At 46.3% G+C, this 72,089-nt stretch overlaps 11 non-coding genes across 11 annotated transcripts; all 11 read left to right on the forward strand.

The window, feature by feature from the left end:
- Positions 1-1,844: 1,844 nt before the first annotated feature.
- On the forward strand, positions 1,845-1,917 carry TRNAV-UAC (transfer RNA valine (anticodon UAC)). The gene has a single exon. It is a non-coding gene; the product is annotated as a tRNA-Val (tRNA).
- Positions 1,918-2,685: 768 nt separating this feature from the next.
- Positions 2,686-2,758, forward strand: TRNAV-AAC (transfer RNA valine (anticodon AAC)). Its single transcript has one exon. It is a non-coding gene; the product is annotated as a tRNA-Val (tRNA).
- A 10,389-nt stretch (positions 2,759-13,147) lies between these two features.
- On the forward strand, positions 13,148-13,220 carry TRNAV-UAC (transfer RNA valine (anticodon UAC)). The gene has a single exon. It is a non-coding gene; the product is annotated as a tRNA-Val (tRNA).
- Positions 13,221-13,988: 768 nt separating this feature from the next.
- TRNAV-AAC (transfer RNA valine (anticodon AAC)) lies at positions 13,989-14,061 on the forward strand. Its single transcript has one exon. It is a non-coding gene; the product is annotated as a tRNA-Val (tRNA).
- An 86-nt stretch (positions 14,062-14,147) lies between these two features.
- On the forward strand, positions 14,148-14,220 carry TRNAV-CAC (transfer RNA valine (anticodon CAC)). Its single transcript has one exon. It is a non-coding gene; the product is annotated as a tRNA-Val (tRNA).
- A 97-nt stretch (positions 14,221-14,317) lies between these two features.
- On the forward strand, positions 14,318-14,390 carry TRNAV-UAC (transfer RNA valine (anticodon UAC)). The gene has a single exon. It is a non-coding gene; the product is annotated as a tRNA-Val (tRNA).
- A 14,981-nt stretch (positions 14,391-29,371) lies between these two features.
- On the forward strand, positions 29,372-29,444 carry TRNAV-CAC (transfer RNA valine (anticodon CAC)). The gene has a single exon. It is a non-coding gene; the product is annotated as a tRNA-Val (tRNA).
- Positions 29,445-30,381: 937 nt separating this feature from the next.
- On the forward strand, positions 30,382-30,454 carry TRNAV-AAC (transfer RNA valine (anticodon AAC)). Its single transcript has one exon. It is a non-coding gene; the product is annotated as a tRNA-Val (tRNA).
- Positions 30,455-30,551: 97 nt separating this feature from the next.
- On the forward strand, positions 30,552-30,624 carry TRNAV-UAC (transfer RNA valine (anticodon UAC)). The gene has a single exon. It is a non-coding gene; the product is annotated as a tRNA-Val (tRNA).
- A 3,786-nt stretch (positions 30,625-34,410) lies between these two features.
- Positions 34,411-34,483, forward strand: TRNAV-CAC (transfer RNA valine (anticodon CAC)). Its single transcript has one exon. It is a non-coding gene; the product is annotated as a tRNA-Val (tRNA).
- Positions 34,484-48,089: 13,606 nt separating this feature from the next.
- Positions 48,090-48,162, forward strand: TRNAV-CAC (transfer RNA valine (anticodon CAC)). The gene has a single exon. It is a non-coding gene; the product is annotated as a tRNA-Val (tRNA).
- The last annotated feature ends 23,927 nt before the right edge of the window (positions 48,163-72,089 follow it).

Below are 72,089 nucleotides of genomic sequence, written 5' to 3' on the forward strand. Positions count from 1 at the left end.
CACATGTGCTGTCACTTAGCCCTATTCCTCCCATTCTATATATGCTTTTTTCATTTTTATTGCCCAGATGTAGTACTTTGCATTTCTCCCTGTTAAAAACCATTCTGTTAGTTGCTGCCCACTTCTCCAGTTTATTTAAATCTTTTTGAATCATCTCTCTCTCCTCTCTAGTATTAGCTATCCCTCCTAGCTTTGTGTCATCAGCAAATTTAATCAGTTTACCCTCAATTCCTTCATCTAAATCGTTGATAAAGATGTTGAACAATACAGGGCCCAGGACAGAGCCCTGTGGTACCCCACTTGAGACATTCTTCCAACTGGATGTGCAGCCATTTACGACCACTCTTTGGGTCCGATCACTAAGCCAGTTATGAATCCACCTAACAGTTGCCTTGTCCATTCCATACTTAGTCATTTTTTCAATAAGGATTGTATGAGAGACTTTGTCAAATGCTTTGCTGAAGTCAAGATATACTATATCTACAGCATTTCCTTGATCCACCCAATCAGTGATACCGTCATAGAAGGAAATTAAGTTAGTCTGACATGACTTATCAGTTACAAACCCATGCTGACTCTGTTTAATCACTTCATTCTTATCCAGGTATTGACATACATGTAGTTTAATAATTTGTTCAAAGATCTTTCCTGGTATAGAAGTCAGACTCACCGGCCTATAGTTGCCTGGGTCCACCTTCTTCCCCTTTTTGAAGATAGGAACAACATTTGCTCTTCTCCAGTCTTCTGGCACTTCTCCTGTTCTCCAAGAATTTTCAAAGATTATGGAGAGGGGTTCAAAAATTTCTTCTGCTATCTCCTTCAGTACTCTGGGGTGTAATTCATCTGGACCTGGAGACTTGAATTCATTTAGGTTAGCTAAGTGTTTCCTCACTATCTTTCTGTTTATAGATATCCTGGATTCTTCTATTCCCTTAATAGGACAGTGAATAACAGTTGATGTTGCATTTCCTTTCTGAGAGAAAACAGATGCAAAATAGGAATTTAAAAGTTCAGCCTTCTCAACATCCTGTCTTACCATTTCATCATTTTCATCCTGTAAAAATACTATAGCATCTTTGACTTTTCTTTTACTTTTGACATATCCCCAAAATCCTTTATTATTGCTTTTGACATCTCTTGCAAGCCTCAGTTCATTTTCAGCTTTAGCTAATCTGATTTGTGCCCTGCAGGTTCTGCAGACAGCATTATATTCTTCTTTAGATATGCCTCCCTTTTTCCATTTTATAAACATTTTTTTCTTCCTTTTTAGCATGTGCTTAAGTTCTGTGTTCATCCATCCTGGTTTCCTTAAATGCTTCCTATTCTTCCCTCTTTTCGGAATTGTTAACAACTGTGCTTTGAGAATTTCATTTTTCAAGATTTCCCATCCTTCCTGGACATTTTTGTCTTTAAGGATATCCAGCCATTGGATCCCTCCAATTCTCTTTCTGAATCCCTTAAAATCTGCCTTTCTGAAATCTAACCTTGACGTCTGAGTCTTCACAGGTCTTCCACCTCTAGTTATCCAAAATTCTAAAATAGCATGGTCGCTACCTCCTAGGGTCCCAGCCACTTTTACCTCCTCAACCATTTCCTCCCTTTGGTATCCAAGCTTTTGACTTTCAGTTCTTGATCTCGATTGCTTGTTGTCTCCACAGTAAGCGCTTGCATCCGGTTTCTGTAGTGTAGCGGTTATCACGTTCGCCTCACACGCAAAAGGTCCCCACTTCGAAACTGGGCAGAAACACAGCTTTTTCTCTTGGAAAACGATCTTTTTGACTTTCAGTGCTTGTTCTTTATTGCTTGCCATGACCACAGCATCTTTTGTTTGTTTGAATCGGTTTGTTTCTGTAGTGTAGCGGTTATCATGTTTGCTTTACACGCGAAAGGTCCTCAGTTCGAAACTGGGCAGAAACACAGCGTTCCTCTTGCAAACTTGCGCTTTTGACAATGAGTGCTTGATCTTTAATGCTTGCCATGACCACAGTAAACGCTCTTGTCTGGTTACTGTAGTGTAGTGATTGTCATGTTTGCCATCATCCTGAAAGTTCCCTGTTTTGATCCCGGGCAGAAACATGTGGCTTTTCTTTATTTTGATCACAAACGTATATTGTTGGCTTAATTAGCCTTAGTTAGCATATTCTATTGCTGGTTTAATGAGCATTACTTTTACCAATGTGATTATTTCTACCCGTTTTTGCTTTTGGCAAGCATGTGTGTTTTTGACAGTGTCTAAGTGTTCCTAATTCAAGTAACACCTGATAGGATCAAGGTGCGAAAGCAGGCATCTAGGTGCTTTTTCTTTTTGGCTTTTGGACAAAGGCATGAGAATGTTTTGTGGAGCATGGTTTTGTTTCCCTGTTTGTTCTTTTTCTCCAATAGCCTGACAAATGAAAGGTTCCTGTGTTGCAAAATGCACTTTGTCCTGTCTTCAGACATAGAGGAAGACCTCTTGACTTTGGCTGGCTGTTTTTTTCTTTTTCAAGTTCATTTCAGCATGTTTAAACATCTTTAGCTTTGCATGGAGTTTCTGAAGTGTAGTGGTTGTCACGTTCACCTCACACGCGAACGGTCCCCAGTTCGAAACTGGATAGAAGCATGACATTAGGTGTTGATATTAAAGCTTTTGACGTTGAGTCTTTGTTCTCGATGGCTCGTCATGACCACAGTAACCTTCCGCAGCCGGTTTCTGTAGTGTAGCGGTTATCATGTTCGCCTAACACGCGAAAGGTCCCCAGTTCGAAACTGGGCAGAAACACAGCTTTTTCTCTTGGAAAATGATCTTTTTGACTTTCAGTGCTTGTTCTTTATTGCTTGCCATGACCACAGCATTTTTTGTTTGTTTGAATCGGTTGGTTTCTGTAGTGTAGCGGTTATCACATTCGCTTTACACGAGAAAGGTCCTCAGTTCGAAACTGGGCAGAAACACAGCGTTTCTCTTGCAAACTAGCGCTTTTGACAATGAGTGCTTGATCTTTAATGCTTGCCATGACCACAGTAAACGCTCTTGTCTGGTTACTGTAGTGTAGTGATTGTCCTGTTTGCCATCCTCCTGAAAGTTCCTTGTTTTGATCCCGGGCAGAAACATGTGGCTTTTCTTTATTTTGATCACAAACGTATATTGTTGGCTTAATTAGCCTTAGTTAGCATATTCTATTGCTGGTTTAATGAGCATTACTTTTACCAATGTGATTATTTCTACCCATTTTTGCTTTTGGCAAGCATGTGTGTTTTTGACAGTGTCTAAGTGTTCCTAATTCAAGTAACACCTGATAGGATCAAGGTGCGAAAGCAGGCATCTAGGTGCTTTTTCTTTTTGGCTTTTGGACAAAGGCATGAGAATGTTTTGTGGAGCATGGTTTTGTTTCCCTGTTTGTTCTTTTTCTCCAATAGCCTGACAAATGAAAGGTTCCTGTGTTGCAAAATGCACTTTGTCCTGTCTTCAGACATAGAGGAAGACCTCTTGACTTTGGCTGGCTGTTTTTTTCTTTTTCAAGTTCATTTCAGCATGTTTAAACATCTTTAGCTTTGCATGGAGTTTTTGAAGTGTAGTGGTTGTCACGTTCACCTCACACGCGAACGGTCCCCAGTTCGAAACTGGATAGAAGCATGACATTAGGTGTTGATATTAAAGCTTTTGACGTTGAGTCTTTGTTCTCGATGGCTCGTCATGACCACAGTAACCTTACGCAGCCGGTTTCTGTAGTGTAGTGGTTATCACGTTCGCCTAACACGCGAAAGGTCTCCAGTACGAAACTTGGCAGAAACACGCTGTTACTCTTTGGTATCCAAGCTTTTGACTTTCAGTTCTTGATCTCGATTGCTTGTTGTCACCACAGTAAGCACTTGCATCCGGTTTTTGTAGTGTAGCGGTTATCACGTTCGCCTCACATGCGAAATGTCCTCATTTCGAAACTGGGCCGAAACACAGATTTTTCTCTTGGAAAATGATCTTTTTTACTTTCAGTGCTTGTTCTTTATTGCTTGCCATGACCACAGCATTTTTTGCCTTTTTGAATCGGTTGGTTTCTGTAGTGTAGCGGTTATCACGTTCGCATTACACGCGATAGGTCCTCAGTTCGAAACTGGGCAGAAACACAGCATTTCTCTTGCAAACTAGCGCTTTTGACAATGAGTGCTTGATCTTTAATCCTTGCCATGACCACAGTAAACGCTCTTGTCTGGTTACTGTAGTGTAGTGATTGTTCTGTTTGCCATCCTCCTGAAAGTTCCCTGTTTTGATCCCGGGCAGAAACATGTGGCTTTTCTTTATTTTGATCACAAACGTATATTGTTGGCTTAATTAGCCTTAGTTAGCATATTCTATTGCTGGTTTAATGAGCATTACTTTTACCAATGTGATTATTTCTACCCGTTTTTGCTTTTGGCAAGCATGTGTGTTTTTGACAGTGTCTAAGTGTTCCTAATTCAAGTAACACCTGATAGGATCAAGGTGCTGTCGGGAACCCTCAGATTACTCTTTCATCTGAAGGACCGATGTTCTTAGGTGTGAAGCACCATATGTCTCTAATCAATTGCTCCGTCAATAAGGATAACACAGACACGGGCTGTATAATACCACTCGGGATGCCTGCCAAGACACCTCTGGCTTATCAGTTAGGCTTCCGTCTTTTATAGTAAAGAATTTAAACATTTACAGACATGCACAGTACAAATGATTTCACAACTTGTTTTCTACAAAGAAAGTCACTTATGCGAAAAAGCAGAGGTATTTGACCTTGGTTCACAAGGGAGACGTCTGAGACATCTCCTCGAAGAACAGATAAGGTTTTAAACAAGAGAATGCAACATAGACAGAACTCAATTTAACTCCTTCAGTTCCTATCATTCCCCCCTTTGACATCTTCATTTTCCACAATCTGGAACACTGGATCCTGCAACAACAGCGGATAGTGGCTCGTTCACCAGGTACTATCCCAGGCCGACGGGTTGCCCAAGGGAGACAGGTCTTCTACCTTCTCCATCCCCCAGATACTGAAGCCACGTCCATCATTGCAAGAGTACGCTCCTTCATGCCAGAAATGAGATGTCAATCTAGGACTCAAAGGAATAATAGTTAAATTCTTGTTGTTTACAGTCAAACTTCCTTATCTATTTCTACATCTTTTCTTGCATACAGAGATACACCAAAAAACAAGTTTCAATAGCACATATATTACGAAGATACAAACAACAATACGTAATAGACTTAGTATAATCCCAGTTATCCAGCCTCCAATACCCTTAAACCAATTAGCTGGATTAAGAAAGGAGAATGTATCTGACCACCAACTATCCTTAGTACGATCATTGTCTTTATCGTACTGATCTCTAAGTTTTTGAACATCCTCTATTTTCAATTTTAACTTTATAATGCTGTTGGGATCTATATAATGACAGCAAGCTGGTCCGATGACTTGACACATACCTCCTTGCGCTGCAGTTAAATAATCTAATACTATGGTATGCTGATTAGTGGCTATGATGAGCTGATTTTGGACAGCAACGGTGGTGTTCAATATATCCAATATATCCCATATTTGGTCATCTAAGTAATCTGTAGCCCTGACTAATTTATCCCACATTTGAGTAATCATAGGATAAATAAAAATAGAACTGACAATTTTATTAGCCACACTCATCTGCACTATATGTGGTCTCCCAGAGAGGCGAGGTGTATTGTCAGCAGCTCTTTTGTACAACGTGTGTTTAGGTATGCTCTGAGTATTCAACTGGTCATTCGGAATAACAAAGGTAGCTGGAGTCAAACGACCCAGAGTACAAGCACCTTTTACCCCTACTGGCAACCATTTATATGCATTGTCTCCACATATCCAGTACATGTCACTAGGTAGGTCCCATAGGGCTGAATGTTGTAATACCAGTCTATGAACTAAATCTATGAGCGCAGATACATTCTGAAGCATACACCAATTTGGAAGTTGTCCTAAAGGGCTACAATACCCTACATCGGGATTTCCACAGGTGGGAGTTCCTTTCTCATATCCAGATGACTCATTGCAAGGTATATTACCTGAAATATTAAAACAAGTTTCATTATTGCCCTGGGGAAATAAATTGGAATACTCCCAGGACGTGTTATGCAACCTTCTTTCTAGCAGTATTGGTTTGAAGGCATCAGTAGAGTGGGAAGTTACATTAAAACTAACTTGTAGGCCATACATTGGAATTTGCCCCAGGTAGGTTAATCGAGTTCTATTCCTGGGTACCCAAGCCCCCCCTTTATATGCCAGATATTGAAGGTGTGCATTACTTCCTGAAAGGTTACCCTGCCACCAAGGGTATCCTACCCATCTCACAATAGGTATTCCAACAGTTGTGTTCCATAACTTCACATTATTTGTGGCATTATTAGCAAGTGTATCAGAACAACTGGTCCAGGCAAATAATTCCTCGGGTGGCATAGGAATAACAAGGAACGGAATACTAGTGGCTGATACTGGTGAATGTGTGCAGATCCAGCAATCAGCTGGAGACTGAGTGTCATTTGACCAATCATTCAGTAATTTTTCATGATGTTGTATAAACTTATTATTCAAGGACATTGGAGCATTTAGACTGTCCCACGCAGCTACCATTATTACAGATAATGCAACAAAACCAAACCAAAACATTATGCACTCTTATGCTTTGTTAACTCCTGTGGCTAGTTTGCAATGCGATGCGTGGATCCAGGTTGGTCGTCCTTCCAACTTAACAGAAGTAGGCGTTGTTAGGAGTACTTGGTAAGGTCCTTGATATCGGGGTTCAAGGGTCTTTCTGGAGTGTTTCTTGACATATACGTAATCACCAGGTTGAAGACAGTGAGTTCCTTCCACACTATCTGGATCTGGAATGGAAGAGAAAACTAGAGAATGCATTTGAGTTAAATGCTTTTGCAACTGGATTACATAACTTGTCAAATTATCCACATTGAGTGTTAAGACCTGTGGGTAATACAACCCTGTGTTCGGTGGTCTTCCAAACAGTATCTCGAAGGGTGACAGTTTAGTTTTCCCCGTGGGTGTGTACCTTACTGAGAATAATGCTAATGGGAGACACTCTGGCCATGGTTTATGGGTTTGTTCCATGGTTTTCTGTATTTTCAATTTTAGTGTCCCGTTCATTCTCTCTACCTTCCCTGAACTCTGTGGGTGGTAGGGTGTATGAAATGCTTGTTCTACACCTATCATTTGCATTACATTTTGCATTACCTCAGCAGTAAAGTGTGTACCTCTGTCTGATTCAATTGTTTCAGGGACACCGAATCGTGGTACTAGTTCCATCACCAGTTTCTTTGCAGTGGCTCGAGCTGTAGCCGTTTTCACCGGGTAGGCCTCTGGCCATCCAGAGAAGAGATCTACACATACTAGGATATTTGCATACACTCCTACCTTGGTAGCTGTATGTCGTCAATCTGCCGTCTCTGAAATGGGTAGAGAGGCCTAGGTGTCGCTTTCTTAGGGACTTTTACTGTTTTACCTGGGTTGTGCTGTGCACAGATGAGGCATGATTGTACAAGTTTCGCGGCTGCGCAACTGAAGCCAGGAGCGATCCAGAAGGCATCTACCATGGCACACATGTGACTTTTTGAGGTGTGATTGGGGCCATGTGCTGCTTGCGCCATGATTGGGAACAGGGACTTTGGTGGGCACATTTTATCCTTATTCTCCCATACTCCATTTGAGTTCAGCTCAGCTCCCAGTCTCCCCCGGTGTACCTTCTCTGTTTGGGCAGCCTTTTGCTGGAGGGATTTCAGGACATCTAGACCCAATGTGGCTGGAATACGCTGACTCCCCGCCACCGTCCACTGCTCTCTCTAGGCCGCCTTGTGCTATTTTAGCAGCCTCGTTCGCCCTTCTATTGCCCTCTACCTCCACGGAGTCACCTTTGTGTGTGCTTTTACCTTGACAATGCCAACCTGGACTGGTAACATCAATGCCTCCATCAATTGTTTCACCAGCTCTGCATTTTTAATGGGCTTCGAATCTGTGAAAATATTAGCGACTTTACCTGCAGCGGCTCTACACGCCTCAGTGAGTGCCTTCAACTCTGCCTCCTGCGCCGACATGTGAGGAGAGAGTGGCTCCGCTCGGATTACCTCATGTGAGGATACTACTGCATATCCAGTGTAGAATCGTCCATCCTGGTGGTATCTGGGGCCATCTACAAAAAAGAAACTCAAAGTCTGCATTAGGAACAGGTTTTTCATGAATGTGTGCAAACCCAACTGTCTCCTGACTCATCAGTTCTATGCAGACATGTTCATGCGTCATGTCAAAGTATCCTTCCTCACTTGCCAATACGGTCACCAATTCCCCCTTTTCTGAATCCACAGGCAGGAGGGTGGCTGGATTCAGAACGTTACATCTTTTGAGGGTGACATACTCAGGAATTAGTAGAGCACACTCAAGTCGGAGCTGTCTGGCCATAGACAGATGTTTTGGTTGAACTTGTAGGAGTATGGCATGGATGTCATGTGGGGAATAGATTGTCAAAAGAAACGTCAGTGTCATCTCACATGCCTTCCCTATTACGTCTCCACTTTTTTCCTTGTGCTCCAGCATACATGACAGGTCGTCTTATTGTCCTTGTTTGCTCAATTTCTTTAGCTACCTTAAGGAGGTCTTTCGGATCTACATGTCTCCATTCAGGTCTGGCTGTCTGTACTGCGTCTCGTAAATCTTTGTTCATACCGTCAATGAATGCATTCACCAGTATTCTAACATCAAGTGGGTTTATGCAAATGTACCCCATGTCTGCCCATTTCAGCTGTAACCGTCCAAGGTATATCTCTACTCTCTCTCATCTTTGCTGTGTCACATTAGTCAGGAGTACAGACTGCTCTGATTGTTCCACTGCAGCCCATTGTCTTAGTGACTCACAGTACGTCTCCCCAGATCGTGCAGATTTATCATCCATGCCCCAAGCCTGATTCTTTGTCACATCTGTGTGTCTTAATTATATGATCTAGTGCGTCACCTGCCTTTAGACTCACCAACCTCTCTAGGTCTGCCCAGGTACACTTATATGTCTGCTGTACTTCCTTTATGTGTCTGTAAAACTGTAAAACGGGAATGGTTAGTCTTCAGGGGCAGGCAGCTGCTTCAGCAAAGCTAGCTGGTCAGAGGGGCTCCAGGGATAATACACCTGTATCTTTCTTATTCTAGTCACACTTCTAGGTCCTGATGGGGTTGGCCGTCTGATGTCTACTGTCAGCTTACTCCTCAAGGGCCAATGTCCCCACTACCCACTATCCACACTATTATGTCAGCTTCTTATGATCTTGTCTGGATAGGATTTAGTGCAATTCTCTTAGGTCAGTAGCACAGGTCACACAAGTAGCTATTCAGTCTGGATTTGTCTGAGTCTGACCACAGTGTTTACAAGTCCATCTGTTTTGTCTGGGTCTCTGGTTACACTTTGTCAATCAAACATTCATAATACACCTTCCACACTGCTGCACATTCTCAAGCATCATTTATTCACTTGCTATTTTCTTCCCTTGTCTGTGCCTTTTTGTACATCCAAACATTCACACTCTGGTATTTTTGCCTTTTTCAATATTTGTCCCACTTGTTTTACTGCTTCCTTCCTTCTCTGTCTCTTGTAATTTGACACAATTTGCTATACAAATCAATCACACAACTAGAAGCAGGTTCAAACACATTAATGACCAAGCAATCACTTACAATGACCAAACAATCACTTACAATTCCCTTCTAAATTAGGCACCATATCTTACTTTTAACTTCCAATCTTCAATTAAGTACTGTTGCTTTAAAATGCACAAATCTTTCAGCTTGTACCTTACGGATAGAATTACAGAGAATTTTGAGCACAGCTCACACTCAGCAGAGATAAGAGCGAAGGGAGAAGAAACTGCGCAGCTCCATCCTTCCTCCCTCCCGTCAGAATGCAGCGTCGTCCTTCACAGAATTCTGTAGTTCTTTAGACTTATCAAAATCAATTTCTACAAAGAAACTCAAAATCACGGGATTTCACTGTAAGGGCAGATAACTGTATAATGAGATTAACCATGCCTTGCCCTTTTTCTGGCCAAATGCATTCAGGAAACTTTACAATGTAATGCCACATATAACACGAACTACACTCACTGGCCACTTTATTAGGTACACCTGTCCAACTGTGTGTTAAGACTTAATTACTAATCAGCCAATCACATGGCGGCAACTCAGTGCATTTAGGCATGTAGACATGGTCAAGACAATCTCCTGCAGTTCAAACCGAGCATCAGTATGGGGAAGAAAGGTGATTTGAGTGCCTTTGAACGTGGCATGATTGTTGGTGCCAGAAGGGCTGGTCTGAGTATTTCAGAAACTGCTGATCTACTGGGATTTTCACGCACAACCATCTCTAGGGTTTACAGAGAATGGTCCGAAAAAGAAAAAAAATCCAGTGACCGGCAGTTCTGTGGCCGGAAATGCCTTGTTGATGCCAGAGGTCAGAGGAGAATGGGCAGACTGGTTCGAGCTGATAGAAAGGCAACAGTGACTCAAATTGCCACCCGTTACAACCAAGGTAGGCAGAAGAGCATCTCTGAACGCACAGTGCGTCGAACTTTGAGGCAGATGGGCTACAGCAGCAGAAGACCACACTGGGTACCACTCCTCTCAGCTAAGAACAGGCATCTGATGGCTACTTTCAGCAGGATAATGCGCCATGTCATAAAGCTCGAATCATCTCAGATTGGTTTCTTGAACATGACAATGAGTTCACTGTACTCAAATGGCCTCCTCAGTCACCAGATCTCAATCCAATAGAGCATCTTTGGGATGTGGTGGAACGGGAGATTCGCATCAGGGATGTGCAGCCGACAAATCTGCGCCAACTGTGTGATGCCATCATGTCAATATGGTCCAAAATCTCTGAGGAATGCTTCCAGCACCTTGTTGAATCTCTGCCACGAAGAATTGAGGCAGTTCTGAAGGCAAAAGGGGGTCCAACCCGTTACTAGCATGGTGTACCTAATAAAGTGGCCAGTGAGTGTATATCATTACTCAATTCATTCAGTCTCAGATGTAGATTTGAATTATCTATAACGCATCTGTCCGGGATTCCACCACAACTAGAAAGGTCACAAATCTCTTGACACAAAAATGATGTGTGATGATTCATTCATACGTGCTCATTCACTGATTTTTTTTTATTTATTTTTTTTTTTTACTCAATTACTCATCTCTCATCTTATTCAGAGGTTCTCATAGACATATATGCAAGGATTCACACAGCCTGCCTATCTTGCACTTTGGATTTGATTAATACTTTTTCCAGGTTCTTTGCTGCACTACTTCCATATCTATCCTCAATTATATCACATAACCGATTTCCTTCTTCAGGTGTCTTTCCCTGACTGTTCCCCATTTTATCTTTTATTCTTATCCTGTTTCTCTTGTTGTCTTCCTGTTAGTCCCCTGCCTTAGGTGGTGTATTGGGTAAGCTCAAGACTAGGCTCTACTATACCTCGTTACCTTCTTCCTAAGGTGCTAACAGGCTAAATGGAGTGTCTGTTCCTCGGTGTACTACGTGTTTCGTGTACTTATATGCTATGTAGCATCCGAACAGAAATACTCCCACAACACACAGGATTGTAAACAAAGTGTCCATCTATCGGGGTTCTTCAGTCATATCCTGTCACAGGCTCATTTCGTGGTCCTGTGCTCATTCTATCACACTCTTATCTGTCACAAGGTTTATTCGTAAAGGGTGTTGATTTAAGCTTAGGCGGTGACCTCCCCGAAAGGACGCTGTCACATGACCCAGTTAGGCAATACCACCACTCTTTGAACGAATACCTACTGTGCAGCTTATTTGTCTACTTTTCACAGTCCTTCAAATCAAGGCAGTCACTCAACAACCTCCTCTATTTCTAGTGCGGAATCGTCTATTGTGAAAAACGTGTCCGTCCGGGCTGCGCAGTATGAACTGTTCACCCAGCCTTATATTCCGTAACGTCAGACCTCTCCCATTTTGATTTGCATCAGCTCTTTTTCTAAAAATAGCTGTGCACAGACAGAACCTACAGTAACCTCTCATTCGAGCAGAAATTACATATGCGTATCACACCCGATTTCCTCAGAGTTCTTATATGGACCTGATTTTACGGCCCCCTCCTCTACTAGATTCCCCTTTATACGGACCTTAGTTATAATGATAGATTATAAAGAGCAGAGAAGAGAAAAATTGATCTCTTACATGGCCAGGTGTTTAGGTCTGCTGTTCACAATTTCATCAGTAACTGGAGTGGTCTGTAGATCGGGTAGTCTTGGAGAGGTGCCTATATCAGGTCCCTGTTTCGGGCGCCAGGAAACTGTCGGGATACCTCAGATTACTCTTTCATCTGAAGGACCGATGTTCTTAGGTGTGAAGCACCATATGTCTCTAATCAATTGCTCCGTCGAGAAGGCTAACACAGACACGGGCTGTATAATACCACTCGGGATGCCTGCCAAGACGCCTCTGGCTTATCAGTTAGGCTTCCGTCTTTTATAGTAAAGAATTTAAACATTTACAGACATGCGCAGTACAAATGATTTCACAACTTGTTTTCTACAAAGAAAGTCACTTAGGCAAAAAAGCAGAGGTATTTGACCTTGGTTCACAAGGGAGATGTCTGAGACATCTCCTCGAAGAACAGATAAGGTTTTAAACAAGAGAATGCAACATAGACAGAACTCAATTTAACTCCTTCAGTTCCTATCAGTGCGAAAGCAGGCATCCAGGTGCTTTTTCTTTTTGGCTTTTGGACAAAGGCATGAGAATGTTTTGTGGAGCATGGTTTTGTTTCCCTGTTTGTTCTTTTTCTCCAATAGCCTGACAAATGAAAGGTTCCTGTGTTGCAAAATGCACTTTGTCCTGTCTTCAGACATAGAGGAAGACCTCTTGACTTTGGCTGGCTGTTTTTTTCTTTTTCAAGTTCATTTCAGCATGTTTAAACATCTTTAGCTTTGCATGGAGTTTCTGAAGTGTAGTGGTTGTCACGTTCGCCTCACACGCGAAAGGTCCCCAGTTCGAAACTGGGCAGAAACACAGCATTTTCTCTTGGAAAACGATCTTTTTGACTTTCAGTGCTTGTTCTTTATTGCTTGCCATGACCACAGCATTTTTTATTTGTTTGAATCGGTTGGCTTCTGTAGTGTAGAGGTTATCACGTTCGCTTTACACGCGAAAGGTCCTCAGTTCGAAACTGGGCAGAAACACAGCGTTCCTCTTGCAAACTAGTGCTTTTGACAATGAGTGATTGATCGTTAATGTTTGTCATGACCACAGTAAACGCTCTTGTCTGGTTACTGTAGTGTAGTGATTGTCCTGTTTGCCATCCTCCTGAAAGTTCCCTGTTTTGATCCCGGGCAGAAACATGTGGCTTTTCTTTATTTGATTCACAAACGTATATTGTTGGCTTAATTAGCCTTAGTTAGCATATTCTATTGCTGGTTTAATGAGCATTACTTTTACCAATGTGATTATTTCTACCCGTTTTTGCTTTTGGCAAGCATGTGTGTTTTTGACAGTGTCTAAGTGTTCCTAATTCAAGTAACACCTGATAGGATCAAGGTGCGAAAGCAGGCATCTAGGTGCTTTATCTTTTTGGCTTTTGGACAAAGGCATGAGAATGTTTTGTGGAGCATGGTTTTGTTTCCCTGTTTGTTCTTTTTCTCCAATAGCCTGACAAATGAAAGGTTCCTGTGTTGCAAAATGCACTTTGCCCTGTCTTCAGACATAGAGGAAGACCTCTTGACTTTGGCTGGTTGTTTTTTTCTTTTTCAAGTTCATTTCAGCATGTTTAAACATCTTTAGCTTTGCATGGAGTTTCTGAAGTGTAGTAGTTGTCACGTTCACCTCACACGCGAACGGTCCCCAGTTCGAAACTGGATAGAAGCATGACATTAGGCGTTGATATTAAAGCTTTTGACGTTGAGTCTTTGTTCTCGATGGCTCATCATGACCACAGTAACCTTCAGCAGCCGGTTTCTGTAGTGTAGTGGTTATCACGTTCGCCTAACACGCGAAAGGTCCCCAGTTCGAAACTAGGCAGAAACACTCTGTTACCCTTTGGTATCCAAGCTTTTGACTTTCAGTTCTTGATCTCGATTGCTTGTTGTCACCACAGTAATCGCTTGCATCCGGTTTCTGTAGTGTAGCGGTTATCACGTTCGCCTCACACGCGAAAGGTCCCCAGTTCGAAACTGGGCAGAAACACAGCTGTTTCTCTTGGAAAACGATCTTTTTGACTTTCAGTGCTTGTTCTTTATTGCTTGCCATGACCACAGCATTTTTTGTTTGTTTGAATCGGTTGGTTTCTGTAGTGTAGCGGTTATCACGTTCGCTTTACACGCGAAAGGTCCTCAGTTCGAAACTGGGCAAAAACACAGCGTTCCTCTTGCGAACTAGCGCTTTTGACAATGAGTGCTTGATGTTTAATGCTTGCCATGACCACAGTAAATGCTCTTGTCTGGTTACTGTAGTGTAGTGATTGTCCTGTTTGCCATCCTCCTGAAAGTTCCCTGTTTTGATCCCGGGCAGAAACATGTGGCTTTTCTTTATTTTGATCACAAACGTATATTGTTGGCTTAATTAGCCTTAGTTAGCATATTCTATTGCTGGTTTAATGAGCATTACTTTTACCAATGTGATTATTTCTACCCGTTTTTGCTTTTGGCAAGCATGTGTGTTTTTGACAGTGTCTAAGTGTTCCTAATTCAAGTAACACCTGATAGGATCAAGGTGCGAAAGCAGGCATCCAGGTGCTTTTTCTTTTTGGCTTTTGGACAAAAGCATGAGAATGTTTTGTGGAGCATGGTTTTGTTTCCCTGTTTGTTCTTTTTCTACAATAGCCTGACAAATGAAAGGTTCCTGTGTTGCAAAATGCACTTTGTCCTGTCTTCAGACATAGAGGAAGACCTCTTGACTTTGGCTGGCTGTTTTTTTCTTTTTCAAGTTCATTTCAGCATGTTTAAACATCTTTAGCTTTGCATGGAGTTTCTGAAGTGTAGTGGTTGTCACGTTCACCTCACACGCGAACGGTCCCCAGTTCGAAACTGGATAGAAGCATGACATTAGGCGTTGAAATTAAAGCTTTTGACGTTGAGTCTTTGTTCTCGATGGCTCGTCATGACCACAGTAACCTTCCGCAGCCAGTTTCTGTAGTGTAGTGGTTATCACTAGAGTTGAGTGACTTTTGGTTTTTTAGGGTCGCGTTTCGTTTCGTGAAACCCGACTTTTCCAAAAGTCGGGTCGAGCAAGATCGTCCGATTAAAGGGAAAAGTCGGGGTCGTCCCGAAACACGAAACCCAATGGAAGTCAATGGGGAATAAAAGTCGGCAGTGAGAGGAGGACAGGAAACACACCAACAGTGCCCATTTGAATGACAAAAACATCAATTCTTCTTACTTAAGCTTGTCAACCTTAATTAACTTCATAATATAAGTTACGCACTGAAAAATGGGTGTTATTTGGCTAAAGTTGTGGGGGGGAGGGCTGGCTGCAGGTTTTCATGTGCCCTGGGCGAAAGAGCGCCCCTTTAACACATACCACAACTCATCATGCTCCGATACGGCAGATAAATAGCGGTATAGTACAATGAAAAATACCTCACTTTTTACATCTCATGACGAGGCCCATCTATTTCTCCATACAGAATCATTGGTCCCATATAATGTTTGAAACAGTATATGATGAGCTCCACATAATGCTACAGTATATGTTGGTCCCCATGGATGAAGCTCCACTGTCTTATGGGCCCAAATAATGCTCCAAACATAATGGGCCCCATTTCTAATGCTCTAGTGTATAATGGGCCCTGTAAATGCTGCTCCAGTGTCTGATGTCCACCTTTGGAATGTTCCAGTGTATGGTGGGCCCCATCTATCATTCTCCAGAGTATAGTGCTCCCCAAAAATTGCTGTCCCAACATTGAAAACAATCAAATAAGTCTCCTCGCTAGGGAATCCCTGTACTTGTCTGGACAGGTGCTGTAGCTTGCTTAACAGCTCGCCAGCCGTTCTCACGCCCAGTATGGATTGCACGTGATTGCACAAAGGTTAGAAAGGGTACCGTATCCCTGGATAACATGTATGGATAGCGTACACATTCAAAATATATGTCTATACAGCATGAGGCAGGCTCAGACGGTGTTAGGCCCAGTATGGATTGCACGTCATTGCACAAAGGTTAGAAAGGGTACCGTATCCCCGGATAACATGTATGGATAGCGTACACATTCAAAATATATGTCTATACAGCATGAGGCAGGCTCAGACGGTGTTAGGCCCAGTATGGATTGCACGTCATTGCACAAAGGTTAGAAAGGGTACCGTATCCCCTGATAACATGTATGGATAGCGTACACATTCAAAATATATGTCTATACAGCATGAGGCAGGCTCAGACGGTGTTAGGCCCAGTATGGATTGCACGTCATTGCACAAAGGTTAGAAAGGGTACCGTATCCCTGGATAACATGTATGGATAGCGTACACATTCAAAATATATGTCTATACAGCATGAGGCAGGCTCAGACGGTGTTAGGCCCAGTATGGATTGCACGTCATTGCACAAAGGTTAGAAAGGGTACCGTATCCCCGGATAACATGTATGGATAGCGTACACATTCAAAATATATGTCTATACAGCATGAGGCAGGCTCAGACGGTGTTAGGCCCAGTATGGATTGCACGTCATTGCACAAAGGTTAGAAAGGGTACCGTATCCCCGGATAACATGCATGGATAGCGTACACATTCAAAATATATGTCTATACAGCATGAGGCAGGCTCAGACGGTGTTAGGCCCAGTATGGATTTCACCTAATTGCACAAAGGTTAGAAAGGGTACCGTATCCCCGGATAACATGTATGGATAGCGTACACATTCAAAATATATGTCTATACAGCATGAGGCAGGCTCAGACGGTGTTAGGCCCAGTATGGATTGCACGTCATTGCACAAAGGTTAGAAAGGGTACCGTATCCCCGGATAACATGTATGGATAGCGTACACATTCAAAATATATGTCTATACAGCATGAGGCAGGCTCAGACGTTGTTAGGCCCAGTATGGATTGCACGTCATTGCACAAAGGTTAGAAAGGGTACCGTATCCCCGGATAACATGTATGGATAGCGTACACATTAAAAATATATGTCTATACAGCATGAGGCAGGCTCAGACGGTGTTAGGCCCAGTATGGATTGCACGTCATTGCACAAAGGTTAGAAAGGGTACCGTATCCCCGGATAACATGTATGGATAGCGTACACATTCAAAATATATGTCTATACAGCATGAGGCAGGCTCAGACGGTGTTAGGCCCAGTATGGATTGCACGTCATTGCACAAAGGTTAGAAAGGGTACCGTATCCCCGGATAACATGTATGGATAGCGTACACATTCAAAATATATGTCTATACAGCATGAGGCAGGCTCAGACGTTGTTAGGCCCAGTATGGATTGCACGTCATTGCACAAAGGTTAGAAAGGGTACCGTATCCCCGGATAACATGTATGGATAGCGTACACATTCAAAATATATGTCTATACAGCATGAGGCAGGCTCAGACGGTGTTAGGCCCAGTATGGATTGCACGTCATTGCACAAAGGTTAGAAAGGGTACCGTATCCCCGGATAACATGTATGGATAGCGTACACATTCAAAATATATGTCTATACAGCATGAGGCAGGCTCAGACGGTGTTAGGCCCAGTATGGATTGCACGTCATTGCACAAAGGTTAGAAAGGGTACCGTATCCCCGGATAACATGTATGGATAGCGTACACATTCAAAATATATGTCTATACAGCATGAGGCAGGCTCAGACGTTGTTAGGCCCAGTATGGACTGCACGTCATTGCACAAAGGTTAGAAAGGGTACCGTATCCCCGGATAACATGTATGGATAGCGTACACATTCAAAATATATGTCTATACAGCATGAGGCAGGCTCAGACGGTGTTAGGCCCAGTATGGATTGCACGTCATTGCACAAAGGTTAGAAAGGGTACCGTATCCCTGGATAACATGTATGGATAGCATACACATTCAAAATATATGTCTCAGGAGGCAGGCTCAGACGGTGTCAGGCACAGTATGGATTTGACGGCCCAGATTACACAGCGGAGGAGCAGGGAGAGGTAAAGATTGCAAATGCTGTGGCCCTGCCCAAGCAAGGGGGGCCCACTCTTGGGCATCGGTACTGGCACTGGGCCCCTCATAGTACAGCGGTGTGTCTGACGGCGGGTGTGCACCACCACCGTCAGAGACACTTGATTGCACTATGAGGGACCCTGTGCCAGTGCCCGCGCCCAAGAGTCGGCCTACCCACCTGTCCAGGGCAACGGCACTCGCACGGTGTCGTACGCTAGGTGGTTACCCCGGCCATGAGGGGGGAGGCAGCACAGTTAGGGAGTTTTAGAAAGTGGCATATGTTGATGTTGGACATTCAGCTGATGCAAAAGGCGAAATAGGTGAAGTACCAGGAAGAGGTGGACCAAAGCAAGCCATTTTTCTGTCACCCTATGTGTCATCAGGGGAAGGTGGGACAAAATCCTTGGAAACCCATGCGTGGTTCATTTTAATGAAGGTTAGATCATCCACATTTTGGGTTGACAGACGGGTCTTTTTTTCTGTCAGGATTGATCCAGCTGCACTGAAGACTCTTTCCGATAGCACACTTGCAGCTGGGCAAGCGAGCTCCTGTAAGGCATATTGGGCCAATTCAGGCCAGGTGTCCAGTTTAGCGGCCCAATAGTCAAAGGGGAATGACCTGTGTGGGAGAACATCAATATGGGAGGAAAAGTAGTTTGTAACCATAGTTGACAACTGCTGTCTCCTGTCACTTTCCATCGATGCAGTATTACCAGTTGTGTGAGCGGTATTTGAAAAATCAGTCCACAACATTGTCATGAAACCCCTGTCTCCAACGCCACTTCTGCTGTGTGCACCACGAACACCTCTGCCAAGCTGCCCCCGGCCCGTACGGCTCATGTGAGAACCATCACCGCTGCTGTGTGCTGGGAATGCCTCAAGCAACCGATTTACCAGAGTTGCTTGTTTATTAGCCAATATTAGGTCAAGGTTCTCCTGTGGCATGATGTTTTGTAATTTGCCTTTATAGCGTGGATCCAGGATGCTGGCCAACCAGTAATCGTCATCGTTCATCATTTTGGCAATGCGGGGGTCCCTTTTTAGGATCCGCAAGGCATAATCTGACATGTGGGCCAATGTTCCCGGTGTCAATGATGCACTGCGAGTGCTGGGTGGAGGAGCACTTTCTGGCAAATCCACATCCCTCCAGTCACGCACAAACCCTGTACCAGACCTTGCCACGCCAACATTTTCACTTGCCCCACGACATGCATCCTCCTCCCCTAAGTAATCATCCCCATCATCCTCCTCCTCCTCCTCCTCCTCTTCTTCCTCCACCTCGTCCAGGAGAGGTCCCTGAGCAGACAATGGCTGAATGTCATCAAGGATTCCCTCCTCCTCTTCCTCCTCATCAACATTGGCTGCAGACGCCTGCTCCTTAAGGTGCGTCAAAGTTTGCATGAGCAGACGTATAAGTGGGATGCTCATGCTTAGGATGGCGTCGTCTGCGCTTACCAGCCATGTGCATTCCTCAAAACACTGAAGGACTTTACAAAGGTCTTTCAGCTTCGACCACTGCACGCCTGTCAACTCCATGTCTGCTCTCAAAGTGCCTGGCCGTGTATCCTCCCACAAATGCATTATGGCCTGCCTCTGCTCGCACAGCGGCTCCACCATGTGCAGGGTGGAGTTCCACCTTGTTGCAATGTCGATAATGAGGCAGTGGTTGGGAAGGTGGAGCAATCGCTGCAGCTTCTGCATGCGAACGGAGTGTACAGGCGACCGGCGGATGTGCGCGCACAGTCTTCGCACCTTCTGGAGCAGGGCTGTTAACTCCGGATAATTTTTGAGGAAGCACTGCACCACCAGGTTCAAGGTGTGAGCCAAGCAAGGTATGTGGCTGAGTTTTGAAAGGGCTATGGCTGCCACAAAATTACGGCCGTTATCACTAACTACCTTGCCTGCCTCAAGATGTACACTGCCCAGCCATGACTCAGTTTGTCGCTTCAAGTACTCGGCCAGCACCTCGGCGGTGTGTCTGTCGCCCAAACACATCATCTGCAACACAGCCTGCTGACGCTTTCCACTAGCTGCTCGATAGGGGGACACATCGTGTGCAACAGTGGCAGCTGCAGATGGAGTGCTCGTACGACTGCGCTCTGTGGACGAGCTTTCGCTTCTGGAGGAGGAGGAGGAGAAGGAGGAGGGTCGAACGCCTACAGCCAACTGTTTACTATACCGTGGGCTAGGCAGCACTGTCCCACCACCGCTGTCCCCTGTGGACCCTGCATCCACCACATTAACCCAGTGCACAGTGATGGACACGTAACGGCCCTGGCCATGCCGACTGGACCATGCATCAGTTGTGAGGTGCACCTTTCCGCTCACTGACTGCTTGAGTGCATGGACAATGCGGTCTTTCACATGATGGTGGAGGGCTGGGATGGCTTTGCGAGAGAAGAAGTGGCGACTGGGTAGGTCATAGCGTGGTACTGCATAGGCCATGAGTTCGCGGAAAGCTGTGCTTTCCACCAACCGAAAGGGCATCATCTCAAACGAGATTAGTTTGGCAATGTGGGCGTTCAAACCCAGTGTACGCGGATGAGAGACTGAGTACTTTCTTGACCTACTCATAGTGTCTGGGAGCGTGAGCTGGACTTGAGAGCTGCATATGATGGAAGTAGCGGTGGACAGGGCGGACTGAGAGAGGGTTGATGATGGTGATGGAGTTGGTGTTCTTTCTGATGGCCTAGAATCAGTCTTTCGTTGATATAACAGTGGGATTCCCTGACTGCTGTGGCCTTGCAACGACACCTCAACATTTGCTGCTGTGCTAACCGGTGGGCTTACAGTGGGGGAAACAATGTAGCATTGCTGACTACCTTCGTTGTGATCAGTTGCACATGTGGCACTTGAGGTTTGGTGTTGTGTCCACGCTTGCAAGTGCATGCTGGTTAAATGTCTAAGCATGCAACTGGTATTCAAATTTTTCAGATTTTTCCCTCGGCTAAAGGTCTTTGCGCACTTCTTACAGATAACCTTGGCCTGATCATGAGGATTTTGTTCAAAAAAGTGCCACACTGCACTCTTCCTACTTTGGCAGACATTTTGCGGCCTAGCACGCTGTGATCTTTTGACCCTCTGGACAAGCTGTCCAGCAACTCTTTTGATGTTTGGAACCTGTCTTTGGAGTGCTCCGGGCCTGCCAGATAACAGCTGTTGCGATGTCGATGTCTGCTGTGGATGCTCCTCATCTGAGCTATTGGAAGCAGCACCCTCTTCCCCCAATGGATGCCAATCTGGGTCAACAACTGGGTCATCCATCACCTCCTCTTCTATGTCATGTGCACCTTTCTCTGTGTCACCGTGTATGGTGGTATAGTGTGCGGGAAGGGGCACCTGAGTCTCATCAGGGTCAAAATCTGGCTCTGTACACTGCGAGGACAATGTAGTGCTCTGAGAGAATGTACCAGCAGAATCATCCATCAGCGGCTGTGCATCAGTGCACTCCATGTCAGATTCATCTTGGCCTGGGTAATTCACCATTTGACTTGATAATCCAGGCATGGTATGTGAAAACAGCTCCATGGAGTAATCAGTAGTATGGCCTGCGTCATCCTTCAATCTTGGTTGGGGTGAAGGACACAAGGAAAGGTGTTGTTCATGAACATGAGCCTCCAATGACGACTCAGTGCTTTTACTTTTTACAACTGAAGAAGAGGAGGCGACAGAGCTGGAGGCTGAGTCAGCAATGTAAGACAAAACTTTTTCCTGATGCTCTGCCTTTAAAAGCGGTTTGCCAACTCCTAGAAAACTAAGCGTTCGAGGCCTTATGTAGCCAGACGATGACGCAGGGGCAGCACCTCCTGCATTCGGTCCTATTTTGCTCTTGATACTACCATCAGATCCACCACCAACACAATCATTACCAGCTGCTAACCCCCGCCCAATTCCACGGCCTCTTCCACCAGCCTTCCTCATTTTTGGTAGAAATGTAGACAAAATCCATCAAACTATATAGTAATAAGAAAAAAGAGAAAAAAGGTGTCTATAGGACAGGGGAGATTTAGAATTTCTGCACACACTTGTGGACAGTGGACACTTTTGGATTGTGTGAGGCCCACTGATATCTGAGCGCTATGTGACACGGTCGATGGCACAGCTGCCTGTGACCAAAGTGACGAGAGGATAATGGAGATTTTGAATCTCTGCGTACACTTTTGGACACTGGACACTTGTGGATTGTGTGAGGCCCACTGATATCTGAGCGCTATGTGACATGCTCGATGGCACAGCTGCCTGTGACCAAAGTGACGAGAGGATAATGGAGATTTTGAATCTCTGCGTACACTTTTGGACACTGGACACTTGTAGATTGTGTGAGGCCCACTGATATCTGAGTGCTATGTGACACGCTCGATGGCACAGCTGCCTGTGACCAAAGTGACGAGAGGATAATGGAGATTTTGAATCTCTGCGTACACTTTTGGACACTGGACACTTGTAGATTGTGTGAGGCCCACTGATATCTGAGCGCTATGTGACACGCTCGATGGCACAGCTGCCTGTGACCAAAGTGACGAGAGGATAATGGAGATTTTGAATCTCTGCGTACACTTTTGGACACTGGACACTTGTGGATTGTGTGAGGCCCACTGATATCTGAGCGCTATGTGACACGCTCGATGGCACAGCTGCCGGTGACCAAAGTGACGAGAGGATAATGGAGATTTTGAATCTCTGCGTACACTTTTGGACACTTGTAGATTGTGTGAGGCCCACTGATATCTGAGCGCTATGTGACACGCTCGATGGCACAGCTGCCTGTGACCAAAGTGACGAGAGGATAATGGAGATTTTGAATCTCTGCGTACACTTTTGGACACTGGACACTTGTGGATTGTGTGAGGCCCACTGATATCTGAGCGCTATGTGACACGCTCGATGGCACAGCTGCCTGTGACCAAAGTGACGAGAGGATAATGGAGATTTTGAATCTCTGCGTACACTTTTGGACACTGGACACTTGTGGATTGTGTGAGGCCCACTGATATCTAAGCGCTATGTGACACGCTCGATGGCACAGCTGCCTGTGACCAAAGTGACGAGAGGATAATGGAGATTTTGAATCTCTGCGTACACTTTTGGACACTGGACACTTGTGGATTGTGTGAGGCCCACTGATATCTGAGCGCTATGTGACACACTCGATGGCACAGCTGCCTGTGACCAAAGTGACGAGAGGATAATGGAGATTTTGAATCTCTGCGCACACTTTTGATCACTGGACACTTGTAGATTGTGTGAGGCCCACTGATATCTGATCGCTATGTGACACGCTCGATGGCACAGCTGCCTGTGACCAAAGTGACGAGAGGATAATAGAGATTTTGAATCTCTGCGTACACTTTTGGACACTGGACACTTGTGGATTGTGTGAGGCCCACTGATATCTGAGCGCTATGTGACATGCTCGATGGCACAGCTGCCTGTGACCAAAGTGACGAGAGGATAATGGAGATTTTGAATCTCTGCGTACACTTTTGGACACTGGACACTTGTAGATTGTGTGAGGCCCACTGATATCTGAGCGCTATGTGACACGCTCGATGGCACAGCTGCCTGTGACCAAAGTGACGAGAGGATAATGGAGATTTTGAATCTCTGCGTACACTTTTGGACACTGGACACTTTTAGATTGTGTGAGGCCCACTGATATCTGAGCGCTATGTGACACGCTCGATGGCACAGCTGCCTGTGACCAAAGTGACGAGAGGATAATGGAGATTTTGAATCTCTGCGTACACTTTTGGACACTGGACACTTGTGGATTGTGTGAGGCCCACTGATATCTGAGCGCTATGTGACACACTCGATGGCACAGCTGCCTGTGACCAAAGTGACGAGAGGATAATGGAGATTTTGAATCTCTGCGTACACTTATGGACACTGGACACTTGTAGATTGTGTGAGGCCCACTGATATCTGAGCGCTATGTGACACGCTCGATGGCACAGCTGCCTGTGACCAAAGTGACAAGAGGATAATGGAGATTTTGAATCTCTGCGTACACTTTTGGACACTGGACACTTGTAGATTGTGTGAGGCCCACTGATATCTGAGCGCTATGTGACACGCTCGATGGCACAGCTGCCTGTGACCAAAGTGACGAGAGGATAATGGAGATTTTGAATCTCTGCGTACACTTTTGGACACTGGACACTTGTGGATTGTGTGAGGCCCACTGATATCTGAGCGCTATGTGACACGCTCGATGGCACAGCTGCCTGTGACCAAAGTGACGAGAGGATAATGGAGATTTTGAATCTCTGCGTACACTTTTGGACACTGGACACTTGTGGATTGTGTGAAGCCCACTGATATCTTAGCGCTATGTGACACGCTCGATGGCACAGCTGCCTGTGACCAAAGTGACGAGAGGATAATGGAGATTTTGAATCTCTGCGTACACTTTTGGACACTGGACACTTGTGGATTGTGTGAGGCCCACTGATATCTGAGCGCTATGTGACACGCTCGATGGCACAGCTGCCTGTGACCAAAGTGACGAGAGGATAATGGAGATTTTGAATCTCTGCGTACACTTTTGGACACTGGACACTTGTGGATTGTGTGAGGCCCACTGATATCTGAGCGCTATGTGACACGCTCGATGGCACAGCTGCCTGTGACCAAAGTGACGAGAGGATAATGGAGATTTTGAATCTCTGCGTACACTTTTGGACACTGGACACTTGTGGATTGTGTGAGGCCCACTGATATCTGAGCGCTATGTGACACGCTCGATGGCACAGCTGCCTGTGACCAAAGTGACGAGAGGATAATGGAGATTTTGAATCTCTACGTACAATTTTGGACACTGGACACTTGTGGATTGTTTGAGGCCCACTGATATCTGAGCGCTATGTGACACGCTCGATGGCACAGCTGCCTGTGACCAAAGTGACGAGAGGATAATGGAGATTTTGAATCTCTACGTACACTTTTGGACACTGGACACTTGTGGATTGTGTGAGGCCCACTGATATCTGAGCGCTATGTGACAGGCTCGATGGCACAGCTGCCTGTGACCAAAGTGACGAGAGGATAATGGAGATTTTGAATCTCTGCGCACACTTTTGGACACTGGACACTTGTGGATTTTGTGAGGCCCACTGATATCTGAGCGCTATGTGACACGCTCGATGGCACAGCTGCCTGTGACCAAAGTGACGAGAGGATAATGGAGATTTTGAATCTCTGCGTACACTTTTGGACACTGGACACTTGTAGATTGTGTGAGGCCCATTGATATCTGAGCGCTATGTGACACGCTCGATGGCACAGCTGCCTGTGACCAAAGTGACGAGAGGAAAATGGAGATTTTGAATCTCTGCGTACACTTTTGGACACTGGACACTTGTGGATTGTGTGAGGCCCACTGATATCTGAGCGCTATGTGACACGCTCGATGGCACAGCTGCCTGTGACCAAAGTGACGAGAGGATAATGGAGATTTTGAATCTCTGCGTACACTTTTGGACACTGGACACTTGTAGATTGTGTGAGGCCCACTGATATCTGAGCGCTATGTGACAGGCTCGATGGCACAGCTGCCTGTGACCAAAGTGACGAGAGGATAATGGAGATTTTTAATCTCTGCGTACACTTTTGGACACTGGACACTTGTGGATTGTGTGAGGCCCACTGATATCTGAGCGCTATGTGACACGCTCGATGGCACAGCTGCCTGTGACCAAAGTGACGAGAGGATAATGGAGATTTTGAATCTCTGCGTACACTTTTGGACACTGGACACTTGTAGATTGTGTGAGGCCCACTGATATCTGAGCGCTATGTGACACGCTCGATGGCACAGCTGCCTGTGACCAAAGTGACGAGAGGATAATGGAGATTTTGAATCTCTGCGTACACTTTTTGACACTGGACACTTGTAGATTGTGTGAGGCCCACTGATATCTGAGCGCTATGTGACACGCTCGATGGCACAGCTGCCTGTGACCAAAGTGACGAGAGGATAATGGAGATTTTGAATCTCTGCGTACACTTTTGGACACTGGACACTTGTGGATTGTGTGAGGCCCACTGATATCTGAGCGCTATGTGACACGCTCGATAGCACAGCTGCCTGTGACCAAAGTGACGAGAGGATAATGGAGATTTTGAATCTCTGCGTACACTTTTGGACACTGGACACTTGTAGATTGTGTGAGGCCCACTGATATCTGAGCGCTATGTGACACGCTCGATGGCACAGCTGCCTGTGACCAAAGTGACGAGAGGATAATGGAGATTTTGAATCTCTGCGTACACTTTTGGACACTGGACACTTGTGGATTGTGTGAGGCCCACTGATATCTGAGCGCTATGTGACACGCTCGATGGCACAGCTGCCTGTGACCAAAGTGACGAGAGGATAATGGAGATTTTGAATCTCTGCGTACACTTTTGGACACTGGACACTTGTGGATTGTGTGAGGCCCACTGATATCTGAGCGCTATGTGAAACACTCGATGGCACAGCTGCCTGTGACCAAAGTGACGAGAGGATAATGGAGATTTTGAATCTCTGCGTACACTTTTGGACACTGGACACTTGTGGATTGTGTGAGGCCCACTGATATCTGAGCGCTATGTGACACGCTCGATGGCACAGCTGCCTGTGACCAAAGTGACGAGAGGATAATGGAGATTTTGAATCTCTGCGCACACTTTTGGACACTGGACACTTGTAGATTGTGTGAGGCCCACTGATATCTGAGCGCTATGTGAGACGCTCGATGGCACAGCTGCCTGTGACCAAAGTGACGAGAGGATAATGGAGATTTTGAATCTCTGCGTACACTTTTGGACACTGGACACTTGTAGATTGTGTGAGGCCCACTGATATCTGAGCGATATGTGTCAGGCTCCATGGCACAGCTGCCTGTGACCAAAGTGACGAGAGGATAATGGAGATTTTTAATCTCTGCATACACTTTTGGACACTGGACACTTGTGGATTGTGTGAGGCCCACTGATATCTGAGCGCTATGTGACACGCTCAATGGCACAGCTGCCTGTGACCAAAGTGACGAGAGGATAATGGAGATTTTGAATCTCTGCGTACACTTTTGAACACTGGACACTTGTGGATTGTGTGAGGCCCACTGATATCTGAGCGCTTTGTGACACGCTCGATGGCACAGCTGCCTGTGACCAAAGTGACGAGAGGATAATGGAGATTTTGAATCTCTGCGTACACTTTTGGACACTGGACACTTGAGGATTGTGTGAGGCCCACTGATATCTGAGCGCTATGTGACACGCTCGATGGCACAGCTGCCTGTGACCAAAGTGACGAGAGGATAATGGAGATTTTGAATCTCTGCGTACACTTTTGGACACTGGACACTTGTGGATTGTGTGAGGTCCACTGATATCTGAGCGCTATGTGACACGCTCGATGGCACAGCTGCCTGTGACCAAACTGACGAGAGGATAATGGAGATTTTGAATCTCTGCGTACACTTTTGGACACTGGACACTTGTGGATTGTGTGAGGCCCACTGATATCTGAGCGCTATGTGACACGCTCGATGGCACAGCTGCCTGTGACCAAAGTGACGAGAGGATAATGGAGATTTTGAATCTCTGCGTACACTTTTGGACACTGGACACTTGTGGATTGTGTGAGGCCCACTGATATCTGAGCGCTATGTGACACGCTCGATGGCACAGCTGCCTGTGACCAAAGTGACGAGAGGATAATGGAGATTTTGAATCTCTGCGTACACTTTTGGACACTGGACACTTGTGGATTGTGTGAGGCCCACTGATATCTGAGCGCTATGTGACACGCTCGATGGCACAGCTGCCTGTGACCAAAGTGACGAGAGGATAATGGAGATTTTGAATCTCTGCGTACACTTTTGGACACTGGACACTTGTGGATTGTGTGAGGCCCACTGATATCTGAGCGCTATGTGACACGCTCGATGGCACAGCTGCCTGTGACCAAAGTGACGAGAGGATAATGGAGATTTTGAATCTCTGCGCACACTTTTGGACACTGGACACTTGTGGATTGTGTGAGGCCCACTGATATCTGAGCGCTATGTGACACGCTCGATGGCACAGCTGCCTGTGACCAAAGTGACGAGAGGATAATGGAGATTTTGAATCTCTGCGCACACTTTTGGACACTGGACACTTGTGGATTGTGTGAGGACCACTGATATCTGAGCGCTATGTGACACGCTCGATGGCACAGCTGCCTGTGACCAAAGTGACGAGAGGATAATGGAGATTTTGAATCTCTGCGTACACTTTTGGACACTGGACACTTGTGGATTGTGTGAGGCCCACTGATATCTGAGCGCTATGTGACACGCTCGATGGCACAGCTGCCTGTGACCAAAGTGACGAGAGGATAATGGAGATTTTGAATCTCTGCGTACAATTTTGGACACTGGACACTTGTGGATTGTGAGAGGCCCACTGATATCTGAGCGCTATGTGACACGCTCGATGGCACAGCTGTGACAAAAGTGACTAGAGGATAAGGGAGATTGGATTGCTTTTAAAAAAGCAGTTTGCAGAGCAGTGGGTAAACAGCAATGCCAGCGTGTCAGGAAGCCTTAAAAGGCAGCCCAACAACCAACACCACTGATACACCACAATATAGCCTCCCCTTGCACTGCACACACAGTGACTTGTGTGTTGTGCAGGCCAAATCGCTAGCAGCAGAAGCAGTTTTTTTGTCTTCTTCCCTGCCTAACGCTCTCCCTACAGAATCAGCAGCAACCTCTCCCTATACTAAGATCGGCAGAAGTAAGATGGCGGTCGGCGTGCACGCCCTTTTATACCCCCTGTGACGCCCACCAAAGCAAGCCAATCACTTGCATGCCATTCTGAAAGATGGTGGTGACCCGTGCCTAGGTCATCACGTTGCCCACAGTGTCCGTGGATCCTGATTGGCTGAAAAAGAGCGCAAAACAAACTTTTGAAACGCGACTTTGGCGCGTAAGTCGCCGACCTCGTGGCCGACCTCATCCTAGGGTCGGGTTTCGTTTCATGAAACCCGACTTTTGAATTTTTTCGACCCGTTTCGCTCAACTCTAGTTATCACGTTCGCCTAACACGCGAAAGGTCCCCAGATCGAAACTGGGCAGAAACACGCTGTTACCCTTTGGTATCCAAGCTTTTGACTTTCAGTTCTTGATCTCGATTGCTTGTTGTCACCACAGTAAGCACTTGCATCCGGTTTCTGTAGTGTAGCGGTTATCACGTTCGCCTCACACGCGAAAGGTCCCCAGTTCGAAACTGGGCAGAAACACAGCTTTTTCTCTTGGAAAACGATCTTTTTGACTTTCAGTGCTTGTTCTTTATTGCTTGCCATGACCACAGCATTTTTTTTTTGTTTGAAGCAGTTGGTTTCTGTAGTGTAGCGGTTATCACGTTCACTTTACACGCGAAAGGTCCTCAGTTCGAAACTGGGCATAAACACAGCGTTTCTCTTGCAAACTAGCGCTTTTGACAATGAGTGCTTGATCTTTAATGCTTGCCATGACCACAGTAAACGCTCTTGTCTGGTTACTGTAGTGTAGTGATTGTCCTGTTTGCCATCCTCCTGAAAGTTCCCTGTTTTGATCCCGGGCAGAAACATGTGGCTTTTCTTTATTTTGATCACAAACGTATATTGTTGGCTTAATTATCCTTAGTTAGCATATTCTATTGCTGGTTTAATGAGCATTACTTTTACCAATGTGATTATTTCTACCCGTTTTTGCTTTTGGCAAGCATGTGTGTTTTTGACAGTGTCTAAGTGTTCCTAATTCAAGTAACACCTGATAGGATCAAGGTGCGAAAACAGGCATCTAGGTGCTTTTTCTTTTTGGCTTTTGGACAAAGGCATGAGAATGTTTTGTGGAAAATGGTTTTGTTTCCCTGTTTGTTCTTTTTTCCAATAGCCTGACAAATGAAAGGTTCCTGTGTTGCAAAATGCACTTTGTCCTGTCTTCAGACATAGAGGAAGACCTCTTGACTTTGGCTGGATGTTTTTTTCTTTTTCAAGTTCATTTCAGCATGTTTAAACATCTTTAGCTTTGCGTGGAGTTTCTGAAGTGTAGTGGTTGTCACGTTCACCTCACATGCGAACGGTCCCTGGTTGGAAACTGGATAGAAGCATGATATTAGGCGTTGATATTAAAGCTTTTGACGTTGAGTCTTTGTTCTCGATGGCTCGTCATGACCACAGTAACCTTCCGCTGCCGGTTTCTGTAGTGTAGTGGTTATCACGTTCGCCTAACACGCGAAAGTTCCCCAGTTCGAAACTGGGCAGAAACACAGCTTTTTCTCTTGGAAAACGATCTTTTTGACTTTCAGTGCTTGTTCTTTATTGCTTGCCATGACCACAGCATTTTTTGTTTTTTTGAATCGGTTGGTTTCTGTAGTGTAGCGGTTATCACGTTTGCTTTACATGCGAAAGGTCCTCAGTTCGAAACTGGGCAGAAACACGCTGTTACCCTTTGGTATCCAAGCATTTGACTTTCAGTTCTTGTTCTCGATTGCTTCTTGTCACTAGTGTTGAGCATTCCGATACCGCAAGTATCGGGTATCGGCCGATACTTTCTGTATCGGAATTCCGATATTTTTTCAATATCGGAATTCGGCATCGGAATCGGAAGTTCAAAGTTGATTGACAGCCTGACGTCATCATGATGCGTGGTGTGTGCGCATCATGATGCGCCGTCATTTCGGGCCTTCCGGGGGTCTCTGCTGGCCTGCCGGGGGGCTGTGTGGACTGGCCGGGGTCTGTACCGGCCTGCCGGGGGGCTGTGCCGGCCTGCCGGTGGTCTGTGCACCCTGTGGGGGTCTGTACTGGCCTGCCGGGGGGCTGTGCCGGCCTGCCGGTGGTCTGTGCACCCTGTGGGGGTCTGTACCGGCCTGCCGGGGGGCTGTGCCGGCCTGCCGGTGGTCTGTGCACCCTGTGGGGGTCTGTACCGGCCTGCCGGGGGGCTGTGCTGGCCTGCCGGGGGGCTGTGCTGATGTCCGGGGGTCTGTGCAAGCATCGTCCGATGGGACTACAAGTCCCATCTGGCGATGCCTGCTACCATGACAGTGATTGACACATTAGCCAATGATGGGACAGTAGTAGTCCCATCATCCGGCTAATGTGTTAAATGTTAAAAAAAAAAAAAAAAATACTACATACATACTACATACATACTACATGCATGCTACATACATACTACATGCTACATACAAACTACATATATACTACATGCATGCTACATACATACTACATGCTACATACATACTACATATATACTACATGCATGCTACATACATACTACATGCTACATACATACTACATGCTACATACATACTACATATATACTACATACATGCTACATACATGCTACATACATGCTAAATACTGCATGCTACATACATACTACATACATACTACATACATACTACATACATACTACATGCATGCTACATGCATGCTACATACATACTACATACATACTACATACATGGTACATGCATGCTACATGCATGCTACATACATACTACATGCTACATACATACCACATACATGCTACATACATACTACATGCTACATACATACTACATATATACTACATGCATGCTACATACATACTACATGCTACATACATACCACATACATACTACATACATACTACATGCTACATACATACTACATATATACTACATACATACTACATACATACTACATACATACTACATGCATGCTACATACATACTACATACATACTACATGCTACATACATACCACATATATACTACATACATACTACATACATGCTACATACATACTACATACATACTACATGCATGCTACATATATACTACATGCTACATACATACTACATACATGCTACATACATACTACATACATACTACATGCATGCTACATACATACTACATGCTACATACATACTACATACATACTACATGCATGCTACATACATACTACATGCTACATACATACTACATATATACTACATGCATGCTACATACATACTACATGCTACATACATACCACATACATACTACATACATGCTACATGCTACATACATACTACATATATACTACATGCATGCTACATACATACTACATACTGTATATACTACATGCATGCTACATACATACTGCATGCTACATGCATGCTACATACATACTACATACATACTACATGCTACATACATACCACATATATACTACATACATACAATACATTCATACAATACATACATAGACATACAGTACATATAACATAGAGTAACATACTTACCAATACTTGTCACATTGTTCCCCGAAGCCATTGTCTTTTCCGGAATAAATATTAACATAACAAACCACAAAAATACTCACCCACGATCCGAAGCAGTCCACGAGTGTGTCCCATGACGATCTTGGGTAGAGTACTGCAGCATCAGATGATGCTGCCGTTCTCTACGGGCTGCAGGAATCCAATGACGGAAGGTAGGTATCCTTCCGCACTGTATTCCTCCGCCACTTAAAAAAAAAAAAAGTCCCTTGTCTCACTTTATGCAATTGCTGCGTGGGAAATTCCCACACAGCAATGGCATAAAGTGAGACTAGGGACTTTTTTTTTTTTTAAGTGGCGGAGGAATACAGTGCGGAAGGATACCTACCTTCCGTCATTGGATTCCTGCAGCCCGTAGAGAACGGCAGCATCAGCTGATGCTGCCGTTCTCTACCCAAGATCGTCGTGGGACACACTCGTGGACTGCTTCGGATCGTGGGTGAGTATTTTTGTGGTTTGTTATGTTAATATTTATTCCGGAAAAGACAATGGCTTCGGGGAACAATGTGACAAGTATTGGTAAGTATGTTACTCTATGTTATATGTACTGTATGTCTATGTATGTATTGTATGAACGTATTGTATGTATGTAGTATATATGTGGTATGTATGTAGCATGTAGCATGTATGTAGTATGTATGTAGCATGCATGTAGCATGTAGTGTGTATGTAGCATGCATGTAGTATATGTAGTATGTATGTAGCATGTAGTATGTATGTAGCATGCATGTAGTATATATGTAGTATGTATTTAGCATGTAGTATGTATGTAGCATGCATGTAGTATATATGTAGTATGTATGTAGCATGTAGTATGTATGTAGCATGCATGTAGTATATATGTAGTATGTAGCATGTAGTATGTATGTAGCATGCATGTAGTATGTATGTAGCATGCATGTAGTATGTATGTGGTATGTATGTAGCATGTAGTATGTATGTAGCATGCATGTAGTATATATGTGTTATGTATGTAGCATGTAGCATGCATGTAGCATGCATGTAGTATGTATGTAGTATGTATGTAGTATGTGGTATGTATGTAGCATGCATGTAGTATGTATGTAGTATATATGTGGTATGTATGTAGCATGTAGTATGTATGTAGCATGCAGTATGTATGTATCATGCATGTAGTATATATGTAGTATGTATGTAGTATATATGTAGTATGTATGTTGCATGTAGTATTTATGTAGTATGAATGTAGCATGTATGTAGTATGTAGTATGAATGTAGCATGTATGTAGTATGCATGTTGCATGTATGTAGCATGTAATTTTTTTTTTTTTTTTTTTTACATTCAACACATTAGCCGGATGATGGGACTACTACTGTCCCATCATTGGCTAATGTGTCAATCACTGTCATGGTAGCAGGCATCGCCCGATGGGACTTGTAGTCCCATCGGACGATGCCTGCACAGACCCCCGAAGCCTGCACAGACCACCGGCAGGCCGGCACAGCCCCCCGGCAGGCCGGCACAGCCCCCCCCGGAGCCTGCACAGACCACCGGCAGGCCGGCACAGCCCCCCGGCAGGCCGGCACAGCCCCCCGGAGCCTGCACAGCCCCCCGGCAGGCCAGCACAGCCCATCGGAGCCTGCACAGACCACCGGCAGGCCGGCACAGCCCCCCGGCAGGCCGGCACAGACCACCGGAGCCTGCACAGACCCCCTGGCAGGCCGGCACAGCCCCCCGAAAGGCCCGTACAGACCCCAGAGAGGCTGTACAAGGCAAAAACAGGGTTTTTCTTATTCCGATACCGGAAGTCCCATAGACTTGAATGGGACTTCCGGTATCGGAATCGGCGATACCGATACTTTTTTTAAAGATCGGCCGATACCATCCGATACGATACTTTGAAGTATCGGACAGTATCGCTCAACTCTAGTTGTCACCACAGTAAGCGCTTGCATCTGGTTTCTGTAGTGTAGCGGTTATCATGTTCGCCTCACACGCGAAAGGTCCCCAGTTCGAAACTGGGCAGAAACACATCTTTTTCTCTTGGAAAACGATCTTTTTGACTTTCAGTGCTTGTTCTTTATTGCTTGCCATGACCACAGCATTTTTTGTTTTTTTGAATCGGTTTGTTTCTGTAGTGTCGCGGTTATCACTTTCGTTTTACACGCGAAAGGTCCTCAGTTCAAAACTGGGCCGAAACACAGCGTTTCTCTTGCAAACTAGCGCTTTTGACAATGACTGCATGATCTTTAATGCTTGCCATGACCACAGTAAACGCTCTTGTCTGGTTACTGTAGTGTAGTGATTGTCCTGTTTGCCATCCTCCTAAAAGTTCCCTGTTTTGATCCCGGGCAGAAACATGTGGCTTTTCTTTATTTTGATCACAAACGTATATTGTTGGCGTAATTAGCCTTAGTTAGCATATTCTATTGCTGGTTTAATGAGCATTACTTTTACCAATGTGATTATTTCTACCCGTTTTTGCTTTTGGCAAGCATGCGTGTTTTTGACAGTGTCTAAGTGTTCCTAATTCAAGTAACACCTGATAGGATCAATGTGCGAAAGCAGGCATCTAGGTGCTTTTTCTTTTTGGCTTTTGGACAAAGGCATGAGAATGTTTTGTGGAAAATGGTTTTGTTTCCCTGTTTGTTCTTTTTTCCAATAGCCTGACAAATGAAAGGTTCCTGTGTTGCAAAATGCACTTTGTCCTGTCTTCAGACATAGAGGAAGACCTCTTGACTTTGGCTGGATGTTTTTTTCTTTTTCAAGTTCATTTCAGCATGTTTAAACATCTTTAGCTTTGCATGGAGTTTCTGAAGTGTAGTGGTTGTCACGTTCACCTCACACGCGAACGGTCCCCAGTTTGAAACTTGATAGAAGCATGACATTAGGCGTTGATATTAAAGCTTTTGAAATTGAGTCTTTGTTCTCGATGGCTCGTCATGACCACAGTAACCTTCCGCAGCCGGTTTCTGTAGTGTAGTGGTTATCACTAGAGTTGAGCGACTTTTGGTTTTTTAGGGTCGCGTTTCGTTTAGTGAAACCCGACTTTTCCAAAAGTCGGGTCGAGCTTGATCGTCCGATTATAGGGAAAAGTCGGGGTCGTCCCGAAACACGAAACCCAATGTAAGTCAATGGGGAATAAAAGTCGGCAGTGAGAGGAGGACAGGAAACACACCTACAGTGCCCATTTGAATGCCAAAAGCATCAATTCTTCTTACTTAAGCTTGTCAACCTTAATTAACTTCATAATACAAGTTACACACTGAAAAATGGGTGTTATTTGGCTAAAGTTGTGGGGGGGGAGGGCTGGCTGCAGGTTTTCATGTGCCCTGGGCGAAAGAGCGCCCCTTTAACACATACCACAACTCATCATGCTCCGATACGGCAGAGAAATAGCGGTATAGTACAATGAAAAATACCTCACTTTTTACATCTCATGACGAGGCCCATCTATTTCTCCATACAGAATCATTGGTCCCATATAATGTTTGAAACAGTATATGATGAGCTCCACATAATGCTACAGTATATGTTGGTCCCCATGGATGAAGCTCCACTGTCTTATGGGCCCAAATAATGCTCCAAACATAATGGGCCCCATTTCTAATGCTCTAGTGTATAATGGGCCCTGTAAATGCTGCTCCAGTGTCTGATGTCCACCTTTGGAATGTTCCAGTGTATGGTGGGCCCCATCTATCATTCTCCAGAGTATAGTGCTCCCCAAAAATTGCTGTCCCAACATTGAAAACAATCAAATAAGTCTCCTCGCTAGGGAATCCCTGTACTTGTCTGGACAGGTGCTGTAGCTTGCTTAACAGCTCGCCAGCCGTTCTCACGCCCAGTATGGATTGCACGTGATTGCACAAAGGTTAGAAAGGGTACCGTATCCCTGGATAACATGTATGGATAGCATACACATTCAAAATATATGTCTCAGGAGGCAGGCTCAGACGGTGTCAGGCCCAGTATGGATTGCACGTGATTGCACAAAGGTTAGAAAGGGTACCGTATCCCTGGATAACATGTATGGATAGCGTACACATTCAAAATATATGTCTCAGGAGGCAGGCTCAGACGGTGTCAGGCACAGTATGGATTGCACGTGATTGCACAAAGGTTAGAAAGGGTACCGTATCCCCGGATAACATGTATGGATAGCGTACACATTCAAAATATATGTCTCAGGAGGCAGGCTCAGACAATGTTAGACCCAGTATGGATTGCACGTGATTGCACAAAGGTTAGAAAGGGTACCGTATCCCCGGATAACGTGTATGGATAGCGTACACATTCAAAATATATGTCTCAGGAGGCAGGCTCAGACGGTGTCAGGGACAGTATGGATTGCACGTGATTGCACAAAGGTTAGAAAGGGTACCGTATCCCCGGATAACATGTATGGATAGCGTACACATTCAAAATATATGTCTCAGGAGGCAGGCTCAGATGGTGTTAGGCCCAGTATGGATTGCACGTGATTGCACAAAGGTTAGAAAGGGTACCGTATCCCCGGATAACATGTATGGATAGCGTACACATTCAAAATATATGTATCAGGAGGCAGGCTCAGACGGTGTTAGGCCCAGTATGGATTGCACGTGATTGCACAAAGGTTAAAAAGGGTACCGTATCCCCGGATAACATGTATGGATAGCGTACACATTCAAAATATATGTCTCAGGAGGCATGCTCAGACGGTGTTAGGCCCAGTATGGATTGCACGTGATTGCACAAAGGTTAGAAAGGGTACCGTATCCCTGGATAACATGTATGGATAGCGTACAAATTCAAAATATATGTCTCAGGAGGCAGGCTCAGACGGTGTTAGGCCCAGTATGGATTGCACGTGATTGCACAAAGGTTAGAAAGGGTACCGTATCCCTGGATAACATGTATGGATAGCGTACACATTCAAAATATATGTCTCAGGAGGCAGGCTCAGACGGTGTCAGGCACAGTATGGATTGCACGTGATTGCACAAAGGTTAGAAAGGGTACAGTTTCCCCGGATAACATGTATGGATAGCGTACATATTCAAAATATATGTCTCAGGATTCAGGCTCAGACGTTGTTAGGCCCAGTATGGATTGCACGTGATTGCACAAAGGTTAGAAAGGGTACCGTATCCCCGGATAACATGTATGGAAAGCGTACACATTCAAAATATATGTCTCAGGAGGCAGGCTCAGACGGTGTTAGGCCCAGTATGGATTGCACGTGATTGCACAAAGGTTAGAAAGGGTACCGTATCCCCGGATAACATGTATGGATAGCGTACACATTCAAAATATATGTCTCAGGAGGCAGGCTCAGACGGTGTTAGGCCCAGTATGGATTGCACGTGATTGCACAAAGGTTAGAAAGGGTACCGTATCCCTGGATAACATGTATGGATAGCGTACACATTCAAAATATATGTCTCAGGAGGCAGGCTCAGACGGTGTCAGGCCCAGTATGGATTGCACGTGATTGCACAAAGGTTAGAAAGGGTACCGTATCCCTGGATAACATGTATGGATAGCGTACACATTCAAAATATATGTCTCAGGAGGCAGGCTCAGACGGTGTCAGGCACAGTATGGATTGCACGTGATTGCACAAAGGTTAGAAAGGGTACCGTATCCCCGGATAACATGTATGGATAGCGTACACATTCAAATTATATGTCTCAGGAGGCAGGCTCAGACGGTGTTAGGCCCAGTATGGATTGCACGTGATTGCATAAAGGTTAGAAAGGGTACCGTATCCCCGGATAACATGTATGGATAGCGTACACATTCAAAATATATGTCTCAGGAGGCAGGCTCAGACGGTGTTAGGCCCAGTATGGATTGCACGTGATTGCACAAAGGTTAGAAAGGGTACCGTATCCCTGGATAACATGTATGGATAGCGTACACATTCAAAATATATGTCTCAGGAGGCAGGCTCAGACGGTGTCAGGCCCAGTATGGATTGCACGTGATTGCACAAAGGTTAGAAAGGGTACCGTATCCCCGGATAACATGTATGGATAGCGTACACATTCAAAATATATGTCTCAGGAGGCAGGCTCAGACGGTGTCAGGCCCAGTATGGATTGCACGTGATTGCACAAAGGTTAGAAAGGGTACCGTACCCCCAGATAACATGTATGGATAGCGTACACATTCAAAATATATGTCTCAGGAGGCAGGCTCAGACGGTGTCAGGCACAGTATGGATTTGATGGCCCAGATTACACAGCGGAGGAGCAGGGACAGGTAAAGATTGCAAATGCTGGGGCCCTGCCCAAGCAAGGGGGGCCCACTCGTGGGCGTCGGTACTGGCACTGGTCCCCTCATAGTACAGCGGTGTGTCTGACGGCGGGTGTGCACCACCACCGTCAGAGACACTTGATTGCACTATGAGGGACCCTGTGCCAGTGCCCGCGCCCAAGAGTCGGCCCACCCACCTGTCCAGGGCAACGGCACTCGCACGGTGTCGTGCGGTAGGTGGTGACCCCGGCCATTGGGTGGGAGGCAGCACAGTTAGGTAGTTTTAGAAAGTGGCATATGTTGATGTTGGACATTCAGCTGATGCAAAAGGCAAAATAGGTGAAGTACCAGGAAGAGGTGGACCAAAGCAAGCCATTTTTCTGTCACCCTATGTGTCATCAGGGGAAGGTGGGACAAAATCCTTGGAAACCCATGCGTGGTTCATTTTAATGAAGGTTAGATCATCCACATTTTGGGTTGACAGACGGGTCCTTTTTTCTGTCAGGATTGATCCAGCTGCACTGAAGACTCTTTCCGATAGCACACTTGCAGCTGGGCAAGCGAGCTCCTGTAAGGCATATTGGGCCAATTCAGGCCAGGTGTCCAGTTTAGCGGCCCAATAGTCAAAGGGGAATGACCTGTGTGGGAGAACATCGAAATGGGAGGAAAAGTAGTTTGTAACCATAGTTGACAACTGCTGTCTCCTGTCACTTTCCATCGATGCAGTATTACCAGTTGTGTGAGCGGTATTTGAAAAATCAGTCCACAACATTGTCATGAAACCCCTGTCTCCAACGCCACTTCTGCTGTGTGCACCACGAACACCTCTGCCAAGCTGCCCCCGGCCCGTACGGCTCGTGTGAGAACAATCACCGCTGCTGTGTGCTGGGAATGCCTCAAGCAACCGATTTACCAGAGTTGCTTGTTTATTAGCCAATATTAGGTCAAGGTTCTCCTGTGGCATGATGTTTTGTAATTTGCCTTTATAGCGTGGATCCAGGATGCTGGCCAACCAGTAGTCGTCATCGTTCATCATTTTGGCAATGCGGGGGTCCCTTTTTAGGATCCGCAAGGCATAATCTGACATGTGGGCCAATGTTCCCGGTGTCAATGATGCACTGCGAGTGCTGGGTGGAGGAGCACTTTCTGGCAAATCCACATCCCTCCAGTCACGCACAAACCCTGTACCAGACCTTGCCACGCCAACATTTTCACTTGCCCCACGACATGCATCCTCCTCCCCTAAGTAATCATCCCCATCATCCTCCTCCTCCTCCTCTTCTTCCTCCACCTCGTCCAGGAGAGGTCCCTGAGCAGACAATGGCTGAATGTCATCAAGGATTCCCTCCTCCTCTTCCTCCTCATCAACATTGGCTGCAGACGCCTGCTCCTTAAGGTGCGTCAAGGTTTGCATGAGCAGACGCATAAGTGGGATGCTCATGCTTAGGATGGCGTCGTCTGCGCTTACCAGCCGTGTGCATTCCTCAAAACACTGAAGGACTTTACAAAGGTCTTTCAGCTTCGACCACTGCACGCCTGTCAACTCCATGTCTGCTCTCAAAGTGCCTGGCCGTGTATCCTCCCACAAATGCATTATGGCCTGCCTCTGCTCGCACAGCCGCTTCACCATGTACAGGGTGGAGTTTCACCGTGTTGCAATGTCGATAATGAGGCGGTGGTTGGGAAGGTGGAGCAATCGCTGCAGCTTCTGCTTACGAACGGAGTGTACAGGCGACCGGCGGATGTGCACGCACAGTCTTCGCACCTTCTGGAGCAGGGCTGTTAACTCCGGATAATTTTTGAGGAAGCACTGCACCACCAGGTTCAAGGTGTGAGCCAAGCAAGGTATGTGGCTGAGTTTTGAAAGGGCTATGGCTGCCACAAAATTACGGCCGTTATCACTAACTACCTTGCCTGCCTCAAGATGTACACTGCCCAGCCATGACTCAGTTTGTCGCTTCAAGTACTCGGCCAGCACCTCTGCGGTGTGTCTGTCGCCCAAACACATCATCTGCAACACAGCCTGCTGACGCTTTCCACTAGCTGCTCGATAGGGGGACACATCGTGTGCAACAGTGGCAGCTGCAGATGGAGTGCTCGTACGACTGCGCTCTGTGGACGAGCTTTCGCTTCTGGAGGAGGAGGAGGGTCGAACGCCTACAGCCAACTGTTTCCTATACCTTGGGCTAGGCAGCACTGTCCCACCACCGCTGTCCCCTGTGGAACCTGCATCCACCACATTAACCCAGTGCGCAGTGATGGACAGGTAACGGCCCTGGCCATGCCGACTGGACCATGCATCAGTTGTGAGGTGCACCTTTCCGCTCACTGACTGCTTGAGTGCATGGACAATGCGGTCTTTCACATGATGGTGGAGGGCTGGGATGGCTTTGCGAGAGAAGAAGTGGCGACTGGGTAGGTCATAGCGTGGTACTGCATAGGCCATGAGTTTGCGGAAAGCTGTGCTTTCCACCAACCGAAAGGGCATCATCTCAAACGAGATTAGTTTGGCAATGTGGGCGTTCAAACCCAGTGTACGCGGATGAGAGACTGAGTACTTTCTTGACCTACTCATAGTGTCTGGGAGGGTGAGCTGGACTTGAGAGCTGCATATGGTGGAAGTAGCGGTGGACAGGGCGGACTAAGAGAGGGTTGATGATGGTGATGGAGTTGGTGTTCTTTCTGATGGCCTAGAATCAGTCTTTCGTTGATATAACAGTGGGATTCCCTGACTGCTGTGGTCTTGCAACGACACCTCAACATTTGCTGCTGTGCTAACCGGTGGGCTTACAGTGGGGGAAACAATGTAGCGTTGCTGACTACCTTCGTTGTGATCAGTTGCACATGTGGCACTTGAGGTTTGGTGTTGTGTCCACGCTTGCAAGTGCATGCTGGTTAAATGTCTAAGCATGCAACTGGTATTCAAATTTTTCAGATTTTTCCCTCGGCTAAAGGTCTTTGCGCACTTCTTACAGATAACCTTGGCCTGATCATGAGGATTTTGTTCAAAAAAGTGCCACACTGCACTCTTCCTACTTTGGCAGACATTTTGCATCCTAGCACGCTGTGATCTTTTGACCCTCTGGACAAGCTGTCCAGCAACTCTTTTGATGTTTGGAACCTGTCTTTGGAGTGCTACGGGCCTGCCAGATAACAGCTGTTGCGATGTCGATGTCTGCTGTGGATGCTCCTCATCTGAGCTATTGGAAGCAGCACCCTCTTCCCCCAATGGATGCCAATCTGGGTCAACAACTGGGTCATCCATCACCTCCTCTTCTATGTCATGTGCACCTTTCTCTGTGTCACCGTGTATGGTGGTATAGTGTGTGGGAAGGGGCACCTGAGTCTCATCAGGGTCAAAATCTGGCTCTGTACACTGCGAGAACAATGTAGTGCTCTGAGTGAATGTACCAGCAGAATCATCCATCAGCGGCTGTGCATCAGTGCACTCCATGTCAGATTCATCTTGGCCTGGGTAATTCACCATTTCACTTGATAATCCAGGCATGGTATGTGAAAACAGCCCCATGGAGTAATCAGTAGTATGGCCTGTGTCATCCTTCAATCTTGGTTGGGGTGAAGGACTCAAGGAAAGGTGTGGTTCATGAACATGAGCCTCCAATGACGACTCAGTGCTTTTACTTTTTGCAACTGAAGAAGAGGAGGCGATAGAGCTGGAGGCTGAGTCAGCAATGTAAGACAAAACTTTTTCCTGATGCTCTGCCTTTAAAAGCGGTTTGCCAACTCCTAGAAAACTAAGCGTTCGAGGCCTTATGTAGCCAGACGATGACACAGGGTCAGCACCTCCTGCATTCGGTCCTATTTTGCTCTTGCCACTACCATCAGATCCACCGCCAACACCATCATTACCAGCTGCCAACCCCCGCCCAATTCCACGGCCTCTTCCACCAGCCTTCCTCATTTTTGGTAGAAATATAGACAAAATCCAACAAACTATATAGTAATGTAAAACAAGGTACAAGGTGTCTATAGGACAGGGGAGATTTAGAATTTCTGCACACACCTGTGGACAGTGGACACTTTTGGATTGTGTGAGGCCCACTGATATCTGAGCGCTATGTGACAGGCTCGATGGCACAGCTGCCTGTGACCAAAGTGACGAGAGGATAATGGAGATTTTGAATCTCTGCGCACACTTTTGGACACTGGACACTTGTGGATTGTGTGAGGCCCACTGATATCTGAGCGCTATGTGACAGGCTCGATGGCACAGCTGCCTGTGACCAAAGTGACGAGAGGATAATGGAGATTTTGAATCTCTGCGCACACTTTTGGACACTGGACACTTGTGGATTGTGTGAGGCCCACTGATATCTGAGCGCTATGTGACACGCTCGATGGCACAGCTGCCTGTGACCAAAGTGACGAGAGGATAATGGAGATTTTGAATCTCTGCGCACACTTTTGGACACTGGACACTTGTGGATTGTGTGAGGCCCACTGATATCTGAGCGCTATGTGACACGCTCGATGGCACAGCTGCCTGTGACCAAAGTGACGAGAGGATAATGGAGATTTTGAATCTCTGCGCACACTTTTGGACACTGGACACTTGTGGATTGTGTGAGGCCCACTGATATCTGAGCGCTATGTGAAACGCTCGAGGGCACAGCTGCCTGTGACTAAAGTGACGAGAGGATAATGGAGATTTTGAATCTCTGCGCCCACTTTTGGACACTGGACACTTGTGGATTGTGTGAGGCCCACTGATATCTGAGCGCTATGTGACACGCTCGATGGCACAGCTGCTTGTGACCAAAGTGACGAGAGGATAATGGAGATTTTGAATCTCTGCGCACACTTTTGGACACTGGACACTTGTGGATTGTGTGAGGCCCACTGATATCTGAGCGCTAAGTGACACGCTCGATGGCACAGCTGCCTGTGACCAAAGTGACGAGAGGATAATGGAGATTTTGAATCTCTGCGCACACTTTTGGACACTGGACACTTGTGGATTGTGTGAGGCCCACTGATATCTGAGCGCTATGTGACACGCTCGATGGCACAGCTGTGACCAAAGTGACGAGAGGATAATGGAGATTTTGAATCTCTGCGCACACTTTTGGACACTGGACACTTGTGGATTGTGTGAGGCCCACTGATATCTGAGCGCTATGTGACAGGCTCGATGGCACAGCTGCCTGTGACAAAAGTGACGAGAGGATAATGGAGATTTTGAATCTCTGCGCACACTTTTGGACACTGGACACTTGTGGATTGTGTGAGGCCCACTGATATCTGAGCGCTATGTGACAGGCTCGATGGCACAGCTGTGACCAAAGTGACGAGAGGATAATGGAGATTTTGAATCTCTGCGCACACTTTTGGACACTGGATACATGTGGATTGTGTGAGGCCCACTGATATCTGAGCGCTATGTGACACGCTCGATGGCACAGCTGCCTGTGACCAAAGTGACGAGAGGATAATGGAGATTTTGAATCTCTGCGCACACTTTTGGACACTGGACACTTGTGGAATGTGTGAGGCCCACTGATATCTGAGCGCTATGTGACAGGCTCGATGGCACAGCTGTGACCAAAGTGACAAGAGGATAATGGAGATTTTGAATCTCTGCGCACACTTTTGGACACTGGACACTTGTGGATTGTGTGAGGCCCACTGATATCTGAGCGCTATGTGACACGCTCGATGGCACAGCTGCCTGTGACAAAAGTGACGAGAGGATAATGGAGATTTTGAATCTCTGCGCACACTTTTGGACACTGGACACTTGTGGATTGTGTGAGGCCCACTGATATCTGAGCGCTATGTGACAGGCTCGATGGCACAGCTGTGACCAAAGTGACAAGAGGATAATGGAGATTTTGAATCTCTGCGCACACTTTTGGACACTGGACACTTGTGGATTGTGTGAGGCCCACTGATATCTGAGCGCTATGTGACACGCTCGATGGCACAGCTGCCTGTCACCAAAGTGACGAGAGGATAATGGAGATTTTGAATCTCTGCGCACACTTTTGGACACTGGACACTTGTGGAATGTGTGAGGCCCACTGATATCTGAGCGCTATGTGACAGGCTCGATGGCACAGCTGCCTGTGACCAAAGTGACGAGAGGATAATGGAGATTTTGAATCTCTGCGCACACTTTTGGACACTGGACACTTGTGGATTGTGTGAGGCCCACTGATATCTGAGCGCTATGTGACACGCTCGATGGCACAGTTGCCTGTGTCCAAAGTGACGAGAGGATAATGGAGATTTTGAATCTCTGCGCACACTTTTGGAAACTGGACACTTGTGGATTGTGTGAGGCCCACTGATATCTGGTCGCTATGTGACACACTCGATGGCACAGCTGCCTGTGACCAAAGTGACGAGAGGATAATGGAGATTTTGAATCTCTGCGCACACTTTTGGACACTGGACACTTGTGGATTGCGTGAGGCCCACTGATATCTGAGTGCTATGTGACAGGCTCGATGGCACAGCTGTGACAAAAGTGACTAGAGGATAAGGGAGATTGGATTGCTTTTAAAAAAGCAGTTTGCGGAGCAGTGGGTAAACAGCAATGCCAGCGTGTCAGGAAGCCTTAAAAGGCAGCCCAACAACCAACACCACTGATACACCACAATATAGCCTCCCCTTGCACTGCACACACAGTGACTTGTGTGTTGTGCAGGCCAAATCGCTAGCAGCAGAAGCAGTTTTTTTGTCTTCTTCCCTGCCTAACGCTCTCCCTACAGAATCAGCAGCAACCTCTCCCTATACTAAGATCGGCAGAAGTAAGATGGCGGTCGGCGTGCACGCCCTTTTATACGCCCTGTGACGCCCACCAAAGCAAGCCAATCACTTGCATGCCCTTCTGAAAGATGGTGGTGACCCGTGCCTAGGTCATCACTTTGCCCACAGTGTCCGTGGATCCTGATTGGCTGAAAAAGAGCGCAAAACAAACTTTTGAAACGCGACTTTGGCGCGTAAGTCGCGGGCCTCGTGGTCGACCTCATCCTAGGGTCGGGTTTCGTTTCATGAAACCCGACTTTGCCAAAAGTCGACGACTTTTGAATTTTTTCGACCCGTTTCGCTCAACTCTAGTTATCACGTTCGCCTAACACTCGAAAGGTCCCCAGTTCGAAACTGGGCAGAAACACGCTGTTACCCTTTGGTATCCAAGCTTTTGACTTTCAGTTCTTGATCTCGATTGCTTGTTGTCACCACAGTAAGCGCTTGCATCCGGTTTCTGTAGTGTAGAGGTTATCACGTTTGCCTAACACGCGAAAGGTCCCCAGTTCGAAACTGGGCAGAAACACAGCGTTTTTCTTGCAAACTAGCGCTTTTGACAATGAGTGCTTGATCTTTAATGCTTGCCATGACCACAGTAAACGCTCTTGTCTGGTTACTGTAGTGTAGTGATTGTCCTGTTTGCCATCCTCCTGAATGTTCCCTGTTTTGATCCCGGGTAGAAACATGTGGCTTTTCTTTATTTTGATCACAAACATATATTGTTGGCTTAATTAGCATTAGTTAACATATTCTATTGCTGGTTTAATGAGCATTACTTTTACCAATGTGAATATTTCTATCCGTTTTTGCTTTTGGCAAGCATGTGTGTTTTTGACAGTGTCTAAGTGTTCCTAATTCAAGTAACACCTGATAGGATCAAGGTGCGAAAGCAGGCATCTAGGTGTTTTTTCTTTTTGGCTTTTGGACAAAGGCATGAGAATGTTTTGTGGAGCATGGTTTTGTTTCCCTGTTTGTTCTTTTTCTCCAATAGCCTGACAAATGAAAGGTTCCTGTGTTGCAAAATGCACTTTGTCCTGTCTTCAGACATAGAGGAAGACCTCTTGACTTTGGCTGGATGTTTTTTTCTTTTTCAAGTTCATTTCAGCATGTTTAAACATCTTTATCTTTGCATGGAGTTTCTGAAGTGTAGTGGTTGTCACGTTCACCTCACACGCGAACGGTCCCCAGTTCGAAACTGGATAGAAGCAGGACATTAGGCGTTGATATTAAAGCTTTTGACGTTGAGTCTTTGTTCTCGATGGCTCGTCATGACCACAGTAACCTTACGCAGCCGGTTTCTGTAGTGTAGTGGTTACCACGTTCGCCTAACACGGGAAAGGTCCCCAGTTTTAAACTGTGCAGAAACACGCTGTTACCCTTTGGTATCCAAGCTTTAGACTTTCAGTTCTTGATCTCGATTGCTTGTTGTCACCACAGTAAGCGCTTGCATCAGGTTTCTGTAGTGTAGCGGTTATCACGTTCGCCTCACACGCGAAACGTCCCCAGTTCGAAACTGGGCATAATCACAGCTTTTTTTTCTCTTGGAAAACGATCTTTTTGACTTTCAGTGCTTGTTCTTTATTGCTTGCCATGACCACAGCATTTTTTGTTTGTTTGAATCGGTTGGTTTCTGTAGTGTAGCGTTTATCACGTTCGCTTTACACGCGAAAGGTCCTCAGTACGAAACTGGGCAGAAACACAGCGTTCCTCTTGCAAACTAGTGCTTTTGACAATGAGTGCTTGATCTTTAATGCTTGCCATGACCACAGTAAACGCTCTTGTCTGGTTACTGTAGTGTAGTGATTGCCCTGTTTGCCATCCTCCTGAAAGTTCCCTGTTTTGATCCGGGGCAGAAACATGTGGCTTTTCTTTATTTTGATCACAAACGTATATTGTTGGCTTAATTACCCTTTGTTAGCATATTCTATTGCTGGTTTAATGAGCATTACTTTTACCAATGTGATTATTTCTACCGGTTTTTGCTTTTGGCAAGCATGTGTGTTTTTGACAGTGTCTAAGTGTTCCTAATTCAAGTAACACCTGATAGGATCAAGGTGCGAAAGCAGGCATCTAGGTGCTTTTTCTTTTTGGCTTTTGGACAAAGGCATGAGAATGTTTTGTGGAGCATGGTTTTGTTTCCCTGTTTGTTCTTTTTCTCCAATAGCCTGACAAATGAAAGGTTCCTGTGTTGCAAAATGCAATTTGTCCTGTCTTCAGACATAGAGGAAGACCTCTTGACTTTGGCTGGCTGTTTTTTTCTTTTTCAAGTTCATTTCAGCATGTTTAAACATCTTTATCTTTGCAAGGAGTTTCTGAAGAGTAGTAGTTGTCACGTTCACCTCACACGCGAACGTTCCCCAGTTCGAAACTGGATAGAAGCATGACATTAGGCGTTGATATTAAAGCTTTTGACGTTGAGTCTTTGTTCTCGATGGCTCGTCATGACCACAGTAACCTTCTGCAGCCGGTTTCTGTAGTGTAGTGGTTATCACGTTCGTCTAACACGTGAAAGGTCCCTAGTTCGAAACTGTGCAGAAACACGCTGTTACCCTTTGGTATCCAAGCTTTTGACTTTCAGTTCTTGATCTCGATTGCTTGTTGTCACCACAGTAAGCGCTTGCATCTGGTTTCTGTAGTGTAGCGGTTATCATGTTCGCCTCACACGCGAAAGGTCCCCAGTTCGAAACTGGGCAGAAACACATCTTTTTCTCTTGGAAAACGATCTTTTTGACTTTCAGTGCTTGTTCTTTATTGCTTGCCATGACCACAGCATTTTTTGTTTTTTTGAATCGGTTTGTTTCTGTAGTGTCGCGGTTATCACTTTCGTTTTACACGCGAAAGGTCCTCAGTTCAAAACTGGGCCGAAACACAGCGTTTCTCTTGCAAACTAGCGCTTTTGACAATGACTGCATGATCTTTAATGCTTGCCATGACCACAGTAAACGCTCTTGTCTGGTTACTGTAGTGTAGTGATTGTCCTGTTTGCCATCCTCCTAAAAGTTCCCTGTTTTGATCCCGGGCAGAAACATGTGGCTTTTCTTTATTTTGATCACAAACGTATATTGTTGGCGTAATTAGCCTTAGTTAGCATATTCTATTGCTGGTTTAATGAGCATTACTTTTACCAATGTGATTATTTCTACCCGTTTTTGCTTTTGGCAAGCATGCGTGTTTTTGACAGTGTCTAAGTGTTCCTAATTCAAGTAACACCTGATAGGATCAATGTGCGAAAGCAGGCATCTAGGTGCTTTTTCTTTTTGGCTTTTGGACAAAGGCATGAGAATGTTTTGTGGAAAATGGTTTTGTTTCCCTGTTTGTTCTTTTTTCCAATAGCCTGACAAATGAAAGGTTCCTGTGTTGCAAAATGCACTTTGTCCTGTCTTCAGACATAGAGGAAGACCTCTTGACTTTGGCTGGATGTTTTTTTCTTTTTCAAGTTCATTTCAGCATGTTTAAACATCTTTAGCTTTGCATGGAGTTTCTGAAGTGTAGTGGTTGTCACGTTCACCTCACACGCGAACGGTCCCCAGTTTGAAACTTGATAGAAGCATGACATTAGGCGTTGATATTAAAGCTTTTGAAATTGAGTCTTTGTTCTCGATGGCTCGTCATGACCACAGTAACCTTCCGCAGCCGGTTTCTGTAGTGTAGTGGTTATCACTAGAGTTGAGCGACTTTTGGTTTTTTAGGGTCGCGTTTCGTTTAGTGAAACCCGACTTTTCCAAAAGTCGGGTCGAGCTTGATCGTCCGATTATAGGGAAAAGTCGGGGTCGTCCCGAAACACGAAACCCAATGTAAGTCAATGGGGAATAAAAGTCGGCAGTGAGAGGAGGACAGGAAACACACCTACAGTGCCCATTTGAATGCCAAAAGCATCAATTCTTCTTACTTAAGCTTGTCAACCTTAATTAACTTCATAATACAAGTTACACACTGAAAAATGGGTGTTATTTGGCTAAAGTTGTGGGGGGGGAGGGCTGGCTGCAGGTTTTCATGTGCCCTGGGCGAAAGAGCGCCCCTTTAACACATACCACAACTCATCATGCTCCGATACGGCAGAGAAATAGCGGTATAGTACAATGAAAAATACCTCACTTTTTACATCTCATGACGAGGCCCATCTATTTCTCCATACAGAATCATTGGTCCCATATAATGTTTGAAACAGTATATGATGAGCTCCACATAATGCTACAGTATATGTTGGTCCCCATGGATGAAGCTCCACTGTCTTATGGGCCCAAATAATGCTCCAAACATAATGGGCCCCATTTCTAATGCTCTAGTGTATAATGGGCCCTGTAAATGCTGCTCCAGTGTCTGATGTCCACCTTTGGAATGTTCCAGTGTATGGTGGGCCCCATCTATCATTCTCCAGAGTATAGTGCTCCCCAAAAATTGCTGTCCCAACATTGAAAACAATCAAATAAGTCTCCTCGCTAGGGAATCCCTGTACTTGTCTGGACAGGTGCTGTAGCTTGCTTAACAGCTCGCCAGCCGTTCTCACGCCCAGTATGGATTGCACGTGATTGCACAAAGGTTAGAAAGGGTACCGTATCCCTGGATAACATGTATGGATAGCATACACATTCAAAATATATGTCTCAGGAGGCAGGCTCAGACGGTGTCAGGCCCAGTATGGATTGCACGTGATTGCACAAAGGTTAGAAAGGGTACCGTATCCCTGGATAACATGTATGGATAGCGTACACATTCAAAATATATGTCTCAGGAGGCAGGCTCAGACGGTGTCAGGCACAGTATGGATTGCACGTGATTGCACAAAGGTTAGAAAGGGTACCGTATCCCCGGATAACATGTATGGATAGCGTACACATTCAAAATATATGTCTCAGGAGGCAGGCTCAGACAATGTTAGACCCAGTATGGATTGCACGTGATTGCACAAAGGTTAGAAAGGGTACCGTATCCCCGGATAACGTGTATGGATAGCGTACACATTCAAAATATATGTCTCAGGAGGCAGGCTCAGACGGTGTCAGGGACAGTATGGATTGCACGTGATTGCACAAAGGTTAGAAAGGGTACCGTATCCCCGGATAACATGTATGGATAGCGTACACATTCAAAATATATGTCTCAGGAGGCAGGCTCAGATGGTGTTAGGCCCAGTATGGATTGCACGTGATTGCACAAAGGTTAGAAAGGGTACCGTATCCCCGGATAACATGTATGGATAGCGTACACATTCAAAATATATGTATCAGGAGGCAGGCTCAGACGGTGTTAGGCCCAGTATGGATTGCACGTGATTGCACAAAGGTTAAAAAGGGTACCGTATCCCCGGATAACATGTATGGATAGCGTACACATTCAAAATATATGTCTCAGGAGGCATGCTCAGACGGTGTTAGGCCCAGTATGGATTGCACGTGATTGCACAAAGGTTAGAAAGGGTACCGTATCCCTGGATAACATGTATGGATAGCGTACAAATTCAAAATATATGTCTCAGGAGGCAGGCTCAGACGGTGTTAGGCCCAGTATGGATTGCACGTGATTGCACAAAGGTTAGAAAGGGTACCGTATCCCTGGATAACATGTATGGATAGCGTACACATTCAAAATATATGTCTCAGGAGGCAGGCTCAGACGGTGTCAGGCACAGTATGGATTGCACATGATTGCACAAAGGTTAGAAAGGGTACAGTTTCCCCGGATAACATGTATGGATAGCGTACATATTCAAAATATATGTCTCAGGATTCAGGCTCAGACGTTGTTAGGCCCAGTATGGATTGCACGTGATTGCACAAAGGTTAGAAAGGGTACCGTATCCCCGGATAACATGTATGGAAAGCGTACACATTCAAAATATATGTCTCAGGAGGCAGGCTCAGACGGTGTTAGGCCCAGTATGGATTGCACGTGATTGCACAAAGGTTAGAAAGGGTACCGTATCCCCGGATAACATGTATGGATAGCGTACACATTCAAAATATATGTCTCAGGAGGCAGGCTCAGACGGTGTTAGGCCCAGTATGGATTGCACGTGATTGCACAAAGGTTAGAAAGGGTACCGTATCCCTGGATAACATGTATGGATAGCGTACACATTCAAAATATATGTCTCAGGAGGCAGGCTCAGACGGTGTCAGGCCCAGTATGGATTGCACGTGATTGCAAAAAGGTTAGAAAGGGTACCGTATCCCTGGATAACATGTATGGATAGCGTACACATTCAAAATATATGTCTCAGGAGGCAGGCTCAGACGGTGTCAGGCACAGTATGGATTGCACGTGATTGCACAAAGGTTAGAAAGGGTACCGTATCCCCGGATAACATGTATGGATAGCGTACACATTCAAATTATATGTCTCAGGAGGCAGGCTCAGACGGTGTTAGGCCCAGTATGGATTGCACGTGATTGCATAAAGGTTAGAAAGGGTACCGTATCCCCGGATAACATGTATGGATAGCGTACACATTCAAAATATATGTCTCAGGAGGCAGGCTCAGACGGTGTTAGGCCCAGTATGGATTGCACGTGATTGCACAAAGGTTAGAAAGGGTACCGTATCCCTGGATAACATGTATGGATAGCGTACACATTCAAAATATATGTCTCAGGAGGCAGGCTCAGACGGTGTCAGGCCCAGTATGGATTGCACGTGATTGCACAAAGGTTAGAAAGGGTACCGTATCCCCGGATAACATGTATGGATAGCGTACACATTCAAAATATATGTCTCAGGAGGCAGGCTCAGACGGTGTCAGGCCCAGTATGGATTGCACGTGATTGCACAAAGGTTAGAAAGGGTACCGTACCCCCAGATAACATGTATGGATAGCGTACACATTCAAAATATATGTCTCAGGAGGCAGGCTCAGACGGTGTCAGGCACAGTATGGATTTGATGGCCCAGATTACACAGCGGAGGAGCAGGGACAGGTAAAGATTGCAAATGCTGGGGCCCTGCCCAAGCAAGGGGGGCCCACTCGTGGGCGTCGGTACTGGCACTGGTCCCCTCATAGTACAGCGGTGTGTCTGACGGCGGGTGTGCACCACCACCGTCAGAGACACTTGATTGCACTATGAGGGACCCTGTGCCAGTGCCCGCGCCCAAGAGTCGGCCCACCCACCTGTCCAGGGCAACGGCACTCGCACGGTGTCGTGCGGTAGGTGGTGACCCCGGCCATTGGGTGGGAGGCAGCACAGTTAGGTAGTTTTAGAAAGTGGCATATGTTGATGTTGGACATTCAGCTGATGCAAAAGGCAAAATAGGTGAAGTACCAGGAAGAGGTGGACCAAAGCAAGCCATTTTTCTGTCACCCTATGTGTCATCAGGGGAAGGTGGGACAAAATCCTTGGAAACCCATGCGTGGTTCATTTTAATGAAGGTTAGATCATCCACATTTTGGGTTGACAGACGGGTCCTTTTTTCTGTCAGGATTGATCCAGCTGCACTGAAGACTCTTTCCGATAGCACACTTGCAGCTGGGCAAGCGAGCTCCTGTAAGGCATATTGGGCCAATTCAGGCCAGGTGTCCAGTTTAGCGGCCCAATAGTCAAAGGGGAATGACCTGTGTGGGAGAACATCGAAATGGGAGGAAAAGTAGTTTGTAACCATAGTTGACAACTGCTGTCTCCTGTCACTTTCCATCGATGCAGTATTACCAGTTGTGTGAGCGGTATTTGAAAAATCAGTCCACAACATTGTCATGAAACCCCTGTCTCCAACGCCACTTCTGCTGTGTGCACCACGAACACCTCTGCCAAGCTGCCCCCGGCCCGTACGGCTCGTGTGAGAACAATCACCGCTGCTGTGTGCTGGGAATGCCTCAAGCAACCGATTTACCAGAGTTGCTTGTTTATTAGCCAATATTAGGTCAAGGTTCTCCTGTGGCATGATGTTTTGTAATTTGCCTTTATAGCGTGGATCCAGGATGCTGGCCAACCAGTAGTCGTCATCGTTCATCATTTTGGCAATGCGGGGGTCCCTTTTTAGGATCCGCAAGGCATAATCTGACATGTGGGCCAATGTTCCCGGTGTCAATGATGCACTGCGAGTGCTGGGTGGAGGAGCACTTTCTGGCAAATCCACATCCCTCCAGTCACGCACAAACCCTGTACCAGACCTTGCCACGCCAACATTTTCACTTGCCCCACGACATGCATCCTCCTCCCCTAAGTAATCATCCCCATCATCCTCCTCCTCCTCCTCTTCTTCCTCCACCTCGTCCAGGAGAGGTCCCTGAGCAGACAATGGCTGAATGTCATCAAGGATTCCCTCCTCCTCTTCCTCCTCATCAACATTGGCTGCAGACGCCTGCTCCTTAAGGTGCGTCAAGGTTTGCATGAGCAGACGCATAAGTGGGATGCTCATGCTTAGGATGGCGTCGTCTGCGCTTACCAGCCGTGTGCATTCCTCAAAACACTGAAGGACTTTACAAAGGTCTTTCAGCTTCGACCACTGCACGCCTGTCAACTCCATGTCTGCTCTCAAAGTGCCTGGCCGTGTATCCTCCCACAAATGCATTATGGCCTGCCTCTGCTCGCACAGCCGCTTCACCATGTACAGGGTGGAGTTTCACCGTGTTGCAATGTCGATAATGAGGCGGTGGTTGGGAAGGTGGAGCAATCGCTGCAGCTTCTGCTTACGAACGGAGTGTACAGGCGACCGGCGGATGTGCACGCACAGTCTTCGCACCTTCTGGAGCAGGGCTGTTAACTCCGGATAATTTTTGAGGAAGCACTGCACCACCAGGTTCAAGGTGTGAGCCAAGCAAGGTATGTGGCTGAGTTTTGAAAGGGCTATGGCTGCCACAAAATTACGGCCGTTATCACTAACTACCTTGCCTGCCTCAAGATGTACACTGCCCAGCCATGACTCAGTTTGTCGCTTCAAGTACTCGGCCAGCACCTCTGCGGTGTGTCTGTCGCCCAAACACATCATCTGCAACACAGCCTGCTGACGCTTTCCACTAGCTGCTCGATAGGGGGACACATCGTGTGCAACAGTGGCAGCTGCAGATGGAGTGCTCGTACGACTGCGCTCTGTGGACGAGCTTTCGCTTCTGGAGGAGGAGGAGGGTCGAACGCCTACAGCCAACTGTTTCCTATACCTTGGGCTAGGCAGCACTGTCCCACCACCGCTGTCCCCTGTGGAACCTGCATCCACCACATTAACCCAGTGCGCAGTGATGGACAGGTAACGGCCCTGGCCATGCCGACTGGACCATGCATCAGTTGTGAGGTGCACCTTTCCGCTCACTGACTGCTTGAGTGCATGGACAATGCGGTCTTTCACATGATGGTGGAGGGCTGGGATGGCTTTGCGAGAGAAGAAGTGGCGACTGGGTAGGTCATAGCGTGGTACTGCATAGGCCATGAGTTTGCGGAAAGCTGTGCTTTCCACCAACCGAAAGGGCATCATCTCAAACGAGATTAGTTTGGCAATGTGGGCGTTCAAACCCAGTGTACGCGGATGAGAGACTGAGTACTTTCTTGACCTACTCATAGTGTCTGGGAGGGTGAGCTGGACTTGAGAGCTGCATATGGTGGAAGTAGCGGTGGACAGGGCGGACTAAGAGAGGGTTGATGATGGTGATGGAGTTGGTGTTCTTTCTGATGGCCTAGAATCAGTCTTTCGTTGATATAACAGTGGGATTCCCTGACTGCTGTGGTCTTGCAACGACACCTCAACATTTGCTGCTGTGCTAACCGGTGGGCTTACAGTGGGGGAAACAATGTAGCGTTGCTGACTACCTTCGTTGTGATCAGTTGCACATGTGGCACTTGAGGTTTGGTGTTGTGTCCACGCTTGCAAGTGCATGCTGGTTAAATGTCTAAGCATGCAACTGGTATTCAAATTTTTCAGATTTTTCCCTTCGGCTAAAGGTCTTTGCGCACTTCTTACAGATAACCTTGGCCTGATCATGAGGATTTTGTTCAAAAAAGTGCCACACTGCACTCTTCCTACTTTGGCAGACATTTTGCATCCTAGCACGCTGTGATCTTTTGACCCTCTGGACAAGCTGTCGCAGCAACTCTTTTGATGTTTGGAACCTGTCTTTGGAGTGCTACGGGCCTGCCAGATAACAGCTGTTGCGATGTCGATGTCTGCTGTGGATGCTCCTCAGTCTGAGCTATTGAAGCAGCACCCTCTTCCCCCAATGGATGCAATCTGGGTCAACAACTGGGTCATCCAATCACCTCCTCTTCTATGTCATGTGCACCTTTCTCTGTGTCACCAGTGTATGGTGCGTATAGTGTGTGGGAAGGGGCACCTGAGTCTCATCAGGGTCAAAATCTGGCTCTGTACACTGCGAGAACAATGTAGTGCTCTGAGTGAATGTACCAGCAGAATCATCCATCAGCGGCTGTGCATCAGTGCACTCCATGTCAGATTCATCTTGGCCTGGGTAATTCACCATTTCACTTGATAATCCAGGCATGGTATGTGAAAACAGCCCCATGGAGTAATCAGTAGTATGGCCTGTGTCATCCTTCAATCTTGGTTGGGGGTGAAGGACACAAGGAAAGGTGTGGTTCATGAGACATGAGCCTCCAATGACGACTCAGTGCTTTTACATTTTTGCAACTGAAGAAGAGGAGGCGATAGAGCTGGAGGCTGAGTCAGCAATGTAAGAACAAAAACTTTTTCCTGATGCTCTGCCTTTAAAAAGCGGTTTGCCAACTCCTAGAAAACTAAGCGTTCGAGGCCTTATGTAGCCAGACGATGACACAGGGTCAGCACCTCCTGCATTCGGCTCCTATTTTGCTCTTGCCACTACCATCAGATCCACCGCCAACACCATCATTACCAGCTGCCATCCGCCCGCCCCAATTCCCACGGCCCTCTTCCACCAGCCTTCCTCATTTTTGGTAGAAATATAGACAAAAATCCAACAAACTATATAGTAATGTAAAACAAGGTACAAGGTGTCTATAGGACAGGGCGAGATTTAGAATTTCTGCACACACCTGTGGACAGTGGGACACTTTTGGATTGTGTGAGGCCCACTGATATCTGAGCGCTATGTGACAGGCCTCGATGGCACAGCTGCCTGTGACCAAAGTGACGAGAGGATAATGGAGATTTTGAATCTCTGCGCACACACTTTTGGACACTGGACACTTGTGGATTGTGTGAGGCCCACTGATATCTGAGCGCTATGTGACAGGCTCGATGGCACAGCTGCCTGTGCACCAAAGTGACGAGAGGATAATGGAGATTTTGAATCTCTGCGCACACTTTGCACACTTTTGGACACTGGACACTTGTGGATTGTGTGAGGCCCACTGATATCTGAGCGCTATGTGACACGCTCGATGGCACAGCTGCCTGTGACCAAAGTGACGAGAGGATAATGGAGATTTTGAATCTCTGCGCACACTTTTGGACACTGGACACTTGTGGATTGTGTGAGGCCCACTGATATCTGAGCGCTATGTGACACGCTCGATGGCACAGCTGCCTGTGACCAAAGTGACGAGAGGATAATGGAGATTTTGAATCTCTGCGCACACTTTTGGACACTGGACACTTGTGGATTGTGTGAGGCCCACTGATATCTGAGCGCTATGTGACACGCTCGATGGCACAGCTGCCTGTGACCAAAGTGACGAGAGGATAATGGAGATTTTGAATCTCTGCGCACACTTTTGGACACTGGACACTTGTGGATTGTGTGAGGCCCACTGATATCTGAGCGCTATGTGACACGCTCGATGGCACAGCTGCCTGTGACCAAAGTGACGAGAGGATAATGGAGATTTTGAATCTCTGCGCACACTTTTGGACACTGGACACTTGTGGATTGTGTGAGGCCCACTGATATCTGAGCGCTATGTGACACGCTCGATGGCACAGCTGCCTGTGACCAAAGTGACGAGAGGATAATGGAGATTTTGAATCTCTGCGCACACTTTTGGACACTGGACACTTGTGGATTGTGTGAGGCCCACTGATATCTGAGCGCTATGTGACACGACTCGATGGCACAGCTGCCTGTGACCAAAGTGACGAGAGGATAATGGAGATTTTGAATCTCTGCGCACACTTTTGGACACTGGACACTTGTGGATTGTGTGAGGCCCACTGATATCTGAGCGCTATGTGACACGCTCGATGGCACAGCTGCCTGTGACCAAAGTGACGAGAGGATAATGGAGATTTTGAATCTCTGCGCACACTTTTGGACACTGGACACTTGTGGATTGTGTGAGGCCCACTGATATCTGAGCGCTATGTGACACGCTCGATGGCACAGCTGCCTGTGACCAAAGTGACGAGAGGATAATGGAGATTTTGAATCTCTGCGCACACTTTTGGACACTTGTGGATTGTGTGAGGCCCACTGATATCTGAGCGCTATGTGACACGCTCGATGGCACAGCTGCCTGTGACCAAAAGTGACGAGAGGATAATGGAGATTTTGAATCTCTGCGCACACTTTTGGACACTGGACACTTGTGGATTGTGTGAGGCCCACTGATATCTGAGCGCTATGTGACACGCTCGATGGCACAGCTGCCTGTGACCAAAGTGACGAGAGGATAATGGAGATTTTGAATCTCTGCACACACTTTTGGACACTGGACACTTGTGGATTGTGTGAGGCCCACTGATATCTGAGCGCTATGTGACACGCTCGATGGCACAGCTGTGACAAAAGTGACTAGAGGATAAGGGAGATTGGATTGCTTTTAAAAAAGCAGTTTGCGGAGCAGTGGGTAAACAGCAATGCCAGCGTGTCAGGAAGCCTTAAAAGGCAGCCCAACAACCAACACCACTGATACACCACTATATAGCCTCCCCTTGCACTGCACACACAGTGACTTGTGTGTTGTGCAGGCCAAATCGCTAGCAGCAGAAGCAGTTTTTTTGTCTTCTTCCCTGCCTAACGCTCTCCCTACAGAATCAGCAGCAACCTCTCCCTATACTAAGATCGGCAGAAGTAAGATGGCGGTCGGCGTGCACGCCCTTTTATACCCCCTGTGACGCCCACCAAAGCAAGCCAATCACTTGCATGCCCTTCTGAAAGATGGTGGTGACCCGTGCCTAGGTCATCACGTTGCCCACAGTGTCCGTGGATCCTGATTGGCTGAAAAAGAGCGCAAAACAAACTTTTGAAACGCGACTTTGGCGCGTAAGTCGCCGACATCGTGGCCGACCTCATCCTAGGGTCGGGTTTCGTTTCATGAAACCCGACTTTGCCAAAAGTCGGCGACTTTTGAATTTTTTCGACCAGTTTCGCTCAACTCTAGTGATAACCTTGATCCAGCAGTGGGTGCAGGAATTCTCACACTATTTTCCCACTCACCTACTGGACAGGGGGGGCATTCATGGGGGTCAATCTGAATATACCTCCTTTCGTAGACCCTAAATTTGTGGGTGTACCCTGAGGTACTCTCTCACAGCTTGTACAGTTTGATTCCGAACCTTTTCCTTCTGAAACATTTAAAATCGCATTGTAATACACAACTATACACTTTGTTTTAAAACAAAATATTCTTCAAAACACATACACATATATAAAAAAATATGTATATTATATATATACATATAATATATATATACATATCTATATACAGTATATGAAAACGAGTGTATATGTATGTGTGTGTGTATCGACAATGATGTCATGGTTGCCATGGCGATGATGATGCCATAAAGGTTGCCATGGCGAAAATGATGTCATAATGGTTGCCATGGCAACGATGATGTCATAATAGGTTGCCAAGGTGACGGTTATGTCATAATGGTTGCCATGGTGACGATGATGTCATGATAGGTTGCCATGGCGACGATGATGTCAGAATGGTTGCCATGGCGAAGATGATGTCATAATAGGTATATTGGCACGGAACTATAAGATGGAGGATGTGTGATGGGTATATGGGCACGGGACTATGGGATGGAAGATATGCATGATGGGAATATGGGCACGGGACTATGGGATGGAGGATACGTATGATGGGTATATGGACATGGGACTATGGGAAGGAGGATATGTATGATGGGGTGTATATATATATATATATATATATATATATATATATAAAATCATGGGTGGACACACCGCACATGCAGCCGGTGCGGCCACACAGGGGCTCCAGGGGGCCCCTACAGGGTTGCTAATAATGAGAGCAATTTGGCCTGTTCATCCAGCCCCGAGGCTCCGGGGGGGCCCCTGGCCAGATTGCCCTCATGTGCGGCGGGCTGGGAGAGATCCCTGCAGCTCCGCTGCCTACAAGAGAAAATGGCAGCGGAGCTGCAGCGATCTCGTCTTGCTTGTTGGCCGCGCTTCCTGTCTCTCACAGCAGCCAGCAATGTGGCTGGATGACGCCATCATTCAGCGCGCGGCTGACGGCTGTGGCAGAGAGAGGAAGCTGCCGGTGAAGGTCGCGCTGCGGGAGTGCGTGCAGAGAGGTGAGAGAGAGTATGTGTGTGTTTGTGTGTAGGAGAGGGAAATGATGGGAGTGATTGCGGAGAAGGCAATGATGGGGGTGGTGGGGGAGAAAGCAATGATGCAGGTGGTGGAAAGGACAATGATGGAGGTGGTCGAAAGGGCAATAATGGAGATGGTGGGGAGGAGGAAATGATGGAGGTGGTGGAATGGGCAATGATGGGGGTGATGGGGAAAAGGCAATGACGGTAGTGTTGGAAAGCGCAATAACAGGGGTGGTGGGGAGGAAGAAATGATGGAGGTGGTGGAATGGACAATGATGGGGGTGGTGGGGAAAAGGCATTGATGGTGGTAGTGGAAAGGGCAATGATGGTGGAAAGGGCAATGATGGTGGTGATAAGGGAGGAGGAAATGATGGAGGTGGTGGAAAGGGCAATGATGGGAGTGGGAAAGAGGACAATAATGGGATGCAGAGGGAGGAGGACATTGAGGGGTGTGGGGGATTGGGAGGGAAGGAAGGAAGGGGGATTTATAATAGATTTAGGAACAGAGGGAGGTGGAGGAAGATGTTATTATAGCTTTTTATTTTTAAAGTGAACCTGTCACCTTTTCTGGCCACTATAAGATGCGGACAGAACGACGGACAGGTATGGTATATAGTTGTTTTTTTATTTTATTTTATTTTTTTTTTACAGGAGAACGAGGGGTTCGTGGAATTAGCAGAAGTTGTAAGTATGGCTTAATTAAGAACAATAAAGGAGTCTGTGTGTTTACTTCAAATAAAGGATTTTTAAAGGGGTGTCTGTTTTATTTACTATTTGACTATATGGGGTTAGTAATGGGGGCTGACACATCTTCATTACTAACCTCAGGGCTTGATGTCACAAAGGTGATATCAACACCCCAACTATTACCCCATATGCCACCGCTACAGGGCAGTGGGAAGAGCAAGACTATGTTACAGGTGCGCCTTTTCTGGGGCGGCTGAGCGCTGGTGTTTGTAGCCAGGGGGGCCACTATCCATGGCCCCTTCCTAGGCTATACATATCAGCTCTCAGCTGTCTGCATAGCTATTGCTGGCTATAAATTATAGGGGGACCCCACGCCATTTTTTTCCTTGAAATAATCATTTATTAATTAAATACATGTCAATAATTTTGCACACACTATACTAATTGTATTTTTCACTGACATATATATATATACAGTATATTATAGGTATATACATAGCATATATACTTGTGTATAAGCTGAGATTTTCAGCACTTTTTTGTGTGCTGAAAATGCCCCCCTCATTGTGCAGAAAGCCAGTGGGAGAGGGGGAGCCGGTGGCTGGGACGGGACATCATACTCACCCTCCTCGTGCCATCGCTAAATGTCCCTGCACCCTCTGTTGTCCCAGGTGTTGTGAATTCTCTCTGACTTCTCTCTGGTGATTACTGAAGGTAGTGGAGCTGATCTGATTGACAGAGGCTTGCCACCTGATAATGAGGAAGACGATTGGAGATCTGGGGTTTCTGATTGGGATTTAAGACCGCTGACTCCCTCTATCCCTGCTGGTGATTTTTTTCCTGTGCCTTCTGAGGTCTGATATCTCCTGCTCTTTCCCTGTATGGTTCAGCTAAGTGGTTCATTTGCTATTCTGTTTGCATTTGATCTGGTTTTGTCTATCTCTGCCTTGTGCAGGTCAGCTAGCTCCAGCTGGGGCTGTGCTGAATCACCGCCCATATGTTACTGCTTATGCCAGTTTGTTTTGTCCCTTGTTATATTGGTCTCTTTTTGTTTTGCTTTCAGAATATACCAGAGTGCTGATATAGTGGGGGCGAAATCATGCGACTTCAGTGTTTTTTGTGCATCAGACGTGTTGGAATTTTTGCAGGGTTTTTTGCGTGATTACAGACAGTGTCTTTCCTTTCCTGTCCTGTCTGGTCAGTGTGGGCCCCATCTTCTGCTCAGTCTATTTTTTTGCCTGCGTTTGTGTTTTCATCTTGTCTCACCGACAATATATGTTTGGGGGCTATCTATTCCTTTGGGGTCTGCTCCGGAGCAGTTTAGATTTCCCTTTTCTTGCTTTAGGTTTAGTTAGCTCTCCGGCTGTGCTGAGGCGTCTAGGATCTTCGTAGGCACGCTCCATGGCTACTGCTAGTTGTGTGGACAGGATCAGGGGTCTGCAATCCGCTTAGTTACCAACCTCTCTGGTTTTCTGTGGCTTAGCCTGGGCCTGCTCTTCTCCTCGGTGACCCATTTATAACAGAATCACCAGCCTAACTGTAGACTCTTGGGTACTCTAAAGAAGGAAAGAATTTTTTTTTATATATATTTTCCTCTTTTTTTTCTGGGGCTGTAGGAGGATATTTTTGTCTAAATGGAGACTAAGCAATTGTCTGATCGTATTGAGCAGCTCGCTGCTGAAGTGTGGGGAATTTCTGCCTATCTCGCTCAATCATCTGCTGTTGAACCAATAATCCCTACTCCTGATGTGTTTTCTGGGGATCGGTCTAAATTTTTGAATTTTAAGAATAATTGTAAACTATTTTTTGCTTTGAAACCTAACTCATTGGGGAGCTCTGTGCAGCAGTTTAAAATTGTCATCTCCCTGCTGCGCGGCGATCCCCAGGATTGGGCCTTTTCTTTGACACCCGGAGATCCTATTCTGGCTAATGTGGACGCGTTTTTTCAAGCCTTGGGGTTGTTGTATGATGAACCTAATGCTATTGATCAAGCTGAGAAAACCTTATTGGCATTGAACCAGGGTCAGGATTCTGCAGAGTTATATTGTCAAAAATTCCAAAAGTGGGTGGTCCTTACTAAATGGAATGACGATGCCCTAGCAGCTCTCTTTCAGAAGGGTTTGGCAGAAACCGTAAAAGATGTTATGGAGGGATTTCCTGTTCCCTCTGGTCTTGACGACTCTATGTCAATGGCCATTCAAATTGATTGGCATTTACGTGAACATAAAACTACACGAGAGGCGTTGCCGCCTTTCGAACGAACTTCTGAACCCATGCAATGCGATAGGGTTTTGTCTAGGGTGCAATGACAGGAGTTTAGAAGACGTAATAAAATAAGTTGTGTTTTTTCTGTGGGGACGCCTCTCATACTATTGCTGTCTGCCCTATATGAGAAAAGCATTTTGCTCATGCTTTTGCGGTGGGCAGTGTACAGCCTAAGTTCCTTTTGGCGATTACCCTGATCTGCTCCTTGTCTACATTTTCCACAAAGGCTTTTGTTCATTCAGGAGCAGCTTTGAATATGATGGATTTGCTAAACGTTGTGGCTTTCCCATGCTACCCCTGCGGACTCCTATCCCTTTGAGGGGTATTGATGCTACTCCTTTGGCGGAGAATAAACCCCAGTTTTGGACCCAGGTGATAATGCGGGTCACCCCGGACCACCAAGAAAATTGTAAGTTTTTGGTGTTGCACAATTTGCATGATACTATTGTTCTGGGTTTTCCTTGGTTGCAAGCTCATAATCCTGTTTTAGATTGGAAATCTGTGTCTGTGGCGATTTGGGGTTGTCAATGTGTTCTTAGTGACACTCCTGTTTTCTCCACCTCTCCCCAGTCTCATGATATTCCTGACTATTTAGCTGATTTTTCTGATGTATTCAGTGAGAGTAACTGTACCGTTACACCTAGCGATGCACCAGCGATCCCGACCAGCGATATGACGCGGTCAGGATCGCTGGTGCATCGCTAGGTGGTCGCTATTGAGCTGCCACACAGGCAGATCTCACCAGCGACATCGCAGGGGACGGGGATCGCTACTTACCTGTCAGACGCAGCGATCCTGCGTCCTCCCGCCCGGCTCCACGCGTCGCTCGTCGGCGCCACAGGAAGCCCAGCAGGAAGCGCCCGACGAGGAATGGTCCAGGAGCTTCTCGTGCGATCAGCGATAACCAGCGAGGGAGCCGGTCGGAGGTAAGTATCACATGCATATCGCTAGCAATATCGCTGCAACGTCACAAAATCGGTGACTTTACAGCGATATTGCTAGCGATATCGCAGTGTGTAACGGGGGCTTAAGTCTGCGTCTTTGCCTCCTCATAGGAGTTATGACTGTGCAATTGAGTTAATGCCCAGGTGTAAATTTCCCAAGGGTCGGCTTTTCAACTTATAGGTACCCGAACATGATGCTATGCGATCTTATATCAAGGAGTCGTTTGAGAAGGGTGATATTAGACCATCCTCTTCACCTTTATGTGCGTTTTTTTTTTGTGGCCAAGAAAGATGGTTCATTAAGGCCATGTATTGACTATCGTTCCCTTAACAAAATCACTGTTAAATATCAGTACCCGTTACCCCTAGTTTCTGATTTATTTTCCAGAGTTAACAGTGCCTGTTGGTTTACCAAGCTTGACCTCAGGGGGGCATATAATCTTATTCGCATCAAGCACGGGGATGAATGGAAGACGGCATTTAATACTCCGGAGGGACATTTTGAGTACCTGGTGATGCCTTTTGGGCTCACTAATGCCCCTTCTGTCTTCCAGTCTTTTATGAACGATATTTTCCGGGACTTTGTGGATAAGTTTTTGATCATTTATCTGGATGATATTTTGATCTTTTGCAGTGATTGGGATTCTCATGTGGTACATGTCCGGACTGTGTTCCGGATTTTGAGGGAAAATTCTCTGTATGTTAAGGGATCGAAGTGCCTCTTTGGTGTACGTAGGATTTCAATTTGGGATTCATTTTGTCCCCGTCTGCTATTGAAATGGACCCGGCCAAGATACAGGCCATTTATGATTGGGTTCAGCCAACTTCTTTGAAGGCTCTCCAGAAGTTTTTGGGTTTTGCTAATTTCTACCGTAAATTTATAAGTAATTTTTCTGGTATTGTTAAACTACTGACTGATTTGACCAAAAAGAGTGCTGATGTGGTGAATTGGTCTCCAGAGGCAGCTCCGGCATTTCAGGAGCTTAAGCGGAGATTCACTTCTGCTCCAGTTCTACGGCAACCTGATGCCTCACTCCCACTTCAGGTGGAGGTAGATGCTTGTGAGATTGGTGCAGGAGCCGTTTTGTCCCAAAGAGATCCGGTGACTTCTAAGATGAATCCGTGTGCATTCTCGAAAATTCTCCCCATCTGAATGCAACTATGAGGTGGGGAATCGGGAATTGTTGGCCATGAAATGGGCATTTGAAGAGTGGAGACATTGGTTGGAGGGAGCTAGACATCAAGTTGTGGTCCTCACCGACCACAAGAATTTGATTTATCTTGAATCAGCCAAACGCTTGTATCCTAGACAGGCTAGGTGGGCCTTGTTTTTCACGCGTTTTAATTTTGTGGTCTTTTTTCTTCTGGGCACTAAGAATGTTAAGGCGGATGCCCTTTCTAGGAGTTTCTTTGCGGATTCTCTTGATGTGACCGAGCCTACTACCATTCTAAATGAGGGTGTAGTTCTTTCCGCCGTCTCACCCGATTTGAGACGTGCCCTGGAGGAATTTCAGGAGGACAAACCTGAACGTTGCCCTATGGGAAAATTGTATGTCCCTGACCAGTGGAGGAAAAGAGTAATGTCTGAAATTCATTGCTCCGCGTTGGCTGGTCATCCAGGTATTTTTGGTACCAGAGATTTGGTGAGTCAGTCTTTTTGGTGGCCTGCCTTATCTCGTGATGTCAGGAATTTTGTGCAGTCCTGTGGGACTTGCTCTTGGTCCAAGCCCTGCTCTCGTTCTAGTGGGTTGTTGATGCCCCTGTCAGTGCCCAGGAGGCCATGGACTCATATCTCAATGGATTTTATTTCTGATCTTCCTGTCTCTCAGAGAATGACTGTTATCTGGGTGATCTGTGATAGATTTTCTTAGATGGTACATCTTGTACCACTCCCAAAATTGCCATCTTCTTCTGAGTTGGTGCCCTTGTTTTTACAACAGGTGGTTTATTTGCACAGGATTCCTGAGAACAGTGTCGGACAGAGGAGTCCAGTTTGTTTCCAGATTTTGGAGAGCTTTTTGGTCCAAACTGGGAATTCAGCTATCTTTCTCCTCTGCATTTCATCCTCAGACCAATGGGCAGACTGAGAGAACAAACCAGACTTTGGAATCCTATTTGAGATGTTTCATATCTGCTGATCAGGATGACTGGGCCTCATTTTCGCCCTTGGCTGAATTTGCGCTAAACAATAGGGCTAGTTCTGCCACTTTGATGTCCCCCATTTTCTGTAACTTTGGGTTTCATCCTAGATTTTCTTCAGGACAGGTGGAATCTTCGGCCTGCCCAAGTGTGGATTTTGTGGTAGAGAAAATGCAGCAGATTTGTGACCAAGTTGTGGTTAAGTTGTCCCACTCTCAGGAAAAAGCCCAATGGTTTTCCAACCGGCATAGGACCATTGGTCCCCAGTTTAAAGTGGGTATTATGGTTTGGCTGTCTTCAAAGAATATTCCTATGAAGGTTGCGTCTCCAAAATTCAAGCCAAGATTCATTGGACCTTATAAGATTTTGGAAATCCTTAATCCAGTTTATTTTCATTTGGCTCTTCCAGTTACGTTTAAGATTCATAACGTGTTCCATAAATCCTTTTTGAAGAGGTATGTAGAGCCAGTAGTACCCATGGCGGCGCCTCCTGACCCTGTATTGGTTAAAGGTAATTTGGAGTATGAGGTAGAGAAAATATTGGATTCTCGTTTGGCTAGATGGAGACTCCAGTACTTGGTCAATTGGAAGGGTTATGGCCAGGAGGATAATTCTTGGGTCTCTGCTTCTGACATTCATGCCGAAAGATTGGCTCGTGCTTTTCACCGGGCCCATCCTGACCGGCCTGGTGGCGTGGATGAGGGTTCGGTGACCCCTCCTCAAGGGGGGTACTGTTGTGAATTCTCTCTCTGGCTTCCCTCTGATGATTACTGAAGGTAGTGGAGCTGGTCAGATTGACAGAGGGGTTGCGAGTTCTCTTTCTGGGCTCCCTCTGGTGGTTACTAGAGGTAGTGGAGCTGATCTGATTGACAGAGGCTTGCCACCTGATGAGCAAGACGATTGGAGATCTGGGGTTTCTGATTGGGATTTAAGACAGCTGACTCCCTCTATCTCTGCAGGTGATTTTTCTTTCTGTGTCTTCTGAGGTCTGATGTCTCCTGCTCTTTCCCTGCATGGTTCAGCTAAGTGGTTCATTTGCTATTCTGTTTGCATTTGATCTGATTTTGTCTATCTCTGCTTTTTGCGGGTCAGCTAGCTCCGGCTGGGACTGTGCTGGATCACCGCCCACTGCTTGTGCCAGTTTGTTTTGTCTCCTGTTATATTGGTCTCTTTTTGCTTTGCTTTCAGAATATACCAGAGTGCTGATATAGTGGGGGCGAAGTCATGCGACTTCAGTGTTTTTTTGTGCATCAGACGTGTTGGACTTTTTGCAGGGTTTTTTGCGTGATTGCAGACAGTGCCTTTCCTTTCCTGTCCTGTCTAGTCGGTGTGGGCCCCATCATTTGCTCAGTCTATTTTTCTGCCTGCGTTTGTGTTTTCATCTTGTCTCACCGACAATATATGTTTGAGGGCTATCTATTCCTTTGGGGTCTGCTCCGGGGCAGTTTAGATTTCCCCTTTCTTGCTTTAGGCTTAGTTAGCTCTCCGGCTGTGCCAAGGCATCTAGGATCATCGTAGGTTCGCTCCACGGCTACTGCTAGTTGTGTGGACAGGATCAGGGGTCTGCAATCCGCTTAGTTACCAACCTCTCTGGTTTTCTGTGGCTTAGCCTGGGCCTGCTATCCTCCTTGGTGACCCATTCATAACACCCAGGGCTGGCAGCTTCTTCCTGTGTTGAGCGGTCACATGGTACCACTCATTAAGGTAATGAATATGGACGTGACTACACTCCCATAGGCGTGGAGGCATATTCATTACCTTAATGAGTGTTACCGTGTGACCGCTCAACACAGGAAGAAGCTGCCGGCCCCAGGACAACGGAGGATGCAGAGACATTCAGCGATGGCACGAGGAGGGCGGGTATGATGGAGGAGGACGGGGGGAGCACTGAGGAGGACAGGGGAGCACTGTGAAGGACAGGGGAAGCACGAAGGAGGATGGCGGAAGCACTGAGGAGGATGGGGAGCACAGAGAAGGAGCACTGAGGAGCATAGAGGAGGACGAAAGAGCATAGAGGAGGATGGGGGAGCACGGAGGAGCACAGAGGAGGACGGGGAGGACAGGGAGCTGATGGGACGGGGGAGCCGAGCCATGAATACTGGGAGGGGGGAGAGCCACACAGAGCTGGACAGGGATGAGGGGACAATGCATACCCGGTTTATGCTTGAGTCAATAAGCTTACCCAGTTTTCTGTGGCAAAAGTACATTTGGCTTACCCTCGGGCTGGCTTATACTCGAGTATATACGGTATATATAAATTAAATATTACATATATATTATCAGGGCCGGTTTTCTGCAAAGTGGGGCCCTAGGCAAAGTTTAAAAAATTGAGCCCCAAATGCTCACATACTGCACATCACACAGAAGCATTTTGATTGTAGTTACATGCGCTGAGTTGCAGACAGATCCAGACCAGATCCCTCGATCTGGTGCTCCACGCAAAATCCCACCCCGTGGGGTCAGAATGATCACAAGAACGGTGAGCAAAAATCCCAGAACCACGCGGGGGGACCTAGTGAATGAACTGCAGAGACCTGGGACCAATGTAACAAGGCCTACCTTAAGTAACACACTACGCCACCATGGACTCAGATCCTGCAGTGCCAGACGTGTCCCACTGCTTAAGCCTGTATCTGTCCGGGCCCGTCTGAAGTTTGCTAGAGAGCATTTGGATGATCCAGAGGAGTTTTGGGAGAATGTCCTATGGTCTGATGAAACCAAACTGGAACTGTTTGGTAGAAACACAACTTGTCGTGTTTGGAGGAAAAAGAATACTGAGTTGCATCCATCAAACACCATACCTACTGTAAAGCATGGTGGTGGAAACATCATGCTTTGGGGCTGTTTCTCTGCAAAGAGGCCAGGACGTCTGATCCGGGTACATGAAAGAATGAATGGGGCCATGTATCGTGAGATTTTGAGTGCAAACCTCCTTCCATCAGCAAGGGCATTGAAGATGAAACGTGGCTGGGTCTTTCAACATGACAATGATCCAAAGCACACCGCCAGGGCAACGAAGGAGTGGCTTCGTAAGAAGCATTTCAAGGTCCTGGAGTGGCCTAGCCAGTCTCCAGATCTCAACCCTATAGAAAACCTTTGGAGGGAGTTGAAAGTCCATGTTGCCAAGCGAAAAGCCAAAAACATCACTGCTCTAGAGGAGATCTGCATGGAGGAATGGGCCAACATACCAACAACAGTGTGTGGCAACCTTGTGAAGACTTACAGAAAATGTTTGACCTCTGTCATTGCCAACAAAGGATATATCACAAAGTATTGAGATGAAATTTTGTTTCTGACCAAATACTTATTTTCCACCATAATATGCAAATAAAATGAAAAAAAAAACAGACAATGTGATTTTCTGCATTTTTTTTTCTCAGTTTGTCTCCCATAGTTGAGGTCTACCTATGATGTAAATTACAGACGCCTCTCATCTTTTTAAGTGGTGGAACTTGCACTATTGGTGACTGACTAAATACTTTTTTTCCCCACTGTAGTATAATACACTCCTCAGTCCTCCATATAGTATTATACACTTCCTATAGTCCTCCATATAATAAAATGTGCCCCATAGTCCTCCATATAGTATAATACACTCCTCATAGTGCTCCATATAGTATAATGCACCGCTATAGTCATCCATTTAGTACAATTCACTTCCCATAGTATAATGCACCCCATAGTTCTTCATATAATGTATTCCCCATAGTCCTCAATACAATATAATGCAGCCCAAATATAGTATAATGCAGCCCCGTCATACAATATAATTTAACCCCCATAGAATATAATGCAGCCCCCCTCTTATAGTATAATGCAGACACCCCTTAGAGCATAATGCAGCTACCCCACAGAGTATAATGCAGCCACTCCACAGAATATAATGTAACCCCGCTATAGAATATAATGCAGTCCCCCTCATACAGTAAAATGCAGCCCCTCCACAGAATATATGACAGCCCCCTCAGAGTATATTGCAGCCCCCAATAGAATATAATGCAGCCCCTTATATAGTATAATGTAGCCCCTTCATAGAATACAATGTAGCCCCCTCATAAAGTATAATGAAGCCCCCATACACTATAATCTAGCCCCATAGACTATAATGCCCCATAGAATAAAATGTAGCCTCCTCATATAATATAATGTAGACCCCTCATAGCATATGATACAATCACCCCCATAGAATATAATATAATACAGCCCCCCATAGAATATAATGTAGCCCCAAATAGAACATAATACAGCCCACCTCCCCATAGAATATAATGTAACCCCATATAACACAGCCTCCCCCATAGAATATAATGTAAAATGTACCCCCCATGGTATGTAACAGCCGCATAGTATAAAGCCCAGCCCCACATGGTATACAGCCCAGCACCACGGTATATATAGCCCAGCACCACATGGTATACAGCCCAGCCACACATGGTATATATAGCCCAGCCACACAGGGTATATAGCCCAGCACCACATGGTATATAGCCCAGCCAGACATGGTATATAGCGCCCAGCCACACATGGTATATAGCGCCCAGCCACACATGGTATACATAGTCCAGATGTCAGAGACACCGCACTACACTTGCTCATAGAGCCAGTGTGCGTGTCCTGAGTACAGAAGCAGTGCTAAAAGTTACCTGTGGAGCAGGGCAGCAGAGGTGACCAGGCGTGCTTCAAGCTAATAGTGTCAGGGTCCAGTCAGCGCTGGAAAGTAAAGAGGCACGGGACCTGCGGACACCGAAAATGAGCAAGCTGGCACAGGACCTTTGGTCATGTGACTGCAAGGGGGCGGGGCTTAGCGTCCTGCTTTCAGATATGACAGGACACCATACAACAACTCAGGCAAAATGGAGGTCACAACAGTACGGGAAAACGAGGTACAGGAGGGACAAACAGACGGGTAGTCAGACAAAGCCAAAGGTCATACACAAGAGGGTGACATGGTTCCAAGGGGACAAGCAGAGAGAAGTCGGGTCACAAGCAGAGAGTCATACACGAGATGTGGCGCAGTACATGAGGGTCAGGCAGAACTCGTAACAGGGACAGAACCAGATCACAACCAAGCAGGCAACAGGCTATCAGGCACAAGGCACACGTATACAAGAGGTCACTTAACTCAGCCGAGGGCAGGAGTATAAATGACACCGGACCCAGGTTCAGTGAGCACTAAATAGCCTCCTTCTGCCAGAGAGGCAGCACAATTAACCCATAGTCTAACCAGGACGGGTCAAAGCGAAATCCCGTCCTGGATCATGACAGTACCCTCCTCTCAATGGGGGGCCACCGGACCCCCAGGTCTCTCAGGGTACTTGGCGTGAAAGGCTCGGATCAACCGATCCGCATGAACTGATCGAGCAGGAACCCACGAGCGTTCCTCAGGACCCTTAGCCCTCCCAATGTATCAGATACTGAAGGGCACGACGGACCAACCTGGAATCGACAATTCGTTCCACCTCGTACTCAGCCTGCCCGTCTACCAAAACCTGTGGTGGGGAAGATGATGATCCCTCCCCACCAGACCTCACAGGTTTCAAAAGGGCCTTATGGAAAACATTAGGGATCCGAAGAGATGGCGGGAGACTCAACCGAAAAGCCACCGGGTTAACTGCTTCAGTAATTTCATAGGGACCTATAAACTTGGGTCCAAGCTTCGCAGAGGGGACCTTGAGCCTTATATTTTCGGTGAATAACCATACCTTATCCCCGACCTGAAACACTGGACCCACGGATCGTTTTTTGTCCGCAAAAAATTTAAATTTGTCCTGGGCCTTCGTAATGTTATTCTGGACCTCCTGCCATACCTCCCCCAACCGCTGGATCATCTCATCCATCCCAGGACACCCAGAATTCAAACGGGAAAATTCCCCAAAATGAGGATGAAACCCATAATTGCAAAAAAATGGAGATGTACCCGTAGACTGGTTAATACGGTTGTTAAATGCAAACTCAGCCAATGGTAACACAGAACACCAATCATCCTGTCGGGCTGAGGTCAAACAACGCAGAATTTGCTCCAGAGACTGATTGGTCTGCTCAGTCTGCCCATTAGTCTCTGGATGGTAGGCGGATGAAAAGGACAGACCAATACCCAACCTCCTACAAAAAGCTCTCCAAAATTTGGACACAAATTGCACTCCCCTATCAGACAACACATTCAAGGGTAC

The sequence above is a fragment of the Dendrobates tinctorius genome, unplaced genomic scaffold, assembly GCF_039654945.1.
Source record: "Dendrobates tinctorius isolate UK_male_01 unplaced genomic scaffold, ASM3965494v1 ptg000251l, whole genome shotgun sequence".
In the NCBI taxonomy this organism is placed as follows: Eukaryota; Metazoa; Chordata; class Amphibia; order Anura; family Dendrobatidae; genus Dendrobates; species Dendrobates tinctorius.